Source organism: Benincasa hispida, chromosome 8, assembly GCF_009727055.1.
Source record: "Benincasa hispida cultivar B227 chromosome 8, ASM972705v1, whole genome shotgun sequence".
NCBI lineage: Eukaryota > Viridiplantae > Streptophyta > Magnoliopsida > Cucurbitales > Cucurbitaceae > Benincasa > Benincasa hispida.
In genome coordinates this window covers 15,572,151-15,643,533 of record NC_052356.1, presented here as the reverse complement: position 1 = coordinate 15,643,533, position 71,383 = coordinate 15,572,151, and the positions used below count along the sequence as shown (strand labels likewise).

Here is a 71,383-nt window from a genome sequence, read left to right as displayed (position 1 = left end):
CTCGAGGTTGCTCGGGTTCTTCTTGATGTTGCTTTGGTACCTCTGCAGACGATTCATAATACAAATATTCATTATGCTCTCCACGACCCCGACCATGTCCATGCACGTATGAACGAAGGACCAGCCTCTGAGTCATAATGTCCTGAACCAAATGTTGCATCATCATCATCGGACTAACATAATTAGTTTGACTCTGCGTCTACGTCATAGGGGCAACTCTTCCACATTATGTGCAACCTCATCAAACTCATCCTCTTCCCGAACAGGTTCTTTACGTCTAGGAACTGGTAGAGGAACAATAGGTATATCGTACATATAATGAATTTCCTCCATATAGCTTTGGTTGTCACTACATATAGCAAGAACCTGGTTCGGATCATTCGCAACCTCACGAAGCCTATTGTTGTTCGATCTCTGTGAATTATAAAACAATTAGACAATATTTAAAATAAATTTAAATTAAAAAAATTAGATAATATTCATTCATTTACCAGATGACCCACAGCTGCTCCCGGACGAGTGACATAGCACCTTATGATATTATTATACCAATGAATATATTCTGTAGTGACATCTGTGTCAAACTGTTCAAGAGAAACCCCCACTGCAATAAACCTTGCACGATAGTGCCATTGCACTACCAAATGTGCAACTTTTTCGGACTAATCTCCAGTCCTTAGGTCAATATCATGTAATACGGGTTCAGTATTACAAGGCGATGGGACATCCTTGTGAAAACCTAATTGTCTCATCACCCTGTTAGGAATATGCCACTCACCATGTGGAAACATATGGAGGACTTATCGTCCGCCATATGTTTTGACCATTCGTACAAAAATTAGGCAAAGTATGCACAATAATTTTGTACGATTCTCAAATAACCCGAAACACAAATATTATATTAGAGAATATTAAAGACAAATACAATAAAAATGTGAATAAAATAATCAATTAGGTTTAGTGTAATGTACCTGTTCAGGTTGAAGCAGATCAAACATGTATCTATACTGGTTGACTACATGTGTGGTTGTCCTAGTCACCCAAAATTTGTCTCTTCACCTAAATTTTTAAATTGATAATTTAGAATTCAAATTAACTAGATCAGTGATATAAAAATTAAATTGAATTAAAACAACATACCGATAACCGTAGGCTCAACTAACTAACTGAACGTCATTAACATGATGTAGCTGTGGAGCCATTGTTGGAAATCGCTCCTAAACCCATAGATACAAAAGTATGAGAGACCCAACTATCTCTCGAACCTCAGGTCTTGTTCTTTGCATAGTTGTCTATACAACCATGCCAAGCATGCTCCACCCCACAAATACCGCCCGCATCATGGAGGTTAGCTAACAGTGGCAAGAACATCAAGTGAACAAAATGACTTGATTTATATGAAAACAGACTTCCACCCATCATTGTGAGTATATATGCTCGCACATATCTTGTGACGGTTTCCTCGTCTGCATCATCTGTGAGCTCACGAAATTGTGTTCCTAACCATATAAAACTTAACCTTGATCTTTTAATCTTGTTGGTAGGTAGGGTCGCACTGAGGTACAGTTGACAAACTTCTAACCAGTCATCGTACATTACTCGCGTGACCGGCGCTCACCGTCAATAGATAACCCCAACAATACTTCTATGTCTGTAGAGTGATAGTGCACTCTCAACAGGACATATGAAATGTATGCGTCTCGGGCCTCCATCTCTTGACCAAGGCTGTGATCAGATGCCAGTCCAACTGAATAAATCTGCCTCTCGACGTCTGAAAGATATTCTCCAGTAGTACGATCTCGCCATACAACATATGATCGATGAATGGACTGGTTGTACAAAACATCGGGATCAACATGTCCTGGGTTTATCTTGACGCTCCAATGCATCCCTTATTTCTTCTCTTTTTTCTCGAAGTAGTTCATGTATTTGAAGAATATTGAGCATTTATAGGCAACATTCGAGCTCATTTGAAGACTCATTTATGCGCTCTGATAGATTTGTTGTCATCCACCCATATCTGAATCCTCCATCAATAATGGTTTTTAAAGATTTTGTGGGTTAATAGTGAAGGAGATTTGTTTGCTTGTGTCTACTTTTTCTATAGAATTTTCAGCTTTATTAGATTTTGTTATGAATGAGGTTCAAATTCGTGAAGATAAGGATATAGCTTGGTTTTTGCTTTGGTTAAGGAACACAATACACAACATCCTTAGTTACTCATGTCAGTATTGTAAAGAGATGTAAGTCTCTAATATCAACGACGTTATATACAGAGTCTAGTCATCTCGTGGTCCAGGTCTTATACAAACCTTTGTATTAGAACACCCGTCGCTCGCACGTCTCTACATGAATGGTCAAAGATCTACCATCTATAGTAGTTACAACATTGCAACCTCTACAAAGCGGACAGTATCCGTAGTGACACAGAATCAAGGTATCCCACCTTAATCCTTATACTATAGACCTATTTTAGGTTATCACTTAAGGCATGATCCACTTGTATATCACATATACATGTTTAAGTTCACATAAGATAACCAATGAGCTTTGTTTATTGGATATAAGTAAATGTCAGAATTAAATAACACTTATTTTATTCATTAAACAATGTGTATCTTTACAAAACAACGAGACTTTAGGAGAATTAGGACACCCAATCCCAACAATCTCCACTTGTCCTAATGACTCAGGAGACCCTAATATAATCTCCCACTGCCCTACACAAGATGTCGCATGTCCCGCGACCCAGACTCTCCAGGTGACCCTCGAACACTTTAGCCATGAGGGCTTTCTTAAAGGGTAACAACGTTGTGCTCCCATGTGATCTCATGACTATCACATCATCGCGAAGCACAATCTCCGGTAATAATTTTAAGATGACTTTGCGGTAACCAATAAATCAAAGAATTGTTGGGATGTTGTTTGCAGTGTAAAAAGTAATGCGGCGAATTTGAGAAAAAGATCGATTATGCGGCGATACACTGAGTATGCAGAGGAACAGGTTGAGAAGGTCTTTAGCTAGCGTTTCCGAGAATCGTTCAAATATGCGATCATGCTACACTCATGCAACAACAAATCATTTTTCCAATGCAAATGCGGTAACTCCTAATTCTAAGACACATGCGATGAATGGATAATGTCCATAAGCTTATTCCTAAGTCTTACTTCTTGCCTTATACGATGATGCAAGATACACACAAAGACAAGGTGACCGCATACAATCATAACCTATCTCTAGATGCATGCGATGCTTTAATAGCAAACAGTGCTTATTCCTAATTCTAATTCTGATTATGGCGTTTCTAATCCGACTCTTCCCGAACCTAGATTCGAACCTGACGTTTTTCAAGCCTAGTTCTATCCTTAGACTACCCTCCGAGTATCTCTAATGAGGAATGACGCATACATAATATAAGATAATCGCATAGACTGAAAAACCGCAGTTATGCTAGCCAAGTGTTTCTCCAACCCATTCGACAGAATTTAGCTACTCATGGTAATAAACAGAGAGTGAACAGAATGTAAAGAAGTAAATTCCACTTTTCTATAGATAAGTTCAAAGTACAAAAATGACAATGGAAGATAAAGATAGAGAGCCTGGTAGCAATTCCTTGCTTCCCAAGGCTTTATACTGTTATTCTGCTCAAAAGATGTTTCTGCTTCCGCAGGAGTTGGCCCTCTCTTTGATCTTGACGCTCCGACACTCTTCCAAGTTCACCGGAATGATCTCTCGTACAATCTCACTTCCCTCATTCCGCCTTCTAAATAAAAGAAAACTAAGAAAAAGGCTAATTATAACTAAAGGGAAATTCTCTAACTATCGAACTCTTTCACTGAAGGTGGCCTCTTGGTATTTATAGAGCTTCGGGGTGAAAGACTTCTTCTCTCTTATGATACACTGATGGGATGGCATTAATTCTTTGTCTGATGCACCAAATATTTGTCACCGAAAAGTTGAGTGTACTTGCTATAGTAGATTGTTAACGACTTGTCAATTTAATTCGGAATCAACTGTCATCAGATTTTTGTTCCCATCGTGATTTACTATGCTTTTCATCAGATGCACCACCAAGTTACGCCGACTCTATGCGGCAACCCTTCTTGAGTAGATATTTGCGAGCGCAAATGACCACATAGTCTTGGCAGTAATGTTATGTTTTGATGTGCTCGACCATTGATTTCTTTGGATCGCATTTTCCACCTTGCGTCAACGCATATTCTAACAAAAATACATAAGTTAACTGTTTTAATGTGATGGACGCATGCGACCGCAATATTGTGAACTTAACGCTTTTATAATCTTAGCATTCAATGTGTATTCCTGAATAATCTCATTTTTCAATTATTCAACCACTTCATTTTACCAAGTTCAATGTTAGTCAGATTAGTCATCTCGCTCTCTCCAACATTCTCGCTCTCTCCAACATTCTCGCTTTGAATCTTGCTCTCTCCCAAAATCTCTCTTTGAATCTCGCTCTCTCTTAAAATTTCGTTCAACATCTCGCTCTCTCCTACTATCTCGCTTTAAATCTCGCTCTCTCCTTAATCTGCTTCAGCACACTTATCTCCTTAATCGCTTTGAAGTTTTGACATGTGTGTAACCTTTGACAACCTAATATACAAAATTTTGTTCGTAGACAAAGCTAATTCGGAACTATCTTTCATTCCAAGGCATAACTTGTATCCATGCACTTCATATTCGCCTGGAGTTCGCTTCCAGAAATATAGCCATCCCCATCCCCTCACGTCAATCCCACAAGCCTCCGTCTAATTCGAAATGATAAAAAAATGCATAAGTTGTTAGAAGCAGCTCGAGTACACAGATACATATAGTATACCATCAATATACCATCTCATTACTTTATTTCCTCTGTGAAGGAAAAAGAAAATAAACCTGCAATCTCGAGGGTGGATGTGTGTCGAAACTTCAACCTTTGACAACCTAAGTGAGATTCGCGAGATTTCCCTCGTCGAGGGTTGAAGTTTCGGCCTATGTATTGTTTCCAAGTTTTTCTTTGTTCGTCGAGTTCTCAACGTTCAACCTCCACATTAGTGGAGTTCTCAACGTTCAACCTCTAGCCTCGAACTCCCAAAATAACAATATTTCTTTAATAAATTTCAAAACAACAATATTTCTCTAATAAGTTTTGAAAACAACAATATTAATATTAAAGGTCCAAAAATTTCTCGAACATTTCTTTATTTTAAAATTTAATAAAAAGTTAAAGTTAATTATATTATGAAAAAATTTAAAAGAATTAAAAATAAATAAAAACAGTAGCTTTATATATATATATATAAATTAAAAAAATAAAAACAGTAGCTTAGATATACTGTTTTTAAATTTTATATATTCTTTTTAATTTTACTTCATAATATTGTTATATATATATATATATAGGAACAGGGTTGGGGTCAGGGACGGGGCGGGGATATGCTCCCCATCCTTGGTTTGAGGACCCGTTTTGGGTCCTTGATCAAACCAGGGATTCCTTGCCTCGATCGGGGCGGGTACCCACGGGGACCCGACCTCGCGGGGATTTTTGCCAACCCTACCCACTAGAGAGTGACATCTAGAGGACATAGATGTTTAGCCTGATCCTAGTAGTAAGGTTACTTACTGAGTATTTTATATTCATTCTTTCTTATGTTTATTTCTTTTAGGAAAGGATAAGAATACACCGACGAATGACAAGCAGAATCCATGATCGAGCCACTAGGACCAGTCATATGCTTCCATTCATGTTTTCAAGATTTTATGTTTAAAAATTTCTAGTTTTGATGTTTGAACTCGAAGTTTTGGTATTTATGCTTTAAACTTTTTAAAAGAATTTTCTAATTTTGTTTTATGGCTTTAAGGGTACCCTGCTAAATGAATTTTAGTTATTTATTTTTAATAAAGTTAATTATTTTATGTTGTTTATATAGTTTTACTAAGTCATGAAAAGATGTCAATTTGAATGGTATGCATGCATGTCTATAGTAACGACCTAGTTTAAGTTCTAGGTAGTCGGAATGTCACATGTCATAATTTATGAGTGTCCAATGTCTTTGTTTCATTCATTTATTTGTATCCATCAGAAAGTTTCAATATCTGTGACCATATTCTAGACATTATTTGTATCACATTTTTTTTTTTTTTTTTGGCATTATTCTTTGTAATTCTATTTCCTGAAATTTCATCAGATTCCGAGCTTGAAACCTCAACTTTTCTGTGTGTGTTTAGCTTTTACATTAGTTTTTCTCTCTTAAATTTCAAAGGCACCAACAATAAAAAAGTTCTTCTCTACATCTTTAAAAGGTTTCTAATGTAGACGCTGTCAATAGTGGTTATTACTGTTGAACTGATGTATGCATTAAAGTCTTCTCAGCTTTTGGTTGGATCTTTAATAAGATTTATGTCAACTTGTAAATCCTAATACATTTTTATCTAACTCAGATCAAATATACTTTTCTTAAGCCTAGCCAAATTAATTAGAATCCTAATAAACTGTCCAAGTTACCTAATTAATCAAAATGCATAGGAAACAAATTTGGTCTACACAAATTAACCGATCGCATTAAGCTTTAGGGAAATTGCTAGGATGAACAAATTAATTTCCTCCATCTAATTAACCCATTCAATATCATTTTAAGTCAAGGTTGATTAAAGCAATACTCATTGATGGTCAACTCACAACGAACAAGTTAAACTAACCCTTTGCTTTTAATTGATTTATAACCTCAAGGATAAATCTAAAGCATGAAAAACCAACATTCAAGTATTGGTTGTCAATCAATAACAAGAAATAGCTAATCATAATCATTACAATCAAATTAAAACTCAAGTAAAAAGGTTTGAACAATGTTTATTGAAGAACAAGTCTCACAAAAACCCTAAGAAAGAGGAAAATATCAAACTCAAGCTAGAAGAGTTAACTTACCCACTAATCATCCTCCAAATTAAGGAAATGAAGCTCCAAGATGACTAAAATGGTAAGAATTAAGTGTTTATAGTGGAGAGGAAAAGAAAACCAGAGTAACAATGGAAAAATGGCGTGCTCCCTCCTCAAATTAGGAAAATTTTAATATAAACTAGAGTAGTTTTTGGCTGAATCTTTTGTTAAGATTTTATGCAAACTCTATTTTTTATGAAATGTCTTATAACCAACTCTTTAAAGAAGACAGACGTAGGCTCCTTCCTCACATATCTCGATTTATCATTGTTCAATCTTTTTGTTTATTTTTATCCACTAGAAAATTTTTTACATCCGCAACCACACTTATAACATTGCTTGTTTTAAGGATCTTTTCTCATGCATTATTTTGTGTAATTTGACAACCAAGAAAATTCAACAGATTTGGCATACGAATCCTCTCGGATTTATCCCTACCTATACTGGGATTTGAGTATGATTCCAAATTTAAAGATTTAAAAATAGTTATGATAATGAATTTTATGGATGAAAAAATTGTCAAGTTGATAGTGAAGAAATATTTGATTTGAGTAAAAAATAAATGGAGAGTGTTAGCATAAATTTTTAATATCTAGATTGAATAGATAAACCCTAGGATCCCCTTAATGGGATCTCTCTAAATGAGATTAAAAAAAGACTGAGTGCTTATTGTTTTGGTATATTGGGACCATAACCCTAAGGTCTCTTTATATACTAGTTCAATTAGGGCTCCATTAAACCCTAATTCACTAGGAATAAGCTTCTACACATTAAGTCCATACTCAATTAGGAATTTAGGACCTTAATTAATAGATCACATAATAGGCTCAATCTAATGAAATAACCCAATGTGATAAATTATTAATCCACATACATGACTCATACTTTAATTAAACATATTATTATTTAAATATGTCAAACAACTATGTCTGTGTACCTGATATAATTAAATCACATAAACCTTAAGCGCGCATAACAGGTTATTTCAATAATAGAATTCCCCTTTAGTTCAATCTGGTCCATCTCTTGTATTAACACGGAATCAAGGCAACTTTCGTCACTACCCTTGTAACTAAACCTTCCTTGATCACCAATTCCAGTACATTCAATGACATAGATCAAGTATGGATGGATAGTATGGAAACTACATCAAATTAATCTAGATCATGCCTGTTTCCAACTGGTCCAAATTCCTGAATGAGATCATTCTTAAAAACTTTATGCTAAACTGCATGCATGATAAACGAGTTCAGATAATAAAACATAAACCATTAACTTTATTCTATATAGAAAATTAACAAAATAAGGTCAAAGAATATCCTCAATAACAAACTCCTACTAAACCATGGAATCAGAAAAGTAAATAACACCCATGTGAGCAATATGCTCATGAAAAACTTTAGGTGGTAAACCTTTAGTCAATGAATCCACCACCATAGAGTTTGTTCCTATGTGTTCTATCGAAATTTGACCATTATGAACTCTTTATTTAACAATAAAAAACTTCACGTCTACATGCATTAACTTCATTATTGTTGTTAGAATACATCACTGCCAACTTATTGTCACAAAATAATTTTAGTGGTCTTTCTATGCCAACCGCTATCTGTAGCCCGGTGACAAAATTTCACAACCATATTCCATGATTGGATGCTCATAACATGCTATAAACTCTACAGCCATGGTGGAAGAAGCCATAAGTGTTTGTTTAACACTTTTCCAAGATGTAGCTCTTTCAGTCAACATGAAGATATAGCCTGAAGTGGATCACAAAGTGTCTTGACATCCAACATAATCAGAATTAGAATACCCAATGATCTCCAAAACTTCTGATCTCCGATAAGTGACATATAATCTTTTATTCTCTGTAAATACCTCATAACCCGTTTTGCTGTTTTCCAATGATCTATACTTGGGTTACTCAAATATTTGCCTAACACTCCAACTACGAACGCAATATCTGGACGCATGCATACTTGAGCATACATTAGATTTCCAACAGCCGATGCATAAGGAAACATTTGCATCTCTTTGGTTTCGAGTATGGTCTTGGGGCATTAATGTAAATGAAATTTATCACCTTTAGCGATCGAGGTATCTCCTGGTGCACAATCTTTCATGCCAAATCTACTCAAAATCTTTTCAATGTAGTTCTTTTGTGACAATCTCAAAATATCTTGAGAATGATCTTGCAGTATCTCAATTCCTAATACAAAAGAAGCATCATCAAGATCCTTCATCTCAAAATTCCTTTTGAGAAATCTCTTAGTGTCATGCAATAAACCTACATCATTACTAGCTATGAGTATGTCATCGACATATAACACCAGAAAGATTGATTTACTTCCACTGAACTTGTGATATACACAATCTTCCACTATGTTCACCTCAAAACCAAAGGAGGTTTTCACTTCATGGAATTTGTGATACCATTGACGAGAGGCTTGCTTGAGACTGTAGGTGGATTTCTTCAATTTACTTACCATATACTTTGAATACCAGACACAAAGTTTTCTGGTTGCACCATTTAAATCGTCTCATCAATGTTCCCATTGAGAAACGCAGTTTTTACATCCATCTGGTGTAGCTCTAAATCAAAGTGAGCTACCAGTGTCATGATTACCCTAAAAAAGTCTTTCGATGAAACCAGAAAGAAAGTCTCTTTGTCATCAATGCCTTCCTTTTGAGTAAATCCTTTACAACAAGACAAGCTTTATATCTTTTGATATTTCTATGTGAATCCCTTTTGGTTTTAAATATCCATTTACAACCTATGGGTTTCACTCCTGATGGCAGTTCGACAAGTTTCCAAACGCCATTGTTTTTCATGAATTTTATTTCCTCTTCCATAGCACTTATCCACTTTTGAAAGTTACAACTTTGTAAGGCTGTTGGAAGTTGATTGGATCATCTTCCATCACACCCATATCATCCTGATGTTCTTGAAGAAACACAATATAATCATCTAGAATTGCACTTCTTCTCTCTCTAGTAGATCTTCTTAGTGACACTTCTTGAGGTTGTTGAGTTTGAACTTCAGGTTCAATAACGGGGACTTCAATGTCGTCTTGTTCTATAATTGGTTTAATAATGAAGTCAGGAATTGAAGCCTGAACATCATTTATAACCACATGAAGAAAAGAAAGTAATTCATCTTCAAAGATAACTTTCCTTAGGCTTATAAGGCCTAGCCTCAACTAGACAACCTCAAATATGAAGATGTCTAATACCAGGCTTTTTTCCTGTCCATAACTCATAAGGGGTTTTAGCTACTGCTTTACTAGGTACCCTATTAAAGATATATGCGACAGTCTTTAGTGCCTCACCCGAGAAGGATTCTAGTAGAGAAGAATGACTAATCATACTTCTTACTATATACTTATGTGTTCTATTTCGCCTTTTCGCTACACCATTCATGCTGGGTTTGCCCGGCATAGTGTATTGCGAGACGATTCCATATTCCTTTAGGTATTTGGCAAAGGGCCTTGGACGTCGTTCACCTGATCCATCATATCTACTGTAATATTCACCACCACGATCAGATTTGACAGCCTTAATTTTCTTTCCAAGTTGAAGTTCAACTTCAGCTTTAAAAGACTTGAAAACTTCCAAAGATTGAGACTTTTTATGAATTAAATATAGGTACACCATATCTTGAATAGTCGTCTATGAACGTAATAAAATATTGTTGCTCATTCCAAGAGGCTATAGGGAATGGACTACGAATGTCTATATGTATTAGTTCTAAAACGTCTGAACATCTATTGACACCTAATTTTCTTATGTTTGTTTGTTTTCACTCACACAAACGATGAAGTTACTTAAATCAAGGAAATTAAGAATTTCATCTGACACAAGCCTCTAAATTCTCTATTTAGAGATGTGACCTAAACTTTTATGCCATAACATAGCGGAATCCTCATTTAATTCACGCTTTGTACCACATGAATTAGATAACAGGATCTTGTTAAATGAAGCAAAAGAATCAAGCATATATAGATTATCAATCAAAGAACCGGTACCAATAAGTTTAGAATCTTGAAAAAGATTAACTTTATTATTTCCAAAAGAACAAGAAAAATCAAATTTGTCCAAACTGGAAATAGAAACTAAATTCCGTCTAAATGACGGTACAACAAAAGTCTCATTCAAATCCAAACAACAACCCATTTTTAAAAGTAATCTAAAATTCCCAATAGCTTCAACTGGAACTGCTTTGCCATCGCCCACATAGATGAATCTTTCAGCATCACTTGGCGGTCGGCTCCACAGGCAACCCTACATTGATACACTTATGTGAGTAGTAGCACCAAAATTTACCCACCAAGTATCAGTAGGTACAAAAGCTAAATTAACTTCAAAACAAACAAAATTAATAAGTTTACCCTTCTTTACACGCCACTTGGCGTACTTGGGAAAATCTTTCTTGAAGTGGTCTTTCATTTTACAGAAAAAACAAGGATTTTCAATAGCTTGTTTCTTATTTTTATTCTGCTGAGATGCCCATCTGTAACATCCACAAATTTCCTTTTCTTCTTATCACGAGAGCCTGTTGCCAAATGAGCACTTTCTGTCCTTTCTCTCTTAATCATATCTTCTTCTTGCACACATTGTGAGATAAGTTCATTAATACTCCATTTATCCTTATGAGTATTATAACTTATCTTAAATTGAGTGAATTGTGCAGGAAGAGAGATCAGTACCAAATGCACGAGTAAATTTTCATTTATCTCGATATCAAATGCCTTTAATTTACCTATGAGATTGGACATTTCCATAATGTACTTTTTCCATTGCCCTTATACCTCATAGAAGTTAAAGAAGTCAAAAGACTATCTGCTTCCCCTTTTCATTTTTAGCAAAATATTTCTCAATATGAACAAGAAACTTATTGACATTTTCACTTTCTGTGATAAAGTCCCGAAAAGACTCTGGAATGGAGTGTCTAATGATCCTCAAACACATGCGATTTGAACGTTCCCACTTCTCTATATTAGCCATGGTTGTTCCTCCATAGAAGTAGATTTATCGGTCTTTAATGCAAGGTCCAAATCCATACACCCAAAAAGCATCTCTTGGCTTTCCTTCCAAATCTTGAAATTCGATCCATTCAACTTAGGGATTGAATTCAGATTTCTAGATATTTGAGTAAGACCAACTAAAACAATAAATAACAAAACATGTGCTCACAATTAATATATAACAAAATAATTTCACATATGTGGTGGACCCCTTTAACAAAATACTTAGCACAACATTGATGTCAAGTCTTTGGGCAAAAAACACCAACTGTAAATGGTACTCTCAACGTAATAATCAAAGTACTGATAATTAACTCTGTAAAAAAATAGCTTTTCTTTGGACCGACTATTTTTCACATGAGTAATTCTTATAATTGCCACATACTCATTACCACATGCATACCCACAATTTGGCCAAATAATTATCTTCCTTTGCGCCAATAATTATCGGCATAAATTCATGAATATGCACATCTTATATTTCATAACTAAACCGATCTAGATAATAGAGGCTACTTTGGTAACATATTATTTTTGACCAATTCAATCTAAAATATAAGATACAATAATATTAAAAATAAAAGAGGAAGAACATCCAATAGTCTTACCAATATTTACTTAATAATTGCATACACATAATACAATTAAAGCAACATAAACATGTGAATATTGCCAAATATCATCAATTAAATTTAAATTTAAATTCACCAAAATATCAATCAAATTTAAATTTAAATTCACAACATGATCAATTAAATTTGAATCCACAACATGATTAATCAAATTTAAACTTGAATCATCAATCAAACTTTAGATTCAAATTAACAAACTTATGCATTTAAAAGCTAGATTTAAATTCACGCAATTATCAACAATCGAAATCAAAGTACCACAAGCAAGAAGTTCACCAAGTTATTAATCAAGAAAATTTAGAAACGCTGGTAAAAAATTCAATTGGCAATTAATTTAAATCGTTGACAAATTTAATATTATCAACCAATTTTAGAAAAACCCATGAATTGAATAAATTTACGTAATTCAAGATCAAGTACCTGCCGGTTATTTTGATTGAAACCCCATCAAATTAAAACCATTTAACTCTCATAATTGAATTAAAGTTTGACTGGATATATAGTGCACTGAAATTTAGAACTCCGAGAAAGAAACAAAAAAATCAATATCTTAATTTATCAATCAAATTGATAATTAAAAAGGAAACAGTGCTTGACAGACGGTGTGATTTGGTGAAGTCAATGAGATTGCTGCCGGCAAACTAATGCCGGTGACGTCCCTCCGCCGGCGAGGCTACAATCGCCGTTCCATTGCACATGGNTTTTTTTTTTTTTAATTCTTTAACTCTCTTTAATTTTTTAACCAAAACAAAAATAATCAAAATCCCAATGGAAAACAAATATAAACCGACAATCCAACATGAAATTCATGTTTATAATACTATTTGTTAGTATAAATTCTTAATATCTATATTGAATAGATAAACCTGAGATTATACATGCCAAATTGTCAAAAATAACATATTGGATTCTATTACAAAATTGATGATAGCTTCAAGATGATGATCGATGACTATGGTCTTCCTCAACTAAAACTGCAAATGTCCTTAGTGGAATCTCTTTTTAGATGAGATTCAAGAAAGATGATAGCTTATTGTTTTGGTATATTGTGGACATAGTGGTCTATTTATATTAGTTTAATTAGGATTTTCATTAAACCCTAATTAACTAGAAATGAGCTTCTACTCACATACATAACCCATATTTTAATTAAACATATTATTATTTAAATATGTCAAACCGAGAGTAATTGAAGCGTTTGGGCCATTTTGTTTAAGATGCACTATGATGTGAGGTATTATTGATGGGATGAGACACAAAGGTTTGAGGTGAGTAGAAAAGGTTAGTCTAGCTCAACATAATTAATATATACTTCTTCTATGGAGGTCCATAGCTAGCATTTGTAATTTTACATTAATTTTGCAATAAGAGAAAATAGGTGGAAGGATTTAAGCAAAAGTAGAAGAGAAGGGTTCTTAGTTCTTATACTAACAAGGCAGTTGAGCGGTTTTGTTTGGTTTTTCCCTGCCATCTTCCCAACGTCTCTACCCTTCGGGAACTCCGCAAAAACCTTGGCATTTCCAGTGACCTATAAAAACCTCCATTGTTTCTTACATGATACCTGATTGTCTTTCTTCTTATCCTGCCACATCCTTCATCTTCACATTCCCAATTTGACCTCCATCGCCTTCCTCTTCTGCCATTTCCACCGCCGTCATGGCTTCTTCTCTCGCTCTCCCTTCCACAATTTCCCTCAAGAAGTTGCCTCTCAGTGCATCCACCTCTTTCAGAAATGGATTCCGAAGCTCTACTGCTGCAACCATCTCTCGATCTAGGGTTTTCATGAGCGCTTCTGTTGGATCGCAGACGTTGGTTGATGATTCCCTGTTCTTGGATTACAAGCCCACTTCTGCCTTTCTGTTTCCTGGTCAGGTCAGTTCGTACTGGATTTGGGTTTTTCCTCTTTTTGTGTTTTGGTGTTGCTTGCACTATGCACTTGAATTACTTTCTGAGGAGAAATGGAAATTATGTGGAGTGGTGAATGAATTGAAGCCAACGTTTTCAGTTGTGAAATGTGGTTGAGGATTTTGTAATTTCTGATACTCACATTGGCATTGAGGAGGCTAAATAAGGATTTGCTTAAATAGTTTCTTGCTTTTTGATGGGAAAAGTAGATTCGTGTTTGTTTCTTTCTCTTCTTCTTTTCGTTGGTCGGCGTGTGCAAAACTTGTTATTCATCTTTCGTAAAAGAAAAACGTCAGGAGCGATGATAATAAAAGAAGACGGTCACTATTCTGCATCGATGGGAATTCTAAAAAATTGGCATTGTCCATCTTTTTCTTTTACTTTAACTAGTCATCTTCAATTTTCACGAGAGTTGAGGGACATGGAAGACGAATCTGCAAAAAGCTAGTTCTCCTTCCGTATCTCAGGATATGAAGTTCAGTTCTCTGAAAGCAATAGCCAAGGAGTTCATCAGTGTCCTGCATTGTACAAAAATAGGCCCGTAGTAAGAGAAACAAGTATTCTATCTTCTATGATGACTCTGCTGAGTCGTGTTTTATGAAGGTTTCTTTTGCTGAGTCATGTTCGGGTGCCATGCTTGTAATGGCGTATACATTGATCAAGGACTAGAAGAAGCAGTCCATTGTCTTAGATTTACCTCATTTTTACCAAATTTCATAAAAACCTCGCATATATCATGAAGACAGTAGTTATGATTTTCTCTTTCTTTTATGAATCTTTTTCATTTTTTTCTTTTTTCCACTCTGAGTCAGGGTGCACAAGCTGTGGGCATGGGAAAGGAGTCTCAAAGTGTTCCTGCCGCAGCTGAATTGTTCAAGAGAGCAAATGATATTTTAGGGTATGTCCCCTATTAATATTCCTCCATCTTGCATTAGTCCTTGTATTGGCTTGTTCAAGGTCAACCATATATAGGGAGTTGACACTCCTCTCAGATGACCAATTAATGGAATGATTGCCTATGTGGTGTAATGTTACCTAGTCTTTGTTTGCAGGTTTGATCTTCTTGATGTCTGCACTAATGGGCCAAAGGAGAAACTAGATTCAACTGTTATAAGTCAGGTGCTTTATCTTGATGAACTATTCAGTCTTCTGTGAGATGGCTTCCTATTTACTTATATAGTCATAGGATGGCAAGGCAAGCCACTATTCAATTTAATGTGAAAAAGATTTGTTTTCGAGAAATTTATCCTTTCTGTGGCCGGAATGATTGATCTTCTGGGGAATCTTATTATACCCCTTGACCTTATGAGGTAGTAGTAGTTAGTTATTCAGACCATACATATAGAACATAGATTTGCCGTGATACCTCTTTCTGAAGTACTACATCTATGTTGCATTTGAACTAAAAGTAGCTTTATTCCTCTTTGATTTGTATTTGTGTCTATTCTTACGCCTGTATATATGTCACTTTATGCATATATATTGCGTGTGGATGTTCAGTTGACATTTTATCACTGTTCAAGGTTTTGAACCTGCTGAATTGATTGTGCAATTGCAGCCAGCTATCTATGTCAATAGTCTAGCTGCAGTTGAGCTACTTCGTGCACGTGATGGAGGCCAGCAGATAATTGATTCTGTTGATGTGACTTGCGGTCTAAGCTTGGGAGAGTATACTGCATTAGCATTTGCAGGGGCTTTCAGGTGTCTAATCCGACTGACTGTAGTCCAAATGTGTACCCGCTTGCATATGTAGATTATTGGTCCAGTAAATAGCATCAAATAAGTTTAATGATCTAATCTAATGCCATTTATCTTAAATTTGATTATGTTTTATGTTCTCATATTGACATGGTCTACTGGTTTTGGTTACATTTTTAGCTTTGAGGATGGACTCAGGCTGGTCAAACTGAGGGGGGAGGCAATGCAGGTAAACATAAATAGTTGGGTAAAGGATGTTTCGATTTCATCTTGCGGCATGCATGTTGTTGTTGTCACTGAAACCAACTTCTCCCTGTATCTCTCTTCAGGCAGCTGCTGATGGTGCAAAAAGTGCTATGGTCAGTGTCATAGGGCTAGACTCGGAGAAGGTTCAACAGCTGTGTGATGCTGCTAATCAAGAAGTTGATGAAGCCGATAAAGTTCAGATAGCAAATTTCCTATGTCCTGTAAGGTTCTTTTAAATATCCTTCAGCTTGAAAAGCTGTATGTTTTAAATTTCATTAGCATAGTTACACTGTCATTCTAATGCAATGCATTGGTACCGTCACAGGGCAATTACGCTGTATCAGGAGGTCTTAAAGGAGTAGAAGTAGTAGAAGCCAAGGCAAAGTCATTCAAAGCTCGAATGACGGTATTTAACCTATGCATACTATCTGTAATGGAACTTGACTTTTGAAGTTAAATATTTCAGTTCCATTAGAACTCACTTGACAATGGCTGCACCATTGCATTGTAGGTACGTCTAGCTGTGGCAGGTGCATTCCACACTAGTTTCATGGAACCTGCTGTTTCAAGATTAGAAGCTGCACTTGCAGCAACAGAGATTAAAACTCCCAGAATACCAGTCATATCCAATGTCGACGCACAGCCACATGCAGATCCTAACACAATCAAGAAAATTTTAGCACGTCAGGTAAAATTAACTCACAACATTCAGAATGAATATTACATATAGCATCTTGTGTAAAACGACCAGCCTATTAGTTTTCACCTTAAAGTAGTTGAGGAACAGACAATCGACACATGAATCACTTTGTTTAGGGGTCAGGGTCAGCGCAGTTTCTTCTGTATGGCGATGAATGCTGACATTGTTCATTTTTCCCATTTCAAAACTACAGGTGACTTCTCCTGTTCAGTGGGAAACAACAGTAAAAACGCTACTCACCAAGGGGCTGAAGAAGAGTTATGAATTAGGCCCTGGAAAGGTATGAAACTCTACATCAATTTTAACTCAACTTTTTTTCTTATATTGGGTAAACTATATTATGGGTTATTTTCACAAATGTTTCCTATTTTGGGTCAACAGGTTATAGCTGGGATTGTTAAGAGAGTGGACAAAAGTGCAGATATTGAGAACATTGCAGCTTGATGAAGTCTAGATTGAAGCAAACAACTCACTCATGGCTGCAAAGTTCTCTCTCTTTGATGCTCTATCTCCCCATCATTGGCAACAGCATCAAACAGAAATTAGTCCAATGCTCATTGTTCAGCTCCTTCCTTTTCTTCCAGATGTTACAATTAGTTCTAGAGCTGCAAGTTTCTAAACAAATGCACGATAATCTTTATGTATAAGTTACTAGGACAATTCATCATTGTTGGAAGCTTTCCACTAGAAATAATATGCAAAATGAGTTAAAATTTTAATTGAACCAGTATTTGAGTTTTCGATTTTGATTTGCTTAGTTTGTATTCTCATCTGACTTGTTTTTCGAAACAATTAAAAGTAATCCTCTCAAACTTGCCTAAACGATCACACTCTGCAAATACCAACTACTTGCAATCTCTGAACTTTGCACTTTGTTAAAGTACTTATGTTCATTCAAAAGTTGGAATATTATCTCTGCTGTTTGGGACGTTGAATTGTTTATTATAATTAGAGGTAAATTATAATAGTCTTTGTTTCAAAATAAAAGACATGGTAATAAAGAGGAGATGAGTAGAAAATAATAACATGGTGACGGATTTGAAATAGTCTTTGTTTCAAAATAATAGACAGGATAATAAAGGGGAGAAGATGAGTAGAAAATAATAACATGGTGAAGGATTTGAAATAGTAAACAAATGAATGTGGTGGTGATCCAAATTTTCATCAAGTCATTTGCTCCACATCAATATTAAAGGAAGCAAGAACATAGAAAACAAGGAGGGTGATTCAAATAGGGGTTGTTTTGAGCTTATTTTGGGAACCATTTCATCAGGTTCCAGCTGGGTTTGACAAGAGGTTACACAAAAGTGCAGAAATCAGTAGATTGTGGCGTGAAGAAGCTTAGTTTAGCTTAAAGCAAGCAGCTCATTGAAGGTCATGGCTTTTTCAAGATTAACAGCAGGAAACCAGAAGTTTGAATTATAAAACTCATTCTAAGCATAAGTTGAATGATATTCAATTATGATATCGAAGAAATCGCATGTGATTGGGAAATGAAGGAACTGTTCACGAATCAAAACCCAGAAGGATCTTTATTCATGAGGATAATCAGGGATCACATGATAATTCTTTAACAAACCAAAGGAATGAAGAAGAAGAGGAAAACGAAGAAGGGATCTGAATTTTGAAATGATAAATGTTCCATCTCTCAGTTCCCGAAATTGTTGGAAACGCTAGGCGTTTGCCTAAGCCTTCGAAGCTGATCAATCCAACGATCCTCGGAAACAATCCTTGTCCAATCTGGAGCAGAGCCACCAAATGAGATGCCGCGCATGGCCTCCATGATCCTCGTTGCATTCTCCGGCGACAGCGGTGCATTTCGACGAGTCTCATCCTCTCTAAACGCCATTCTTATCGCCGAATCAGAAGCTTCTCTCATCCTCTCCTCCTCTTCGTCATCGCTGCACCTTCTCTCCACATCATCGTTCAAACTAAGAGACGAAACTGCATTCTCTACACCGCATCCGTTTGATAAATGGTGGAAATGAGGATCAGAGCTGTAGGTTTCGTTCTCTGATCCAGCTTCATCGGATTCTTCACCATCAATGGCCGAGATCGGCTCGTAGTAATCCGATCCTTCAGCAGAATTCGTATCCGAATCACTTCCGTCGGCTATTTCTGCGAGAAACATCATCGCTAAAGAACTCGGGAAAATTGAATCACATGAAAGAACAGAAAACACAAAAAACATCTCCGTGTCTACCTTCAGAGAAAACAATTCCAGAATTCAATGTTGCGTTCATTCTGTAATCGAAACGAGACCGACGATAGCCAATTAGGGCATTCTACGCCGAAGCATCCGATAAGAATCTAAAACCAAGCATAGGAAATAATTTTTTTTTTTTTTTTAAAAAAACAAAAGTTTTTAGGAAATACACAATTAAAAATGAAAAACAAAAATGCACCAGCCGGGAATCGAACCCGGGTCTGTACCGTGGCAGGGTACTATTCTACCACTAGNAAATGAAAAACAAAAATGCACCAGCCGGGAATCGAACCCGGGTCTGTACCGTGGCAGGGTACTATTCTACCACTAGACCACTGGTGCCTGTTGGGACAAGAATGAACTAATTGTAAAATGAATAAACTAATTTGGATTGAATACAAAATTTTGCTGATGTTCTTTGTGAGAGGCGACACGCGAGAAAGGTTGAAACGGGAAATGGCGGCACTCGCGCTCCATGCATTGGTTCCTCAGTCTCAACCACTCATTCGTATCCCTTCCTCTTCTCTTTCAAGATTCTCTCAATGTTCGAAGAGAAGGAATTTGGTCTTCTGTGCTCCACCAGAACTCGACCATGTGCGGTATGTTTTTTACTTCTTTTTCCCAATTGGGGTTTATTTCTTTCCGAATTGATGCTTGAATCCTTTCTCAAGTTTCCTTGTTGAGTAAATTGAGATTTTCGTGGATGTATTACGAATTTCGTTACCGGGTGATTTATTACTATGACGCACTTTTTTCAGTTTGTAATTCTATCTTCCAAGTCCTAATGCCAATTCCTGAGCAATTTCTGTTAATATTCATTTTTTTTTAGATCAGAGATGTCGTTGTGCGTTGGAACTCATCTCATTCCACACCCCAGCAAGGTGAGTGCAGGCTGCAGCACCCTTCCGTTAAACATCTTCAGCCAAATGAAATGCTCACTCCGACTTTCTTATCTTTCTCGTGTACTTGAAGGCACTCACAGGAGGGGAGGACGCTTTCCTTGTCAGTAACTACTCTGGAGGGGTTATTGCTGTTGCTGATGGTGTCTCTGGGTATGGGTTGAGAATCTTTCTCTTCTTATAGTGGAGATTAGTATATTCCAATTATCTTGTTCAGTTATGGTTGTTCTTGTATTTTTTTTTCTTGCCTAGTTGGGCTGAAGAAAATGTGGATCCTTCTTTGTTCCCTCGAGAGTTCTTGGCTAACGCTTCAGATTTGGTGGGGAATGACGATGAGGTTGTATCATCTTAATCATCTTTTAACTTAATTGCTTGTATGGTTTATAAATTCTCAATAATTTAGACCATGGAAAGAGTTTGATTACCATTGTAGTTTCTTATTGTTGGACAATGCGGTGTTTTCTTTCTATCTTATTTTTCAGTATGATGTGGTAATCGAGCAGGTTAATGACGACCCTCGGATTCTTTTGAGGAAGGCACATGCTGCTACCTCTGCAACTGGTTCAGCTACTGTGTAAATCTTCCAATCCGTTTAAAATTATAAGAAGTTTGACTTGAAACATGCACCTGCAATGTTTAAGCTTTATGATTTACCTTAGCTTTCCTTTCACTGGGATAGGCAGAATTGTTGCAATGATGGAGAGGAATGGCATGCTCAAAATTGCTAATGTTGGAGATTGTGGATTAAAGATCATTCGTAAAGGTAGTACTACTAATGTTTAATTTTATTTCTATTCAGCTTCAACCGTTCGGTTCTGAATCTTGATTTCTTTATATGAATATTAATTTGATTTCCTTAGGTCAAATTATATTTTCCACGTCTCCACAAGAGCATTATTTTGACTGCCCGTATCAACTTAGCTCAGAACGGATTGGCCAGACATTCCTTGATGCCATGGTATGATGTTTTTCTGTATCCATATTCCTTCAGTTGAAGTATCATTGTATGTATGTCCCAATGTTGTTACACTTGTACGATAAACGAGTTGTATCGTACGAGTCAGAACAAAACACAACGATCTTCCCCACCAAGGGACTTGGTATTTCCTAATTTATATGACCAAATCATAAACTAGGGAGTATGCCATGAGATTTTGGTGTTACAAGGTTATCTTTTAGACCTCAAAATTTGGTTACTTAACCAGTTCCTTTAACCGTGTAAAATCTTTAATTGCACCATGATCATCAATATCAACGATATATCATGTATTAGTATTGCAAACAGGTTAGCAATGTGGAGCTAATAGAGGGAGATATTTTAGTTATGGGCTCGGATGGTCTTTTTGATAATGTTTTTGACCATGAGATTGTTGCAACAGCAGCCAAATACGTTGATGTTGGTGAGGCTGGTATGTGGTATCTGGTATCTGGTTCACTATCTGTTGGAAGGTTTGTCTCAATCATTCAATCAGCCTAACCATGTTTAATTTGTTTCTTGTTGCTAGCTAAGGCACTGGCTAACCTTGCAAGTAGTCATTCAGCGGATAAAGCCTTTGAATCACCGTATTCATTGGAGGCTAGATCTAAGGTAAAATCCTTTGTTAACATACTACTTCGATGTGTAAGGTTGCACTCTCTTTTATCAAAACAAAAATTTAGACTTCCCTATTGGCTTCCTTTCAATGGATGTCTTATGTTTTTTCACAATAAATCCTCACAGGGTTATGATGTTCCTTTCTGGAAAAAAATACTGGGAATGAAACTTACAGGCAAGGATTTGACTCATACAATGTAAGCTATTTCCCATTAATTACATTGGTAGTTAACTTAGACCTTTTTCCCTCTCTCTCTGAACAGGGGGAAAGCTTGATGATATCACTGTGGTCGTGGGTCAGGTAGTGAGCACATGATATTATCATTTTCTTAGGGAAGTTTACGATGAAATGCAACGAAGTACATAATCTGGTTCCACAACTCATTCTTGTAAACTCATTATTTATTCTACAGCATAATTCTTACATCAAAGACTTGTCATATAAATAAATTATGCCTTCTTTATTTAAGAAGGTGGTGCCAACCTTCGGTTCAACACATTACCATACAATTAGAACATTATGGTATGTGAGCTTTCGGTTGAGAATCCCAAGTATTATACAGAATAGAATAGATGAAATCCATCCTATTTGGTGTCACCTTTTGAAATGCTCCTTATAAATTCATCCAGATTGTTGCGAGATGATCCACCTTCCTGTGTTGCTCTGTGACAAATATCTTTTAGCTTTTTGGCTCTATCCCTCATTTGCTTTCCCTCAGAGCTGCTGAGATCCATAAACCTTCGGACAATCTCTGATATGTCACAACTAATGTTTCATTTCCAACCTTGGTTCGTTTAACCCTACACCCAATCTTCCAGTCTTCAACAATGTGGGTACTGTTGGGATTTTGATCCAAAAATAAAGGAAAGGTAAGCATGGGAATCCCTGCATAAACAGCTTCCAGAGTTGAATTCCAGCCACGATGACTCCAGAACCCACCCACTGAGGAATGACACGACCTTCAATTGTTCACACCATGCCACCACTAACCCCTTCTCACCGCATTGCTCCTTCAACCGAGGAGCTTCCCCTCGGGCCACCCATAAGAACCGAATACCACTATTTCGTAGCCCAGAAGCTATTTCATCCATTTGGGAAGCCGAGACCGAAAGAAAACTTCCCAATGAAATGTACAACACAGAGTCAGGAGGTTGGGAATCCAACCATTGTTGATAATTGTAGCCATCGTTATCAGCTACTTGAGGTTCATTTTCAAGTTCAAAATAGGGTATAGTAGGACCAATCGGGTAGATAGGAAATGGTAATTCCAGTTTCAAAATTTCCACCATTTTGGGTTCAAATTCATAGAAAGAAGTTAATAGTAAGCAGTCTGCTTTTGGCACCCTCGATATGCAATCCAAGATAATCTCCATAACTCTACCATCGTTTTCTTTGAACACTTTTCGAAGATCTGCTTTATGTGTTGAAGAAAGTCCTGAAATTTGATCCACTTCATCACCATGATCTGCATTTACATAGAAAACTTATCCAGTGAACTGATGTGTTTCAAGAATTCTATACCTCAACAACTTTCTTATTACTCAGGTTTCATGAATGACAACTCAATAGATCAAATTAAGTTGGTTTAAGGTCCGATCCAAATTCTCCCATCCCCATCAACATTTTGTCGAAGATAAAGAAAGAGCTCCTAGGGTGTGGTTGGTATGTTGATAAAAATAGAGAGTTGAGTTGAGTTGAGTTGGTAATTATTATCTGGAGAGTTAAATTATCTGGGGAGTTAAATTGTCTGTGTTTGTTTGTAGAGTAGAGTTGAGTTGGTAATTATTGTCTGTGTTTGTTGTGCAGAGTTGAGTTGGGTTGGGTATCTGATGCAGTTTTTTATAAATGAGATTAGTTCTATTTTTTTCTGTTTGTTTTTTATTTCATTCTTTTATTTTTTTAGTTTTATGCTTTGCTATTGTTGATTAATTTTCAAATATACACGTATTTTTTCAAATCATTTATGACATAAACTGGACAATCTCAATTTTTTTCTCAATTTGTAGAACATAATAGATTATTTTTCATATATTCTTTTTCAAAAACTGTAATAATTCTAATTCTCTTCAATCGGTAAAACATACCAACAAAATATATTTCATATTGCTGCTCTTAATTATATATTATATATTGTATGTATATATATTGAATCTTGCTAACTTAACTTTATTATTTCACATATCATACAGTTTATTTTCATATAATATGGATAGTATATTAGGAATTGAAATTGTACATAGGATAATTACCTTTCATTTGATTATGATGGTGAGAATGTGATGTAGTACAATAACATTTTTTATAAGATCACAAAAATAATATGAACCAACTGAATATGTGGCCGTTTCCAAAAAAAATTTACAAAATATATGTTCTTTTCGATACTTTAATATCCGTGTCATAATACAAACACAAAAATTACATGTCATGACGTATGCAAAAGTTATTATTCTTTTCGACATGACAGTCCATTGTTCATTTGCTGTTATCCAAAAGAACTATAAACAAAATATAGGGGTGTGGTCAGTCTACATGTTTCTTCCTAGTAGACAGAGGCAGTACCTCTTTCGTGCGTGTTTTGGTACTACAAGGAAGTAATTTGTTTTTTGAATGTCTGTGACAAGAAGGTAATAAGGGTGACCTGATCATCCTCATCCAGGCTATCAATACTCTATATAGCATTTACTACTTCCTTCCGATGCCCGAACTCCAACTCATATTTCTCCTTTTGCCACGATGCAAGTCTACCCATGTGTGTGCTCTGCATTTTAACAGTCGATCTCATGATGTTGATCATTTCAGCTTGGAATGATGGTCTCTTCCTCTTACTGCCTCGAGATGACTCGGCAGGTACACTCGCTCTACCTGTAGATTACTCTGCTGGCTCTTCATTTATTTCATCTTGATTTAATGGTGATTCTGTCTGGCGAACCTCAGGTGTGTGATAGTCCTATGATCCAAGTCGAATCTCATCTTCAAACTCTCTGAATGCATTCGTCGCCATCACATATGGGTCCTCACTTGATTGTCCTTCTGCTCTGTCTTTCCCAAATATGGTGGAGAGGTCATCGTAATGTGGGAATGACTTGTTCCACATCGCCTTCGTATTGGGATGACTCTGCATTGATACACATACACATTATTAATATTTATATTATAACACGTACCCGTACATTTTTTTTTTCTAGAATCTTACCCAAACCCAAAGATCAAAAATCTCCTTCTCGACCTGGACACATTTGAACTCCTCGTTCCAGTCGAACCCCGATTGACTTAACATCTCTGATACTGCGTTGTATTGTTTCTTCAGACTCCTCACCTTACACTCAATGGTGTTCTGATTCAGTGGGTCCCTGGGTACTTTCTCATGCAGAATTCGCTCCAAGTGTTGTAGGTATCCTAGTCGAAACGCCCCATTGTTGGACCTCCAACTGGTCTTCACCAAATACAATAGCGCTTCCACCAACTTAGTGTCCTCCACCTTTGACCATACGTGTTTAGACCTCTTACCATTACCTGTCATTATACTGCATGCATACGTTTGTTGAATGAAAAGATGCTACAAATTAAACACATGCACAAACAAAGGATAAAATGCTGAAATTATATGTTCCAATTTAACTTGTTCACACAGAGTCTTGGCACAAAACATTTTCACGACATACTTAGAATGTTCCATAATTAAATTTGATTCAGTAGTAAAAGAAAAGTAAGCAATGAACATTGAATAATTGGGCTATTTGCCATTGAATAAACATTTCAATCGCTAAGTCATCCCTGAACTTGGTCTCATTCCTCCGATGATTCAACAAATTCAATATGATCCCCATCAAGACCAATTGATGCAGAATTCTCCTCATCGGGCACGTTAAGCATTGCACCGATTCCCATCTCCCTTGTGATCAAGTTGTGAATAAGGCAACATGTAGTTATTGTTCGACATTGGACTTGTATTGGGTAGAATGGTTTTCCCTTAAGAATAGCCCACCGCCCCTTTAGCAACCCAAACGCTTGCTCGATAACGTTCCTTGTTGAAGAATGTTTCATGTTGAAAAATTTTGTTGCAGTTGTCGGTGCGTTTCTTGCTCCACGCCAATCGGAGAGATGGTATCGTTCCCCTCTGTATGGCGCCAAGAATCCTTCAGCGTTGGGGTATCCAGCATCACATAGGTAATAGTATCCTGTACATGTTTCGAAATGTCATGCACATGTGTTGTAGCATGTATGCGTGGTTAAATAACGTATACAGTTATTATATTACCCTTTGGAATCCTCAATCCGTACAGTCACGAAACCGCATCCCTAAGAACCCTTGAATCGGCTATAGACCTTTCCCACCTTGGCAAAACGAAGACGAACTCCCCATTTTGATCACACACTGCAAGAACGTTTGTGGCAATCTCTCCCTTTCTTGTCCTATATCGAGGTCGATCGACGACACTAACATTCACTTTAATGTATGTGCCGTCTAGCGCACCTAGACAATTCTGTTTCTCTCAAGTGATCAGAATGAATTATAAAAAAAAAAAAAAAATCTATCGTCGCATGCATATTTATGACGTATTCATATAAAAAACTGAGTACTTTTTGTACCTGAAACTACTTCCATCTTCCATCGGTGCATGTATTTGTGATCGGTTCTGGTTTTCTTAACAAAATAGTGTGAAGTTGTAAGACTACCCTAAGAACTGCGTTGAAATATCTCGAAACTGTCTCACCAGACCTCGAAAAGTTTCTGCATGCCATTCGATTCTTGACATCGTGTGCAAGAATGTGTAGGAATATCACAACCATCTCTTCGACGTCCATACGTCTTATTGGTTCCAAACAACCAGTCGACCGTAGTATATTACATAGAATCATAAAGGTATGTCTATCCATTCGGGTGCTTTCACGACATGCCAAGTCACTCTCGTAAATTAGGCAAAAGAAGGTCAACTGCCTAATGCAGTGCCTAGCATATGTCGGTTGTCTCTCTATTCTTCGGTAGTTGTTCAATAACGTGGTTATATTTGAGAGTGCGTAATAGTTCTCATGATCGAAAAGAGGTCTTCAACAGTATCTATTTTTATAAGGAAATGAACGTATTATTAGATAAAAGAGGTCTTCATCTCGCTCATGAGGAGTATCTCGCTCATGAGGATCTCGCTCATGAAGATCCTCATTATTTTTCACCCATTGAAATGAACGTATTATTAGATAAAAAAAAATTACATAACAGTACTATTTCACCCATAATTCATAAAAAATTTGAGAAGTATTAGATAAAAAATATAATGTCGCCAACCATTAATAAAAAAAATTTGTGAACTAGTATTCCCAAAAAAATGTGACCAACAATTAACAAATAACATATTTCCATAAAAAAACAAAAAATAAGTCCTAAAAAAGGGAGATACTCTGAACCTCAAAATAACAAACCTCCTCAAATAATTAGGAATGATTTGTGCAATTAGTTTGGACCCTACAAGAAACACAAAATAATGATAGTTAGATTAGAAATAAAATAAAATAAATTGAATTAAGGAGTAACCAACAAAAAAAAAAAAAATTGAACTAAAGAGTAACCAACAAAAGCATACATTTTTTAAGATTTAACACCCATAGTGGAGAAAGACAATGGGAATATAAAAAGTTCGGAAGTCATCTATAAATAGAAGAGGGAGAAAGAAGTGGTTGTTGGAGAGAGTTGGGTGCATTTATTATTAAAGAGTGAAATTAATTTAACCTCATTAATTAAAGAGTGAAATTAATTTGAATGTTAGTTGAAAGTAAGTAGCCATGTTGGTAGTAAAGTCAACTAAATACAAATAGTAAAGTCAGTAAATAGAAATACTAAAAAAACAATGAGGATCTCGCTCATGGGGATCTTCAATAACCTTAATACAAAAACTTATTAATGGTTGCTTTGAAACAAGGTTCAGAATTTTAGGTTATAAACTGAGATTGGACCCAATTAGGGGTAAAAATTGGATCTTCCCCACTTCACTTTTTAGTATTGCTATTCCAAAAACCGCGAGCTTCCAAACCCATAGTTTTTCTATCAGATCGAAACAACACGTCGACTATTCAGTGTCACTCAAAAACCACAAACGTTGTAAAACCTCAGACCCCGTGATTTGTTATTGTCCATGAACTTACCCTAATTTATCTTTAGCTCCGTAGTTATTTTTTCGATGGCCGGAATCCACGTCGTAGCGATGCCTTTCCCCGGCAGCGGCCATATCAACCCTACTATGAACCTCTCAAGTTGCTTGCCTTAACAAAATCTAATATTCTCATCACTTTCGTCGTCACCGAAGAGTGGCTTGGCTACATTGGCGCTGATCCCACGCCTACAAATCTCTGGTTTACCACCATCCTTAACGTCATCCCATTCGAGAGGCTTAAGGCCGTCGACTTTCGAGGCTTCAGCGAAGCTGTCGTGACAAGGATGGAAGCTCCATTCGAGCAACTCCTCGACCGGCTCCAGCCGCTGGTGACTGCCATCATCGGGGATTTGGAGCTCCGTTGGCCGATCGCTGTCGGACGTCAGAGGAATATTTTTGTGGCCTCGCTCTGGACGATGTCGTCAACCCTCTTCTCGATGCTTTATAGAGCCGATATTTCTGCTCGAGTCCGACAATTGCCTTCTAATTGGTTTGGTATAATATTATATACTAATATTATGGCATTTATTTCATTTCAATCTTTGTGTTTAAGAAAAAAAATCTTTTCTTTTCTTTTTTTTTTTTTTTTTTTTGGAATTGGGTAATTTGGTAACTTGAAGAAAATCTCTTCTAACCAATTCAAGTCATGCAACATACAACAAGCTATAGTCACTTTAATACTTCAAACTTGACATCCACACGGAAATATTCAAAAATTACCCAAATTTTGGATTATTTCATCATATAAGGAAACCTATCATCATGAATAGCCTTTGACAGCTTGAAAGAGAAGCATCCAAAAATTACTTTAAGAATAGTTGAAACTTGACGTCCGTATGGAATATCCAAAAATCACTCAAATTTTGGATTAATTCATATTCAAAAAGAAAAGGAAACCTATTATCATGAATAGCCTTTGACACCTTAAAAGAGAAGTATCCAAAAATTACTTTCAGAATACTTCAACCTTGACATTCATATGGAATATCCAAAAATCACCCAAATTTTGGATTAATTCATATTCTAAAAGAAAAGAAACCTATTATCATGAATAGCTAACGACAGCTTAAAGAACTAAGGAGGTGTTTGATAAATAGGTATGAGTTATTGAGTTGGGTGGATATGTTTGTTAAGCCCATAAAGAAAACTTATAGGTTATTAAAACCATTTTTTACCCACTCAAAACTCTCCTTTTTTATCCCTTCAAAACTAGGACCTTTTATATTAATATGGTTATTTTCAAAACTTATTAGGTAAATAAGGTTGTTTTGAAACTTTTTAGAGAAATATTGTTTTTTTGGGGAGACCGAGACTAGAAGTCGAAGGTTGAAGACTCGATTAATGTAGAGGTCGAACGTTGATAACTCGACAAACAAAGAAAAACTTGGAAACAATATGTATATTAGGGTTGTCGAAGGTTGAAGTTTCGACATACATAGGTCGAACATTAATCAAACGTTGAGAACTCGACAAACAAAGAAAAACTTGGAAACAATATGTATAAAAGGTTGTTGAAGGTTGAAGTTTCGACATACATAAGTCGAAACTTCAACCCTCGACAAGTGAAATCTCACTAATTTTGTGATGAGGATCTCGCTCTAGAAGGAAATCTCGCTAATTTTGTGATGAGGATCTCACTCTAGAAGGGAATCTCACTAGAAATGTGGGCTGAATCTCGCTGGTAAGGTGAGCATCGCTAGGAAAGAAATGCTTGCTCATGAGCGAGATCCTCATTTTTTTTTTAGTATTTCTATTTACTTGACTTTACTATTTGTATTTACTTGACTTTACTACCAACGTGGCTGTTACTTACTTTCAACTAATATTCAAATTAATTTCACTCTTTAATTAATGAGGTTAAATTAATTTCACTCTTTAATAATAAATGCACCTCTCTCCAACAACCACTTCTTTCTCCCTCTTCTATTTATAGATGACTTCCCACTCAAACTTTTTATATTTCTACTGTCTTTCTCCACTATGGGTGTTAAACCTTAAAAAATGTATTGCTTTTGTTAGTTACTCTTTAGTTCAATTTATTTTTTATGTTGGTTACTCCTTAGTTCAATTTATTTTATTTTATTTCTAATCTAACTATCATTATTTTGTGTTTCTTGTAGAGTCCAAACTAATTGCACAAATCATTACTAATTAGTTTGAGGAGGTTTGTTATTTGAGGTTCAGAGTATCTCCCTTTTTTTAGGACTTATTTTTTTATTTTTATTTTTTATGGAAATATGTTATTTGTTAATTGTTGGTCACATTTTTTTGGGAATACTAGTTTACAAATTTTTTTATTAATGGTTGGCAACATTATATTTTTTAATCTGAATTATGGGTAAAATAGTACTGTTATGTAATTTTTTTTTTATCTAATAATACGTTAATTTCAATAGGTGAAAAACAATGAGGATCTCGTTCATGAGGAGGATCTCGCTCATGAGGATCTTCATGAGCGAGATCCTCATTGTTTTTTTTAGTATTTCTATTTACTTGACTTTACATTATTGAAGACCTATTTTATCTAATAATACGTTCATTTCCCTATAAAGATGGATACTGTTAAAGACCTTTTTTTGATCATGAGAATTATTTCGCACTCTCAAATACAGTTGTTCATAACACTAATTACGTTATTGAACAACTACCGAAGGATAGAGAGACAATTGACATATGCTAGGCACTGCATTAGGCAGTTGACCTTCTTACGCCTAATTTACGAGAGTGACTTAGCATGTCGTGAAAGCACCCGAATGGATAGACGTACCTTTACGATTCTATGTAATATGCTTTGGTCGACTGGTTGTTTGGAACCAACAAGATGTATGGACGTCGAAGAGATGGTTGATGGTTGTGATATTCTTACACATTCTTGCACACGATGTCAAGAATCAAGTGGTACGTAGAAACTTTTCAAGGTCTGGTGAGACAGTTTTGAAATATTTCAACGCAGTTCTTAGGGCAGTCTTACAACTTCACACTATTTTGTTAAGAAAACCAGAACCGATCACAAATACATGCACTGATGGAAGATGGAAGTGGTTTTTGGTAAAAAAAAGTACTCAATTTTTTATATGAATACGTCATAAATATGCATGCAACGATAGTTTTTTTTTTTTTTTTTTTTAATTCATTCTGATCACTTGAGAGACAGAATTGTCTAAGTGCGCTAGACGACACATACATTAAAATGAATGTTAGTGTCGTCGATCGACCTCGATATAGGACAAGAAAGGGAGAGATTACCACAAGTATGTTCTTGCGGTGTGTGATCAAAATGGGGAGTTCGTCTTCGTTTTGCCAGGGTGGGAAGGGTCTGCAGCCGATTCAAGGGTTCTTGGGGATGCGGTTTCGCGATCGTACGGATTGAGGGTTCCAAAGGGTATTATAATAACCATATGCGTTATTTAAACATGCGTACATGCCACAACACATGTACATGACATTTCGAAACGTGTACATGATATTATTACCTATGTGATACTGGATACCCCAACGCTGAAGGATTCTTAGTGTCGTACAGAAGGGAACGATACTATCTCTTCGATTGGCGTGGAGCAGGAAACACACTGATAACTGCAAGAGAATTTTTCAACATGAAACATTCTTCAGTAAGGAACGTTATCGAGTGAGCGTTTTGGTTGCTAAAGGGGCGGTGGGCTATTCTTAGGGGAAAACCATTCTACCCAATACAAGTCCAATGTCGAACAATAACTGCATGTTGATTTTTCACAACTTGATCACAAGGAAGATGGGAATCGGTGCAATGTTTGACGTGCCCGATGAGGAGAATTCTGCATCAGTTGGTCTTGATGGGGATTGTATTGAATTTGTTGAATCATCAGAGGAATGAGACCAAGTTCAGGGATGACTTAGCGGCTGAAATGTTTACTCAATGGCAAAGAGCTTGATTATTCAATGTTCATTGCTTACTTTTCTTTTACTACTGAATGGAATTTAATTATGGAACATTCCAAGTATGTCGTGAAAATGTTTTGTGCCAAGACTCTTTGTGAACAAGTTAAATTGGAACATATAATTTCAGCATTTTATCCTTTGTTTGTGCATGTGTTTAATTTATTGCATCTTTTCATTCAACAAACGTATGCATGCAGCATAATTGCAGGTAATGGTAAGAGGTCTAAACACGTATGGTCGAAGGTGGAGGACGCTAAGTTTGTGGAAGCTCTATTGTATTTGGTGGATACCGGTTGGAGGTCCGACAATGGGACGTTTCGACTAGAATACCTACAACACTTGGAGCGAATTCATCATGAGAAAGTGCTCGGGTGCGCACTGAATCAGAACACCATTGAGTGCAAGGTGAGGAGTCTGAAGAAACAATGCAACGCAGTATCAGAGATGTTAAGTCAGTCGGGGTTCGACTGGAACGAGGAGTTCAAATGTGTCCAGGTCGAGAGGGAGATTTTCGATCCTTGGGTTCGAGTAAGATTCTAGAAAAAAAAAATGTATGGGTACGTGTTATAATATAAATATTAATAATGTGTATGTGTATCAATGAAGAGTCATCCCAATGCGAAGGGGATGTGGAACAAGCCATTCCCACATTACGATGACCTGTCCACCGTATTTGGGAAATACAAAGCAGTAGGGCAATCAAGTGAGGACCCATATGTGATGACGACGAATGCATTCAGAGAGTTTGAAGATGAGATTCGACTTGGATCACAGGACTGTCACACACCTGAGGTTCGTCAGACAGAATCATCATTGAATTAAGATGAAATAGATGAAGAGCCAGCAGAGTAATCTACAGGTAGAGCGAGTGTACTTGCCGAGTCAACTCGAGGCAGGAAGAGGAGGAGGCCATCATTCCAAGCTGAAATGATCGACATCATGAGATCGGCTGTTGAAATGTAGAGCACACACATGGGTAGACTTGCATCATGGCAAAAGGAGAAGTATGAGCTGGAGTTCGGGCGTCGGAAGGAAGTAGTAAATGCCATATACAACATTGATGGCCTGGATGAGGATGATCAGGTCACCCTTATTGACCTCCTTGTCACAGACATTCAGAAGACAAATTGCTTCCTTGCAGTACCAGAACACGCACGGAAGAGGTACTGCCTCCGTCTACTAGGAAGAAACATGTAGACTGACCACACCCCTATATTTTATTTATAGTTCTTTTGGATAACAGCAAATGGACAATGGACTGTCATGTTGAAAAGAATGATAACTTTTGCATACGTCATGACATGTAATTTTTGTGTTTGTATTATGACACAGATATTATAAGTATCCAAAAGAACATATACTTTGTGAATTTTTTTTTGGAAACGGCCACGTGTTCGGTCGGTTCATATTATTTTTGTGATCTTATGAAAAATGTTACAGTAGTACATCACATTCTCACCATCATAATCAAATGAAAGGTAATTATCCTATGTACAATTTCAATTCCAAATATACTATCCATATTATATGAAAATAAACTGTTTGATATGTGAAATAATAAAGTTAAGTTAGCAAGATTCAATATATATATACCTACAATATACCAATTAGTAATTGGGATAATTACCTTCAATATATATACAAACATTCAATATATATACATACAATATATAATATACCAATTAATCGAGCAGCAATATGAAATAAATTTTGTTGGTATGTTTTACCGATTGAAGAGAATTAGAATTATTATAGTTTTTGAAAAGAATATATGAAAAATAATCTGTTATGTTCTACAAATTGAGATTGTCCAGTTTATGTCATAAATGATTTGAGAAAATACGTGTATATTTGAAAATTAACCAACAATAGCAAAACATAAAACTAAAAAACAAAAGAATGAAATAAAAAAAACAAACAGAAAAAAATATAATTAATCTCATTCACAAAAAACTGCATCAGATCTCCAACTCAACTCAACCTCTGCACAACAAATACAGACAATAATTACCAACTCAACTCTACACAATAAACACAGACAATAATTACCAACTCAACTCAACTCTGCAAACAAACACAAACAATTTAACTCCCCAGATAATTTAACTCTCCAGATAATACCAACTCAACTCAACTCTCTACTTTTATCACATACCAAACCCACCCTAAAAGTATTTTCTAAAAAACAAAATTAAACAATTTTTTTAAATTCAACTTTTTTAACCAGTATATATTGCAATGTCAAGTTTCTTTTTGTAATTAACAATAAATTGACTACATTAACCAGAATGTTATAAAATCATTTTAATTTAGGGAGCAAAATGCTACCAAGCTCATACCCCAAATACCAAAATTGCAAATTTTCCTTCTTATTTTTGTAAAAAGTTTTAATATAGTTTCTATTTTGTTTTTGAATTGAAACTAATTATAGAGATGTTATTGGGGCAAGACAAGGACGAAGATGATGTCCATCACTACCCAAAAACTAAAGTAGTTCTTAAAATAATATTAAAAGAACGTTTTAAAAGAACAAATTGCAAAAAGGTAGTGAATATTACCATTGACAACAATATTTTGATGATGTGTGGAATCTACTAGTTGTTGGAGTTGGACCTAAATCACATATACACGTTGACCTCTAAATAAAATGTGAAATTGGAATGGATTTTACCTTTTAAATCGTTGACTTGATACACTATTTATCACACCCCCTCTCAAATTACCCTTCCAATCTAGAAGGAGATGTGACGACAGCAGGTGTCAACAACATTTTGATGATGCGTGGAATCTACTGGTTGTTGGAGTTGGACCTAAATCACATATACACGTTGATCTCTAAATAAAATGTGAAATTGGAATGGATTTTACCTTTTAAATCATTGACTTGATACACTATTTATCACACCCCCTCCCAAATTACCCTTCCAATCTAGAAGGAGATGTGATGACAGCAGGTGTCAACCCTCTTATAATATCTATTGTCCATCTTTGCCTTTGGGCACTCGCACTCTTGGTGTATCAGTGATAAGACATGCAATCAACTAAATATCCCTCAACAATTTATTCAACAATCTTAAAAACACGATTCATATTATACATATATTTCAAATAGTTAATATTACAAAACCTCCCCTTCTGAAGTTAATTCTTATCTCTAATATGCACATGTTACTTTACAAACTCAACCACCTAACTATTTAAACTCTGAATTCCCTACAGTTTTGGATCTTTGAGTAGCAGACTGATAGATCAACTAGGCTCCAGAGTGTAGACTGCTACCTGGGGAAAGAACGGAAAAAAATGAGTTAAAGCCCAGTGAGTGACATTTAAAACATGTGTCCAAACATAATCATACTCAAATATCAATCTTGTAAACTTTGGGGTTTCTAATTTTAACATCAAGTGTAACATTCTGGAAAATGTTATAAAACTCTGGAAACATCGAATCACATCCACTTTGTTTGGAAACCATCATCCTCTAGCCTCAGTTGGAGGAGAATTATTTTGCTCAATCGCTCAACGTCGAGTCCTTAGTTGGTGTGGAGTAATCTCAACACAACCAACGTCGAATAATACGTACGTGCACGTGGTTAAGCCTTAGATACTATCATTCCTTAGGTATCAGGGGACCCAGATACCTTCTCATAATCCTTCAGTATCGGGTTTTCTCAATAACTAACCTAGATACCTTCTCCTAGTCCTTCAGTATCGATTTTTCTCAATAACTGACCCAAATACCTTCTCCTAGTCATTCAACATCGGGTTTCCTCATTAAAACATTATAAAACCTCAAATTTATTTAAGTATTGAATCTTAAAACATCAAGCATTCTAGTAGCATAAACATCATAAATGTAGAATTACTAAGGAATATCTCAATTCAAGGAATGCTTTGTAAAATATGCTTCCGAGCATTAAAACTCAAGTATGATTAAGAAATTTTATAAGAAAAGCCTACTTAAAACTCATTATAAAACTTTAAGAATAGTATGTTGGGGGAAAACTCTTAAGTAAAGCATGTAATAAGCTTATATCATGAAATCATTAATTCATTTTGAAAAACATGTCACTCACTCTTAACTGGCAGTAACTTTTTTTTCCTAGATTTCCGCTTAGCTTCCCGAGTTCTTCCTCAAATCCCGAGTCTGTACTTGAGTTAGATAATTTTAGGATCCCGTGTTTAGGGCTAAATTAACTTTTGAATATCCTCATGGCCCTAACCTTTGCTTACCAACTCAATAGGTATGAAACAAGCTTCAAACTAACTCAAAACAACTGTTGGATGCAAGGCAGACCTTCCCTAAGTAGTTGGACGCATGACAACACCTTTTGGAACCCTAGATTTCCTCTAATCAATGCATGGACTCATGCATGGGCACATAGCCTCCCCTGATTAACGCATATGCCTTATCCCAAAACCCTAATTTTTCCTTAAACTCTCTTTTTGAGTCTTCTTTGAAGGAAATTTGAGTTGTAAACTGAAATAAAGTTTTCCTGGGGTATTTGTAGGCCCCCAAAAAGGTCCTTATCACCCCTTTTATCTATCAACACATTACACATAGTTTTCATGAAAATCCTAAGTGTCAAGACCATGCAAAGTTCAGCGCAAAGGTCCTTGACACCTACTGTTTGCATGCGAGCTTGAGGTGTCTTCACCATGCAAGTCCAACGCATAGCCCCTCCTGACTTGTCATCCCGCCCTTTTGCATGTCCTATTATGCGTCTACCTCACCCTAGGCTCGATTGGAGCTTCATTTGGTTGAGTCACATACTCCGTTTTGCTGTCAATCCGACCTTGCTCTCCAAGTTTCTAAGTCAATGCGTGCTGACCTAGGGTTGGACGCATGATTCCTTCATCGACAACCCTCTTTGCATTCATATCTCTCTTTTGCACCCATGTTGATGTTTCCAACGGATGGTCCTCTAGGTTTGGTCATATGGTTTCTTAACTAGACCACCAACTTGTCTCCTACTCATGCAAAACTCTCTTATTTGGCTAAAAGCTATAGTATGTTCCCACCTTACCCTTTTTCCTCCTAGGCATGCGTCCAACTAGGGTTCTTGGGCTTTCTTGGTGTAACTCTCTCCTAAGAGTTTGTCTTATTCTTCCATCTTGCTCCTCATAGATCCAAAATGGAATCCACAAGACCTCCTATGCGCCAAACTCTAGTCCTATGCACCCATCTCCAACCTCATGCGTCAATCCTTCTTATTCTTTCTTCTCCCTTAGTTTCTATCTTCTTCTCCAAGCATAGCTTACTCCTTCAAACTCAAGGCATAGCCATCTGTCCTCTTTGTCTCTCTTTTCCCTCCAAGACATGTGTCACATGGCTCTTGATGCGCCCAAAACCCATCTATGCATCCAACCCTTCCCTCATTAGGGTTTTCTCCACTTGTGTTATCCTAGATATCCAACACTTAGCCAATTCCTCTCCTAGAATATCCTATTCGTCCATCATGCCTTCCTTATCCATCCATGATGGTTCTCTATGTGTTCATCCTGTTGTTCAATGTATAGTTCCCTTAACTCACCTCATAGCGTAGCTTCCCACACCACCTAAACATCCAAGTTGTCCAAAAACTCCCCTTGGGATACGTTCACTATGCTTCCATGCGTCCAAGGCTCTCATTCTCTCCTATGTTGTGAGCTCAACTCTTATTCTCATAGCATAGTTTGGACACTTAGCCAAATTCTGGCTTCAAACTATTTTGCCTCTAAAACTTAGAAAGTTTTCTTCCTCCAAAGCATAGTTTAGGTATTTAGTTAAACTTTCCCTTCCAAAGTTTATACCCCAAGCTCTTTTCTACCTCTATGAAAATCCTATGAGGATGAGGGTGTTACACTATTTACTTACACTGTCAGATTATCATAATTGAAAGTTTTTGGTCAATCATACCGGTCCTACAATCATTATCCAAGTTGGTAAGTTCATACTAATGTTCTTTTAGACAAATTATTTAATGAGATTATCATAATGTGATTTTCTCACAATAACCACAATTGAAAGTTAATTAAAAATTTATATATCGTCTAACAATAACTAAATATAAATTTAAGTATTCCCTTTTATAGGTTGGATTGTGAATATCTGTCAATCATAATGAGAACTAACAAAATTATTTATCATTTCATTTGATCCATTGTTTCAACCCAAGACAACAAATTGGTAATTTGTTACATGAAGGACAACTACGAACCCCATGACAATGGAAGAAAATTAGAGGAGCATAAAGCAACAAATAACCCCCATTTTAGGAGAAGCATGATATTATTGGTGAGTTTCAAAAAGGTAATAATTCAATAGTGGCTTCATGTAAGGGGCCTTTGTGTAAAATGCAATCATTATAACACTCATGCATCGCTCCAACCTTTGCTATCCCATAATAATATCTAACTCAATGGTAGATGACATAATAATTAATATGACGAAAAAAGTTGAGGAAATAGCAACAAGATCGGTGCCATTGACTTTTTTCAAAATGATCTCAATTGGCAAGTCAATCGACTTACGATTAGAGGTGAACATAAATAACGTTATATGGAAGCCAAGCAATAGAGACTACCTATCTTATCAAACCATAAGGATATTATACCACTATTTAAATTATAATAGTTAACTATGATCAAACCACTATAATTTAGTTAGTAATTATTATGATTACTAATCATGTCACCTGCTGCTGACATAGAATTTGTATAGTCAAACTCGAAGTTAGAGGTTTGATCTTCCACCTCACATGTTATTAAAAAAAGGATTGATTGGACATATGTCTAAATTAAATAGGTATTTTTGAAAAATATCTAATCCTCTTTTTTTCCTTAAAGGATTGATTGCATAGTTTTTTTTTTTTTATATATATATATTTATTTATTTTAAAAAGGGACAAATGTACCCTAAAAAACAAAATCTAATTAAAATAAATCAAATAGAATTAAAAATAAATTAAATCTCCTAATCTACACTAACAAAACCTCGACTAAATTCCAAGATTTGTTATTTTCAAAAATAGGGAAATACAAAAATTGCACAAAAACACCAAAAATTAAAACCCAAACTAGGTATATGTTAACCTAAAAACTAAAATAAATCAAAATAAAATTACAAAAAAATTAATTCATCAATAATCCCGAACCATAAGCACAAATACGTGGTGAGAAAAAAAAAACCATAATTTATTTTCCAAAAAATTTAGAAAATACCAACAATCAAATCACATACCAAATACAAGGTCGGGATGTTACCATTCTTGCATGGAAGAGCTGAAATTTAAGTGGGGTTGGCAAAAATCCCCGTGAGGTCGGGTCCCCGCCCCGCCCGGTTTGACTGGGGATGGGGTCAAACCGAGGATCCTAATCGTCCCTGGTCGGGGACGAGGAGGGTATCCCCACCCCGTCCCCGTCCCCGTCCCCGTCCCCGCACCAATTAAATTTCTTATATATATATATATATATATATACACACACACATATATTAATTACAAATATTTTTATTTTTTATTTTTATATTTATATATTGAAAAAAGAAAGGTCAGGGATGGGTCCCCGCGGGATCCATCTCCCTGGCAGGGAATCTCCATCCCCGTCCCCGCCTTACCCCCTGCGGGGATGGGGATGGGAGTCCGATAATATAAAACCAATAAAGATCAAATAAAAATAATAATCATCAAATACCCCCACATGTTTCCTCCGACACTTAATTACATTATCATCACACACAATAATATCAAGCCCATGATTCAAACCAACATCCATTCATCCTCATCCCTCTCCAAAGAGAAAAAAAAATATAAACATGCATCCTCCTCCACGGATACACATTTTTTTTATACCTTATAGTTCTGCACAACTTGTTGTTACTATGTGTAGACAATGTATTTGTAGGTGTCAAACCCTTTGAAATAATTGATATAAACCAATATTTCACGAGTTGTCAAGTCATCGTCCCCAGTGCAATTGTCCAATTCACTTGAGTTCATCCGATTTCATTGTAGTTCATCTTATTCCAACACGACAAACAAATGGGGATGAAAACTTTCCTCGTCTCTACCTATGACGATCCCAGCATCACAATTCCATTTGTCTAAATTATGGAGTAAGCGGGCTTCTAGATGTGGTATTTTGTTAGTGATTCATTCGAGTCTGTGGCTTGTTAGATGAGTTTGAATTTCAAATTTCCAGATGTAGAAAGAAGTGTAAATAGCATATAAGCTACTAATGCATTTACAATTATAAGGTACCAAAAACATGTGTAATTGTAACCTTATATAAGCTACTATGGTAACTACTTAGTATCGCATCTTGAGAATTGTAACCTTCCCATGGCATATAAGTTACTAATACGTTTTTTTTCCACAGCAAGTTTGCCACTAACTATAATAGCATTGGCTGCTAAAATTTGCCCTTTTTAAATGCATTTCCCTGGTGAACCTGGAATTTTTGCTGCATACAAGTATTTTTGTTAGAACGTTTATACGTAACTAATGGAATTCTTCGTATAAATGGTCTTTCCCCATGTTCGGTTATAGTGGCAACCTTTGAATCTCGAGCCGCTTGACGTTCCAACCCAGTGCTAGTTAGATATAATTGCTACATATTTATACATAACATTCAAATTTGAAAATATTTATTAAAAAAAAAAAAAAAAAACAAAAACTTCATAATAGCATAGCAGATAATAAATTAAAAATAAAATAAAATAAAATAAACAAAGTTTTCTTATTTTAAACGCCTTGTGATGTTACCGGGAGTAATTGTTATAGCTTGTTTTTAATACTCAATGACTTGAATGAGCCAAGCCTCTACAATTTCAGAATCTTTTTGTCGAATGGCCTTTTCTCTTTGATCGGAATAGGTTGGTAAGCTCTTTCCTTTAGAACCGTATTTGAGAGTTTTCTACCTTATACGGCTCAATCAATTCTTTTATTGTCCCATATTTTCAAAAATTTATCATATGTAACCTAATTGAATGAAATTTTTCATAGATCTAGCGTATTCTTTTTTTCGAGTTAAGAAAAAAATGTTAATTATATAAATTATATAAATTTTCCACCCATAGAGCTTCCTTCTCATTTCGAAAATGGCAATGCCATTTATTAGCATCCGCCTCGGCGTTACCGAGCTTCAAATCTATGGGCGTTGTTCTTCTTTCCCGTGGGTTCGTCCATCAGTCCCTGATTCATCTCGTCGGCCCCAACTACACAGCATATATATTCTCCCTCCCCTACAATTGACCCCACTACCAATACTCTTGTTCAAGAAATTCCCAGTTATTGATTTTTTTTTTTAAATAATTATGATGGCCGTTGATTTCAGTGAAAATATCAAATCTTTAATTTTCAATTTTTTTTTAAAAAAAAGATAATATCTTAAATAGAATATTCAAATACCTACCGTTTCCAAATACACCCATAAAATAAGTAAACTCAACTCAATTGTTTTTTCAAACACAAATAATCCTTATTAAACAACGAATCCATCCTAATTCAACTGTTTTGGATTAATCGAATCATTTATTTAAATTTTTATTCTACAAAGAAGTAAAATGTTAATATATAAAAAATTTATTTAATTATTTTCATATTGAATTAAAATTAACACCTCAATTTCAATTTATTTGATGAAATTTTTTCATTTTTTTAGGAGTTTTTGAGAATAAATTATCCCAAAAAATAATTAAATTGAATTAACTATATATTTAGTTGTACCAAAGGTTAAAAAATTTATAAATTTTAAAGTTAATAATAAGTTCGGGTTATTTCAAATAAATCTATAAACCAATCCCACCCATAAAATTTTCATTTATTTGAATCCAAAATTGATAATCCAACCAAAATTACATTTTTCAAGTCATCAGATTTTTTTGAACACCCCTAAAGATAGAGGCGGATTCACATACAACGAGGGTAAAAGTGGAAATTGAATAGTTATAATTGGCCCCATCCCATTCACGTTTAGCCAGTCTTCAGAAGGAAAAAGAAAAAAGAAAAAAAATTATGGATGTTCCTAGTGTGACCCACTTTTGATGAGAACTGGGAGGATGGACAGACTTTTTCTTATATATCATTTTGATTAGGTCTAATTATTAATTATTATTTTTTGTTTTCAACCTTTCATATTTAACTCATTTTAGTTAGATATCTTGTTTAATTTTTAAACTAATACATCATTTGGTTTAATTCCTAATTTCATGCAAAAAAAAAAAAAAAAAGAAAAAAAATTAACAAGAATCTCTAGTTTTAAAGCTACATTCATATACTCATTGATCCAAAAGAACAAAATATACATTATTATTTCAAAGTATACCAAATAATTCATGAAAAATCAATAGTAATGACTAAAACACATATGTATATTTCTTCAATATTAAGCTGAAAAATTAATTTATATTTTTATAAAAGCAATAAAGGGATGCATGATAAGGAATGGAGAGCTCTCCCTAAATCTCCATATCTTTGAGGACCCAAAAATTAAAAGCATATGATAATTGTGAACAATTTATTTCCCCCTGATTCCTGAATCTCATTAATGTGAACAAAAATCATTATAGCTCTTCCACTTTTGGCTGTTTTTTGTTAGGACCACCAAAAGTAATTAGAAAAACCAAAATGAAATAAATAAATAAATAAAGGTTGCAATGAAAACAACTCCAAAATATCTTACATTTCCCTTTCAATCACATGGAGGGAGTTCATTGCTTTGCCTTACTTCTCTTCTCACTGCTCACTATTAACTAGTTAAATTTTTTTTTGTAATTTATTTTAGAAATAATTCAAAATACTTGAAGATTTGTTGCTCTAAAAAGATAAAGTTAAATTTTGGTTAAATTATAAATTTTATCTTTCAATTTTTCAATATTTTAAAATTCACAAATCTACCTGATCAACACAAAATTTAAAGTTTGAGATTTTATTAAACACAAACTTTAAATTAACCTTAATATCTACTCTTAAAAAGGCTTCCACAACACAAGTCCTTAAACATATTCATCCCTTTGGGCAAGAAAGTGTTCTTTTTTTTTCTTTTTTTTTTTTTCCGACAATTGGTAGCCAAAGAATTGAATATGTGACATGGAGATTGATAGTATAAATTTTATGTCAGTTGAGCTATTTTTATTTTGCCAAAAGAATTCTTATTTAATATATGGTATTAAATGTTCTTCCTTTTTATTTTCTCCATCTCTCAAACAACTTAGATTTCTAAAATATTTTTAAAATTCACAAATCCCCCCATCAACACAAAATTTAAAATTTGGGTTTTTATTAGACACAGAATTGAAGACAAGTGCGCCTATTAGACATAAACTTCAAATTTCAAAGACTAATTAAGCTTGTAATGTAACTTTAAAATTTACTCTAAAAAAAAACCTTTCAACTACAAAACTCTCTAAACTATTCAATTACTTGGGCACGAAAGAATTCTTTTTTTTTTTTTTTTTTAATACTTTGTGAAGTAGAGGATCAAACCTCTAACATCAAGATTGATAATATAAACTTCATGTTAGTTGAACCATATTTAAGCAAAAAAATTCTTACTTAATACATGGTATGAATTTTGTTTCTCTATCTCTCAGACAACTTAATTTCTAAAATAGAAAATGACCAATTCTTTCATAGAGAGTATTAAGTGGGGAATTTTACGGAGATAAAAATTTAAATGGGGTGGGGACGGGGACGAGATGTCATTTCCGACCTTGTCCCGTGAACATATTGTTTGTGAAAATAATATAAATATTTTTCAAGTTCTTCGTTCTCTTATATGAAGCTATAATGATGTATTTATAGGGAGAATGAGATAAAGTTTACCTTTTCCTCTTATAATAAAAGTGAGATAAATATTTTCTAATCCTAATAAATTAGGCTTTGATATGATTAAATAAATCTATTTTATCTAGTGTTTATCTTCTCTTTTATCTTCTTTTTTATTTTTATTTTTTATTCAAATTCACCCACAACAAAGTATATTGTACCAACCATTATAAGAATAAAACTTTTGGAGTTCAATTAATAAATCTCAACTCCCATGGTACAAAAATTCATGCCATTTAAACTTGCCTCTCAAATTGTATATGAACTTACCCAAATTTCCTCCAATGAACCACTATTTAAATACAAGTTAAGAATCATCAAAATTTATCATCTTAAATTTAAGGAAAAATTACAATGTTTTAATTCTCGAATTTGGAAGAATATATGCATTTGGTTGAGTTTTTAAAACATACTTTTTTTTAATCTAGAATGTTTTAGAATAAGTACATTTGATTTATAAGTTCTTTGATTACATGTTTTGAGTCTAAGTTTTTAAGAGTTCCAAATATATCTTAATTTTCGAGACAACACGTAATTTAATATATAAAAAAATTACTATAAATACCTTTTAAACTTTTAAAAAGAATTAAGGTACTGAAAAGATATATTTAGAATTTAGAAACCAAATGTATCATTCTACAAAACTCGAGAATTAAAAATGTATATTATGAAAATTCAAAGACCAAACATAGATTCTTCAAAATTCAAAAGACTAAAAAAGTAATTTTCGTGAAGTCCACCAAACCCAACCCAAAAATGGGATAAGAAAAAGAAACATTTAGATCAAAGAGCTGTCTAAATCTGCTGTCCAAACACCTTCTTAAAGGTGACGGACAAGACCTATTGCTACAATTTATGCTTTCTTGAGGGACTGATTAGCAAAAATGGCATATAAAATTTTTATGGTCAATTCAGAGTGTATCTTTAATGGCAAGTTGCTGTGTTTTGGTTTGGAGAGGCCCACGACAATGAAATCCACAGAAAAAGTTCTGAATATCACAGATGTGAAAAAAAGTGCATAAAATTTGAGATATTTTCATGAAGAAGAAGAGAATGAAGAAAAAGTATTCACATATAGAGAAAAAAAAGAAAAAAGTGCATAAAATTTGAGATATTTTCATGAAGAAGAAGAGAATGAAGAAAAAGTATTCACATATAGAGAGAGAAAAAAAAAAAAAAAAAGGGAAAAGTTGGAGATACTTTATTTTGTTGAGATATTTTTCAACTTTTTTCATTCAACAGTCTTCACAAAACGCCCCTGTGAAATAAAAACACCTCTTGTTTGAGAACGAAATTTCAAAATAACTCGTTTCATAACCATTTCATTTTTAGTTATCCTCTCTTTCATTTTGTAACCATTTTATTTTTTAGCATTTTTTGTTTCGAATAATTAAGTTTATAATCACTATTTCTATCGACACCTTTCTTACTTCTTTACCTACATTTTTAAGCATTATTTTTAAGTTAAAATTTTAAAAATTAAAAACAGTAGCTTTTGAAATTTTGCTTAGATTTTAAATGTATTTTTTAGGAAGTGGAAAATTTACTAAAAAAATTTGTGTGGAAACAAGCATAAATTTCAAAAATAGAAAATCAAGAACAAAACAATTATCAACATGGGCCTTGATTTAGAGCATTTTTTTTTTCTTTTTTTCTTTTTTTCTTTTTTTTTCTTTTCATTTTAAGTTTATAAACACTATTTTCACCTATAAGTTTCATTTTCTTTTATTGAATTTACACCAATGTTTTCAAAAACAAAATCAAATTTAAAAAACTAGAAAAAAATTTTAAAAAAAAAGTTTTTGTTATTAGAATTTGACTAAGAATTAAAAAAAAATCAAGAAATATGAAAATCATAGTAGGAATATCTAGAAGAAACCAAATATAAATTTCAAAAATTAGATACTAAAAAGAAAAATCGTTAACAAATAAAACAAAGTTTTTAATTTTTAAAAATCAAGTTTATATGGTCACTTGTTTTCTCCTTTTATTATCTACTCTTTAAAAAGCCTTCAACAACTGAGTTAAAATCCAAAAACTTAATAATAATAATAATAAATTTTAGAAAAAAAATTGTATTTTTAAGAAACGTGAAAAAAGTTAATCGAATAAAAAAGCATATTTTATAAAAAAAAAAAATTAAAATGGTTATCAAAACAGTTAAACTGTAAGTATTAATGAATGAAAATGATTCACCTTTATTCTGGGCCTTTTCTCAGCATTGAGCTTACGAACTTGGTATCTTATCTTCTTGGAGAATAATCTGGTGTGACGCTTTTCCTTGTACCTCAGCACCCTTCTTGTTCTTTCTTCCTCCATTCTTGGAACCTCTCCCATCTATTTATTATTATTCAACATTATTATTACACTAACCTTTCAAATATTTTAATATATATAAATATAACTTTGTTTAAATTTTAGACTATTTCATTACTCCCCTTACCCAATCTATATCACTCTATATTAAAACACTAAAATACATTCTTTTTTAACATGTGAGTGGAGAATCGAACATCAAATTAATAACATAAGTTTTATGTCAGTTTAACTATATTCATGTTGACATATACTACAAATTTTCTTTGTTAATTATGTGTTATCCATTTTCCTTTTTTAGTACGCATTGTGTTTTATTCATTAATTAAATGTAAAAGGAAGACATGATCGTAATTATAACAAGTAAAATAGTTGACTTTCAAGCCAACATAACCATGGTACAACAATAGACAAAATATTTTCTATAATTATAAGAAAATAAGCATAATTTGTAAAAACTAACAGATGTTTAACGCAATAACTTACATAGGGGTCGTGAGTTGCATCGTCGGTAAGAGAAGACGCGGCGGCGGCCCAGAGAGATCCACGGTCGGACCATGCTTCCAAAACCTCTTCGTAGTTAAGATTTAAGTTCAAAGAAATCTTGTTCTTGTTTTCCATAAAGGCGCCGTCGTGGAAATGATAATCCGGCTGCTGCAGCGGCGGCCGCGGTGGGTTTTCTTCATCGGTGAGCTCAAAAAAGGCTTTAAAATCGTCTTCCCAAATGGAATTAGGAACTTGTTGTTCATCTTCTTTCTTTGGGCTCTTCACTAACCAACTAAAACCCATTTCTCTCTCTTCCATCAATAAAAACCCTTTTCTCTACTTGGGAGCACCTTTATTAATTCCAATATATATGTGCGCCATCTTATTTAAATGCTTTATTTTTCTCTCCTCCAAAAAGTGTTCGTATCTTTTTTTTAAGAAAAAGAAAAATATAGTTGAACTATATATTTGAAAATTTTTCCTATATTACCGGAGTACATCAACATGCTTTTAAAACTAGAACTAAACTGAAGTAGGATCTACTAATATTAATGTGGAACGAGTTCATTAACATATATAAAAATAGACTTAATATTTTCTATACTATAGAAGTGGGATCTACTATATATCGTTTACTTTTTTCTAATATTGATTCAACGCTTCAACTTTAACATACAACAATTTAAGGTTGAAATTTTTTATTTGTATAAATAAAGTTTACAAAAAAGTATGTATATATTTTCCCCTATTGATTATTACTTTGTTTTATTGGTTTCATCTTTAGGATTGTTTTCAAATTTCGAGCACAATTTTGAAATTGATTTGATAATCAATTTATTTTTTGTTTTTGAAAATTATGCTTGTTTTCTTGTCACAAAATTGGTTGGCAAGTTTTCTACGTTTTTTAAACAAAAGTGAACTTTAAGCAAAATTTCAAAATCAAAATCAAGTTTTCAATTTTTTTTTTCTTTTCTAAATGTGGCTTAGGTATTGAAAACATATTTAAAAAGTACGTAATAAAGCAAGAAAAATTTTAGGCAAAAATAGTTTGTGAGCTCGATTAAAAAAAAAAGTAACAAATAACAAAGTGGTTATCAAATGACAAGATCTAATAAAATAGTTTTTATTTTTAATTTGGCTAAGAGTTCAAATGTTCTACTTGAGAAAGATAGTTCCGTTAAAAAAATGGTAAATAAATAGCTAGAAAACAAGCACAATTTTAAAATATCAAAACTAATTTGGTAACAATTTTGGTTTCTTCTTTTTTTTTTCCTTTTTTTTTTTTCAAATTCTCCCAATTTTATTTCTATGGTTTTCTCACATTTCTAAAAAGAAACATTTAATTCTTAGTCAAATTTAAAAAATAAAAACAAGGTTTAAAAATTAATCAGGTCTCATTCGGTAAACATTTGATTTTGGATTTTTGGTTTTTGAAAATTGTGCTTGTTTCACACATTTTCTTGTTATCATGGTTTCTATAGTTCAAATGTAAATATGTGAGTTCTTAGCCAAATTATAAAAAGAAGTTTTTAATTACTACTTTTTTTATTTTCAAATTTGGCTTGTATCACTATAAGAATTTTTACCTGTTCCGATAATTTTTTTTTTCCAATGCATTCATTTTTCATTGGCATAGACATATTTATCTCGATAAAATTTAATGCGTCAGCAAAAATAGAGTAACATGCACATTTTTTTAAAAAAATTTATACCAACGAAAATTGAAACTTTTCCCGACAAAATTATTTGTGAGAAAAAGTCATTAATCCCCCCTTTCCCTTTTCCTTTCTGTACCGTGTCCCCCTCCCCACAATTCACCTCCACCCTCCTTTCCCTCCCTCCCCCACTCTTCCCCTCACCAATTCCCACCTCACTCTTCCTTTCCTTTCCCCCCACCATCCTCTACTCTTCATTTTCCTGTTATTTTTCCTTTCCCCCTCCATTTTTTTACACAAACGGCCACCACTCCAACACCGAACCCCAACGTACACTACCTTCGCACGCCATCGCATATTACCACTGCACACTACTGTCGCACGCACTGGTTGGTTCTTTTTTTCTTTGCTTTTTTCTAATAAATGTTATTGATGGATTATGTCTATATTATTATTCTGATAAGGAATTTTGTTTCAGATTGGAATTAGGATATTCATTTGTTTATGAAAAAATTGTTCTTCTATAATATGCATGGATATAAGGATGAATTATTTGTGTATTTTGGTTTTAGTTTTGTACATGAGATTTATTTGTTAATAGAAGTTTAATCTTTCATTTTTATGGATATAATATGTTTTAAGTTTTAAAATGGAATCGCTAAGGATGTTTAAAGCAAATTAACTAAATTTCACGCTTTTAACTTGCTAGTGTTAAATCATTGATTGATCCAGAAAACTTAAGTTGATAGTTAAAGGTAAATTTGATGTCATATCATCTAAAAAAAACTCTTGTAAAGAGTTTTTTTGTTTGATTGATTAAAAAGATTGTGAGTAAAAATGAAAATTTTGAAAAAGAAAAATTAGAAATTAGAAAACATTTGACCTTTTAGCTTCATTTATTTAGCTTTTATCAATAAAGGTCACAATCGTAAATATTTTACCCTTTTTCCTTTCTAATGTTCTCGTCACATGCTTGATGCAAACCGACCCTTCTGTCAAGTAAGAAGGAACACTAGAAATGTAGTGATTTCTTTCTTGTTTTCATCATAAAGGCCAAAACTTAGAGATAATGGAATATCTTCTTCATATAGCCAAAACTTAGACATGTTTTATTTATTTGGTTCAACGATGAATAAGGATTGGATTAAGCTTATAGATAGATTCTCAAGAGAGTACCTTGACGAAATTTCACAATTCATGGAAGTGGCAAAGTGTCATGTAAATGGAGAGAGGAAAACGAGATGCCCGTGTAAAAATTTTCAGAATTCAATATCTAGACATTAGATGGAGTAGAACGAAATTTATTTGCTAATGGAATATCTCCTTCATATAGTCAATGGATTTATCATGGAGAACCGGTAAATTTAGCTCAATTGCAAAGAGTTAGGACTCATTTAGCTCCTTCAGCAGATGATGCATTAAGGGAAGAACCTACTGCACACAATGATGATGATGGATTGTTCAATCTTTTAAATGATTTGCAAGGACCGATGAGAGAAGGGGCATATGATGAAGATGACGAAGACTTTGGAGATGAAATTCCTGAGAACATCGAAAAAAGAGATACTTCATTTTGAGGAGTTGATGGATGAAGCATGTAACCCATTGTACCCTAGTTGTACAAAATTTTCCTCATTGAACTTCTTGGTGAGATTGATGCATATTAAGTTTCTCAATAATTGGAGTAACAAATCCTTTGATATGTTACTAGATTTGTTGAAAGATGTCTTTCCAACTGGTGCATGTATACCTAGTTCTTTTTATGAAGCCAAGAGGAAATTACGTGACCTAGGACTAGAATATGATTCTATTCATGCTTGCAAGTATGACTGCATTTTATTTTGGAAAAGATATTCTAATTGTCAAAGTTGTTCAATGTGTGGTGAGTCTCGATACAAAATAAAGAATGACAAGAATAAGAAGAACCCAAACAAAAATTTACGTCATTTTCCATTAATATCGAGGTTGAAGCAAATGTTTTCATCATAACACATTGCTTCTGAGATGCGATGGCATAAGGATAAACGAGTTGAAACCAATGGTGTGTTGCGACATCCAACTGATGTTAAAGGGTGAATGTTTTGATAGAGAGTTTCCTGAATTTGCTTCAGACCCAAGGAATGTTCGGTTAGCCTTAACTTCCGATGGATTTAATCCATTTAAGAATATGAGTACTGCGTATAACATATGGCCCCCGATGCTTTTTCTTTACAATTTGCCACCATGGAAGTGCATGAAGGAATCTAATTTTTTCATGTCTTTACTTATATCAGGACCAAAGTCTCCTGGAAAAGAAATTGACGTCTATTTACAACCACTGATTGAAGAGTTGAAAGAGTTATGGAACAATGGTGTGCACACTTACGATTGCATGAGTGGAGGATACTTTCAGTTATGTGCATGTTTGTTGTGGACCATTAATGACTTTCTTGCATACGGAGCTTGTGAGGATGGAGTACCAAAGGTTATCAAGCATGTCCCATTCATAAACAAGATAGATCGTCGTTTAAGATAAGAGGAAAAATCTCTTTCATGGGTCATCGACGGTATCTTCCAAATAACCACAATTTGCGCAAGAGTAAGCAACATGATAGTAAATTGGAACATAGACCTCTACCCATTATAATGAATGGAGATGAGATCCTAAAACAATTCAATGCACTAAACTTTCTAGTACTAAGAAACCATCCATCCAAATGAGATAAGAAAAGAAAAAGGACTATTATTGGAGAAAGAAAAATATATTTTTTGAGCTTCCATACTGGTCTAAACTAATGTTACGACATAGGTTAGATGTCATGCATATTGAAAAAAACATACGTGATAGCTTGCTTGAGACTTTGATGAATATTGAAGGAAAAACGAAAGACATGACAAATGCCCGTTTGGATCTTGAATATTTGAATATACGAAAGGACTTACACTTATAAAAAGAATGATCTAAATTTGTAAAACCACATGTAACATATACTTTTACTAGAAGTGAGAAGATAACTTTTTGTAAGTTCTTGAAATCAGTTAAGTTTCCTTATAGGTTTGCCTCAAATATATCACGATGTGTTAGTGTGAATGAAGAAAAATTATGGGGATTAAAGACTCACGACTCTCGAATTCTACTCCAGCGACTTATTCCTATTGGTGTTCGAGCATACTTACGAAAAGATGTGTATACACCTATTGTGGAGCTATGTAAGTTTTTTTCGTGATTTATGTGCGAAAGTAATATGTGTCACAGACTTGGACCGATTGCAATCCGATATTGTACTCATATTATATAAGTTTGAAAAAAAATTTCTACCGGTTTTTTTTTATGTAATGGTTCATCTTGTTGTTCACTTACCTTACGAAGCAAAGGTCGTTGGACCGATTACGTATAGTTGGATGTATCCTACTGAGAGAAGCTTACAAACCTTGAAACAATATGTAAGAAACAAAGCTCGTCCCAAAGGTTCAATAGCAGAAGGATTTATCATGAAAGAATCTTTGGCTTTTTGTTCCATGTATCTATCTGAAATAGAAACTAGATTCAATAAGGAGCCACGTAACGATGATTCAATTCTCCATGACCCAAGTTGTGAATATTTTGATGTGTTTAGGCAAAATATACGACCATTAGGGGGGTCAATTGCGAAGACGCTAACTAAAATGAGAAACGAATGGCACATTGGTACGTATTGAACAACAACTCTGAGATAACATCTTATCATAGGTATGTTTCAAATCCTATATGTTTAGTTAATATCCTTAGTTTTCAAAGTCAATATTATATCTAGTGTTAAATTTATGACTAGAGAACATTTGAAACTGATTCATACTTGATCAGACACAACATCAAAATTATCTCAAAGGCATCAATCACAATTCTCTACTTGGTTCAAAGATCATGTAAGTATACTTCTTCAATTAGATATTTGAACATCAATAATGAGTTAAAAAATATTGAGTTTCAATAATCCATTAAATATTAATAGGTTTACTCACTGCATCAAAGAGAAGAAGCATCTGATGATCTTTACTCAATATCACTTGGTCCTTCTAATCAAGTTCGCTCTTACAAGGGTTACATTGTCAATGGAGTTCGCTTTCACTGTATTGATCGTGACAATAAAAGATCAACTTAAAATAGTGGCATTATGGTGTCTGGAGAAACAGAATGAGTTGAAACTAATTACTATGATATACTAGTTGATGTATTGGACTTAGAATATAGCAATGGAAGACGTGTGATCCTTTTCAAATGTAGGTAGTTTGACACAGACCCTAAGAAAAATAAAGTACGACAGGATTTAGGGTTCATGTCAATAAATACATCTCATTATTGGTATACATATGAACCCTTCATCTTTGCAACTCAAGCCAAACAAGTTTTATGGTTTTAATATATTAGTTTCATATGTGTACTTATCATAACTTTTATTGAAAATGTAGACACATTTTATTGTGGATCTATCTTTGAATGTCGTCAATAAGTACATAAATTGACAAATACATAACTCATTTAGAGAATATAGGTCAAAACTGCATAAGCACTATTATAGCTTTAGGAATCCTGTAATTGCTCGTGAAAGTCCACCAGATGTTAACAAATAAAGAAGATTGGAAGATTCTTTATGATCGATGGGAGAATCCTGAATGGCAGGTAAATTTTATGTGTTTGTTGTATTTATTGTTTACATAAATTGCTTGTACTAATAAATTATAATTTATGTAGGAAAAAAAAGGAGAATAACAAGAAGAGTAGAGAATGTCTCAGTTTCAACCATTATTGTGGGTCAAAATTCTTTCTTCAAGTGCAAAATGAATTGGTATGGTATGATGTAAATTCATTATTGTTTTATTAATTTTTCATTGAATGTAAAGAATAAATTTTTTTTATTGAATTACAGACGATTGAGAAGAGTGAAAAAGTAGGCCAAGTAGAAAATGTTTTACAAAAGTCATTTCTCAAAGAAAGATAGGTGGATAAGCGAAGCCGCCAAAGAAGCATATGTAAGTTTTGTTCTATCATACATGTGTAATTTTATATTAACTTCTATATAATATATAACCTAAAAAACTATTATAAATATAATTGGCAATGCTAGAGGACATTAGAAAATCATCACAAGATGGGGTTGAACCAACAACGGAGGAAATTATTTGTGAAGGGGTTTTGGGAAAATGATCAGGTCACACTAAAGGTCTTGGATGGAACCCAAAACCAAATTTAGCTACATCTTCCTCAAATTAAGAGAGATACTGGGAATAACTATGAAAAGCTTGAGGTGGAGGTCACAAGAGGAGGAAAATGTCATGTTGAAGTCAATAGTTTCGGGTTTTCAAGATCAATTGACTGAAATCACAAGACAGTTAGTTGTGCAACAAAAGCAAGAAGATAGACCTTTGAACAACTAGGTACGTTACGGCAACTTTCAGTTCTTGGTTAGTGGGTTTAGAAACTTAATTTGGTTATTATGTGGCTATCCTGCAATTATGGTAGCCACTTCCAATATGAGCGTTTTAGTGGATTTAGGAACTTCATTTGTTTGTTTTGTGGCTATCCTGCAGTTATGGTAGCCATTTTAAATATGTGTGTTCTAGTATACTTGTTGCCACTTTGTGGTTTAAATGGTATTTAGGTGGAACTAGGACAAGTTCTTAGCTTGGGGAGGAGGAGAAGAAGGAGGGAGGAGGGGGGAAAATCCGAGAGTTGAGTTATATGCTTTTACGACTATCGAATGATGGGTTTAGATTTGAAAGAAATTTAGATGGATTTAGGGGGAGGGATTCACTTCGACCTTGTCTATGCATTTGTTGCTACTTTATGGTTTAAATGGCGTTTAGGTGGAACTATAACACGTTTGTAGCTTGGGAGGGGAGAGAGGATGTATATGTTGTAATTGTGTTTTAGATTATCTTGAAGCCTAATTGTGGACTTTAAAGGAACAAGTTTTTGGCTTATTTATAGAGATCCGATAGTTTGAAGGTTTAGAAAGCGTTTATCTATTTGTTTAAGTGGATTTACGACATGCTTGTAATGGAGGGAGGGCACGTCTGAATTATAATCATGGTTGTTTGTGGTTTCATGTTGTAATTATGAACATTAACAAAATGTTTGTAGCTTGAGAGAGGGATCATTCCTTATAACCATTTTAAACATTTTGTTTTTCCTATTACAGGTTGTTCGTGTAAATTCTTAAAGATCATTTTTTGGAGATTGCGAGAAGAATTTGTGAGATGATTATTTAGTTTGATTTAGTATCTAATTTATTTTGGCTTAGGGAAGATTAAACATTTTTTTGTATAGGGGATTTGTAAGAAGTTAGAAAAGCTCAAATTTAATTGTATATACAGTTTTTGTCGTAGAATTTTATAGCTTGTGTATTGAGTATTAGTCTTATTTTTAAATATATAAGCTTACTTTTGTTATATTTGTCCCCAACTGATTTGTTTGAAGATTAATTTTTGTTTGTGCATAATTAGGTATTAAGGAAATAAAAAATTGGTTATTTAATTGTTACTGATAAAATATAAAAGATGAAAAGAGAATAACAACACACCTACGTGGAAACTCTAGTACATGCAGAAAAACCACGATATAGAGTTCTTTCTTATTAGTTAATTTAATACACAAAATACACAGGGACATAGCGTATAAATAGATAGTAGGAAACCCTAGGGGCCTATAAAATTACATAAATGCCCTTAGGTTAATAACCTTATTTTCAACATTCCCCCACAAGTTGGGGCATAAATATCAACAAGGCCCAACTTGCTTATACAATAGTCAAAGCTATGTCTTAGTAACCCCTTTGTAAGCACATCAGCAACTTGCTGATTTAAAGGAATATAAGGGATGCATATGTTTCCATTATCCAGTCTCTCCTTAATGAAATGTCTATCAATCTCTACGTGTTTAGTGTTGTTGGGCCTGCACACTTGATATTCTTAAATAATAAAAGCCCAAATGATGAAGCTGGCCCTTTCGCTTATCCAACCGTGATCAACCCAAGTTGTTTTGCCCCAAATTAATTTGGTTGGTAGAAAACTTGGTTCTGCTTGCTCCATGATCTTCCAGCTGATGTGCAACACGTGGAATAATCCACTATCTTCTACCTGATGGAAGGAAATCCTTTATGCTCTAATGGGAAATTATTTTCAGATAAATTTCTTTCTTTCTCTCTTACGTTCTCTCTACTGTTTGCAGAAAAACTTTTGCTAACCCTTTTCTCTCTGATTATTTTCATGTGATTGCCGAAAGAATGAAGAAGAAGAAGCACATGCAATCTTGTAATGAGAAAGAAGAGAAAGAGATCTACACGATGATATACGTGGTTCAGCAATACAGTGCCTACATCCATAGGAAGGAGAAGAAATTTTATTCAAGAGCTAAGTCACACTTTTCTTTACAGATCTTGTAGCTTTCTTGTAAGCTTCTGTAAGATTGTTTCTACAAATTGTAAATAATGCATATTTATACATTTTGTCTGATACAAGTAGATACATAACAAACTATAAAGAAAAACTGTAAAAGGTTGTTGAATATTAGATTGTATGCTTGAGCTTATTTTACTTCAAGTTCTGTCATGTTGAACCGAGTTATTTGCAATACTGATGGCAACTTTGTTGTTACAAAACAATTTCATCGGAAACTCATTGTCTTGCTGGAGATCTGATAACACTTTTTTCAACCAGATTTCTTCACATATTCCCAGACTCATGGCCCTATACTCAGCCTCAACACTACTTCTAGCAACGACCCATTGTTTCTTACTTCTCTAGGTGACTAGATTACCCCAGACAAACGGATAATACCTAGACGTCAATTTTCTGTCAACAACAGAACCTGCCCAATTAGAATCAGTGTAGGCTTCAACAGATCGTTTATCGGACTTTCTGAATATCAGTCCCTTGCCAGAAGTTCCTTTCAGGTACCGAAGGATACGTTCAACTACTGTCATATGATTCTCACATGGAACCTGCATAAACTAACTGATAACACCTACGACATACGAAATATCTGGCCTTGTGTGGGACAAGTAGATCAACTTCCCGACTGACTGTTGATACCTCTCTTTATTAACAGGAACTCTATCATTTTTCTCACCGAGCTTCGCATTGTACTCTACAGGTATGTCAACAGGTTTACACTCAGCCATGTCTGTTTCCTTTAATAAGTCCAGAGTGTATTTTCATTGAGAAACTGAGATACCTTCCTTTGATCTAGCCACTTCTATTCCCAGAAAGTATCTTAGGTTACTGAGGTCTTTAATTTCAAACTCTTCAGCCATCTTCATTTTGAGCCTCATGATCTTAGCATCATCATCCCCCAGATAAAACAATATCATCAACGTAGACAATAAGAACAGCTATCTTCCCTGATCTCGACCTTTTTGTAGTTAGAATGTGATCAGAATGCCCTTAAACATACCCCTGTGCTTTCATAAATGTTGTAAATCTGTCAAACCAGGCCCTTGGAGGTTGTTTCAACCCATATAGCGACTTTCTTAATCTGCACACCCTGTTTTTGAACTTACTCTCGAATCCAGGAGGAGGGCTCATATAGACTTCCTCTTCAAGCTCCCCATTCATAAACGCATTTTTAACATCAAATTGGTGTAGGGGCCAATCCTTATTACAGTAACCGACAAAAGCACTCGGATAGTGTTTAGTTTGGCCATGGGAGAAAAGGTTTCAGAGTAGTCTACTCCATAGGTCTAAGTAAAGCCTTTTGCAACAAGCCTAGCCTTGTACCGGTCAATCGTCCCATCTTACTTGTATTTTATAGTAAACACCCATTTGCATCCAACTGTCTTGTGCCCTTCAGGTAGAACCACCTGTTCCCAAGTTACATTCTTCTCGAGAGCTCTCATTTCTTCCATAATAGCAAATCGCCATTCTGGCTTTTCCATTGCAACACTTATGTCATTTGGAACCATCACACTGTCCAGACTGGTAGTGAAAGCTTTGAACTCGAGTGCCAGATTGTTGTACGTCATGTAACTGTGCATAAGATATTTAGTACATGAACGATGCCTTTCCTCAGAGCTATAGAAAGATCGAGCGAGGCATCATGATCCTTAAACTCTCCGAGCTTCTCACCATGATCAGCCATCTATGTATCAAGAATTTCTAGTATCCTCCACATCATCATTAACTGGTATCATTTCATTCTCAGTTGTCTCCTCTTCTGACATATTTTCAGTATTACCACTTCTTTCGCCCTTATCCTGCCTGCAATTGTCAGTCTCCGTACATACATCAACATCATTCGGTTCAGGAATATACGTACCTGGATTTGATGGCAGGTCTGACTCATGTACTAGAGCCGGTGGTTCTAGTTTGACAGGTGATACTGCTCCATTCTTGAGATTCTTCCTATAGTAAATTTTCCAAGGAACTTGGTTGGTAGAAAGAACCAGGTCATCATGCTCAAAATCAGGATCAGATGAAATATGAATAGGAGCTGACTCTAAGGGAATAACATAAGAAGACCAGTTAGACTATTCACTCATGTTCTCCCCCTAAAGATGACTAACAGGGAAGAACGGTTGATCCTCAAGGATGGTGACGTCCATGGAGACATAGTATTTACGAGATGACAGATGATAGCACTTATACCCACGTTGATGAAGTGGATACCCTACAAAGACACACTTCTAAGCACAAGGAGTAAATTTTGCGGTTTGGACCATGGGAATGAACAAAGGCAACGCAACCAAAGACTCGAAGAGGAACATCAGAGATTAACCAAGTGGTTGGGAAGGACTCTTTAAACAAATCCAAGGGAGTATGAAGGTTAAAGACACGAGAGAGCATCCAATTAATGAGATGGGCGGCAGTAAGAACAGCATCCCCCCACAAATATGATGGAAGAATGGTAGATAACATAAAAGACCAGGCTACTTCCATCAGATGACGATTTTTTCGCTCAGCTACTCCATTATGTTGTGGAGTATAAGCACACGAGCTCTGGTGTAATTCCCTTAGAAACAAGAAAATCCCTAAAGGAGCTGTTGAAGAACTCTCGCCCATTATCACTCCATAAAATTCCAATCTTCCCATTGAACTAAGTTTTAACAATTGTATAAAATTGTTGGAAGATGAATGACACCTCAGATTTGTTAGTGAGGAGGAAGACCCAAGTAAGTCGAGTGTGGTCGTCTATAAACGTGATGAACCAACGTTTACCAATAGAACTGGTACTGCTGAAGGACCCCAAACATCACTATGAACAAGAGTAAAAGGACTCGAGGGTTTATAAGGCTGAGACCGAAAAGGAACACGACTTTGCTTAGCACGAATACACACATCACAATTTAAAGAGGAAGTATTAACATTGCGAAATAAATGCGAAAACAAATACTTTATATATTAAAAATTTGGATGTCCTAAACAGAAATGCCACAACATAAAGTCATTTTCAGAAACAGAAAATTTTAAAGACATAAACCCAGTTTGATGATCATCTCTAGAGGAAGCATCTTCAGAAAGAAAATAGAGTCCCTTATCGTGTCGGGCAGTTCCAATCGTCATCTCTGATTTCATATCCTAAAACAAAAAGGAGTCAGGTGAGAAAATCGCCTTACACTTCAGATCCCTTGTAATTTTACTGACAGACAACAGATTATAAGAGATTTTAGGCACATGCAAAGGCATTCTGTCTCTTTAAGTACAAATCTCGTGCAATCTCCCAGATATCCTTAGTAGTTCTAGCATACAATAATGGTCTGCCCATTTATGGTTCCATACTATTCACGAAGACAGAACATAACAGTGAATCTTCCCCTTTCCAGATTCGTTCTTGAGAATCGCCTGGTACCGGCCTTGAAATCTCTCCTGTCAAGTACCTAAATTTATGACATCCTTCCAAGGCCATTCTGTTCGATTGGGACCAGGAGAAATAATTCTGGCCATTTAATTTTTCTCCTACAAGAAATCCTGCAGAGTTGCTCGTGGAGCCAGATAAATAAGAAGTATTTGGCAAAATAGAGAACAAGTTTACCAGATTCTCTGAGTAGGCTGGTTGAACTGGTTAGGGGATTTGAGCTGAAAATCATATCCAAGTATGAAATTTGTTGTTGAAGATAAACCAACCGTTGTCTAACGTCATCTGGGAATTGGGTCGAACCACGAGTGGCTGGAAAAGAGGCAGCCACCGACGGCTGGAAATATATTGTCGGCGGTTGCAGGTGGTCCTCGTATCTGTCCGGTGCACAAGGTGGCATCAACTAGTTCGGGTGGCTGGTTGGCTCGATCAGCTCCTGGTTCGAGTGACTGGAATGCTCGAGCAAAGTACCAGGCACGACTCCACAGCGATCGATCTGACCTGGTGGGGAGGACCGGAACGGCGTGATCGGCGCGGATGGTAGGAACCCGTGGCTGGACTCGATCGACTTCGTCTTCGTCCATCCATCGAAGGTAGCACCACTCTGATTTCGATCTCCGATCGTGGCTTCTGTCTGGTGTGGCAGCTCCCATCGATTGCAACTCTCCATTGATGGTTGGCCTCGACTCTCCATCGACTGCAGCTGGACGGCTAGAAACAGCTCCGGTAGGGCTGCTTGAAAACATTCCTACACGGCTGCTCGAATGGCTGTCTTCATGTCAAAACTTGAAGTTGCATCGACTGAAGATGACTGTGGTTGGTTCTCTTCCATAAGGGCTACGGTTTCGTTGCCTAGCTCTGATACCATGATAAAATATAAAAGAGGAAAAGAGAATAACAACACACAGTTAAGTGGAAACCCTAGTACAGGGAGAAAAACCACGATATAGAGTTCTTTCTTATTAGTTAATCTAATACACAGAATACACAGGGACATAGCGTATAAATAGATAGTAGGAAACCCTAGGGGCCTACAAAATCACATAAATGCCCCTAGGTTAATAACCCTATTTTCAACAGTTACAAAAAATATAAAAAATTATAAACAACTTATGCCGACGCAATTAAACGTTGGCAGAAATTTGTCTATTGAACAGAAATTTTGTTGGTTAGGACTATGCTTTTTCCAACGCAAATTGTATCTTGTTGGGAAAAAACATATGCCGACACAAATAATTGTGTTGCCAAAAATGGTGTTTATGTCAATGAAAATAGTTTTCGACGGGAGGAACTTCTCCCGAAATGGATACGACGACGATTATGCTGACACAAAAAAAATGCGTTGGCATAACCTATCCCGACATTTTTAATACTTTTCCCGATGTTTTTTTTACGTAGGAAAAGGTGAAAATGCTTGTAGTGTATTTTAAAAACACTCCATAAATATAGACAAAAAAGTCAAATACTTTTGGTCGGTCAGATTTGAAGTTGATGTCTATTTGATAACTAAAATTTCAAAACCAATGCTTTAGTCCCAAACTTTAAAAAATAATTATCAATGATCCGTAAGACTAGTTGATCCTTTAGTTGACTAAAGGTAAAATGAGATGTGATTGTTAAATGATGAGTTAGTTAGCTTATTAATTGTATTTAATATTATTTTCCTAGTGATGTGGCTTCCTCTTTTATCTCTTTTCTCTTCATCATCTTTTTCAACCCCCTCTTGCGTACCTTTTGTCACAATCACCATGCCTTTTTCGTTGTTGGTGTGCTTCACAAGGTGAAATCTCCGTTTAAGTTTAGATCTAGAGAATATTGATCGCTTGAGAAGGCAACCTCTTCTATCTTATTCCTGATATGAATATGAATATGAATACTATTAATAAGAAATATAATTTAGTTTGGAACTAAAAGCCGAAGTAAATGAACAATTCATTCGCAATCAAAACATTACGATCACCAATAGTTTGATTTAGAATTAAACATAAATAGTAAGGGTTAAAGCATTAACATACCTCGATAATGGAGAATGTGTCAGTGGGTCTTTATCTCCATTGTTCTCCAACTCCAGCAAGTCCAAGAAGGTAGCAATCTTCACAAAGGTCTTTCTCGCTATGCCTCGAACCATAACCAAGACTCAATTGTGAGAGGCTCTCTGAAAGAGAAGAGAATTTAAGAGAACTCTGTAGAGAACTCTTCTCGTAGAATGAGTCTGTTGTAGAATGAGCATCATCTGACATCACCATAACCATAATATTAAAAAAATTTATTTTAATATATTATATTAAAATAAATATATTTGAATATTTGAATATTTGAATCTCATTCAAATATTTTAATTCTCCTAATTTCTATTTTCTTATTTGAAACTCATTCAAATTAAATATATATAATTTCATTTAATCCATCTTAATACATAAATAAATTTATTTGATATTCAATGTATGAAATACATTAAATATGTTTTCCTTATTTAATATATCAAATATAATAAAATCAATTTGAACATTTTAAATGTTCTTTACGCAAAATTGATCATTTTGTTTTCGTATGAGCTAGCAAAGGTACATAATGGATGTGGCCCTATAGGTTATAAGGTCCAATGATCTATAATTAATTAATTAAATGCTTTAACTAATATACTTTTAGTCAATAACTATGAGTCACTCCACTTCAAACCTAGAGTTACACTATCATGTACTGTACTTACGACAAGTTGTGTTCATTGATATAATCATTTCAAGCAAGTCGACACTTCACAAGTTGATCATAGTTACAAATGGATTAAAATTTCTATTCTAACCATGTAATTACCTTTTTGCACCTTAAGTTCTACTGATTCTCTAATGAAAAATATGTATATGATCCATTTATTAAACCAAGCCTTTTTAGGCCAATGAGAGTATGGGACTCTATTGTTTAAATCCCTAAGATCAACATAAGGAAACAACTCATCTATTTACCTATAAGGGAAGGAGTGAATGAATTTTTAATTTCATCTTGTGTTATTACGTTTCTAGCTCCCCATTTGGTCAACTTCCCAAAATAGATATGCTCTCCAAAAAGGAGTTCCTAATGCACTAAGGATTCAGATTGAGTCGTGCATGATCATCTTGTGAAATATTAATCTCTTCAATTAATGGATTTATAAAGAGGGATTATATATTTTACACTTCGGTCTTACACAAATTCATTGTATAAAATACACCCACTCACATGTATTTATATGAATGATAATTTGGATCAAATCATTTGCAACAATTACAAAGTGGAACAACGTATCCACAATGTCACTGGGACAAGACACCCAAGTCTATCCATACATTATAGACCCTTTAGTTCATTTCGTGAACATGATCTACATGTATGTCAATTGCATACTTATCAAGATTCCGCTTAATAACCTTAGATTTTTATTGCATATAAAATAATTAAATAATTAAATACTTATTAATTATGAATGGCGTAAATTCCAACAAATGTATCGTAAAGTCGATGAGACATATATCTTATGCGAAAAAAAAGGAGAGAGAAAAAATCCATTTTTAATTTAAATATTTTTTTAATTTTTTTATTCACAGAACTATTAAACAATAATGACAGTGTATCAACATATCTACCAATATCCATAAAATTAAAATTGTGAATATCGGTATTGATATTCATAAATTTTATTTAGGGACTATGATATGAGAATTTATCTCTTATCAATAAACACAAAAATTAAAATAAGATATCTCATTAGAAATCGTGAATGATACCCCAATAAAATTGACGATAAATGGCCAATGTTATCTCTTGAAAAAATGAACAAAAAGTAGCCACAACAAGATATTTTTGAAATGTGATTTTTTACTTAAAAATATGGGTTCACTCTCATCAAATTAACTTCAACAACTAAAATAAAGAAAATTACAAACGATTATTCTAACGTTGTTTTTGTCACCATATGCTTTCGATTATCCCTTGTGGACATTCTAGTTTCTTTTTGGATTCAAAAGGTATCTTATCTAGGGATGGCCAACCATACCCTTTTAAACTGATGAAAAATGACCAGTGCTACCCCTTAAAAACTGGCAATTTAATGAAATTGAACATATTTTTTTAATGAAAACATGAGTTCACTTTCATCAAACTTCAACATTTGTAGTAACATCATAACTCAAGTTTACCCTCACCATGTGCTTTTGACCAAACATTGTGGGGTTCCTAGTTTTGCTCTTTTTTTTTTAGGTTTTTCTGGTACTTTGTTAAGAGATAAATCACTGGTTAATTATCTCTATAATAATCTCTAAACATTAAACATCGAAATTAAAATGGGAGGGTAGCTTGTTAGGAATGACCAACGATATCATTAAACTGGTGAAAAATGGCCAATGTTATCCCTCTAAAAAATGACTAAAAAGTGCTAATAAAAATAATTTGTAACGTGCTTTTACTGAAACCGTAGGTTTCGTAGGTTTCACTTTCATCAAACTTCAACATCCATAGCAGTGAAAATTACAAATGATGATCATAACTCAGTTGTTTTTTTCACCACGTGCTTATAACTAAGCATTATGGGGTTCTTAGTTTTAGGCTTTTTTTTTTTTTTCTACAAGTATTTTATAAATCATTGGATAATTATTTCTAGAACAATTTCATATCAATAAACAAGTCAATTGAAATGGGGAGGTAGTTCATTAGGAATGGTCAGCCATGCCTCTTTAACTTGTCGAAAAAATGTCAATGTGTTGGGATTGGTGTCCTAATTCTCCTGGTCATACCGTTGTTTGTAAACATTTTTGTGAACATATTGTTATTAATAAAATAATTGTTATTTTACAAGCATTTACTCAAATCCAATAAACTAAGATCCGTGGTTATTTCATGTAACTTAAGCAGGTATGTGGAGACATACAAGTGGATCATGTCTTAAGTAATAACCTAAATGGTCTATAGTAGATAGATAAAGGAGGGATACCTTATCTTATTACGGATACGGCCCACTTTGTAGATGTTACAAGTATTGTAAAATGCTACAAATGGTCTGATCTTAACCATTCATATGAAGACATGCGAGCATGGTATCCTATACAAAGAGTTTGTATAAGACTGGGCCACGAGATGATTAGTCTCTTTATATAACGTCGTTGATAATTGAGACTTACATATCACTAAAATGACCATAGGTGACATGACCTTAATTCTGAGTGAGTTGGGAACTCTTGCCTATGAGGGTGGTCCTTTGATTTGTATGGGTGAGAGTGGCCAGATTGCCAACTCAACAAGCCTACCATTTTGGGGATTCGTCTGATTGAGGAATTGGAAACTCAGCTACACAAGACGGAATTCACTGCTTCCCCAAAGTAGGGGTAAGTAGATAAATTTCTCCCTTAAGGACTGATTCTGAGTCTTGAATATAGTGGCTACACCCTCTCCTGGCCCGAGAGGATTTAGTCATAGTAGGACTATAACTTATTGTTCATTAGAGAAATCAGTGGTACTTAAGGAGTTAGATGTAACTACACGGGGCAAAACGGTGAATTGGTCCAGTTGTCCTTACAAGCGATTTGTGAAGGGTCATCGCACTATTGATTGGTCATATGAACATAGAAATATATCTGTAGTGCGAAGAGTGCAGCTGTCGGTCTTTATTTGAGTGACCAACAGTTAACGGATGATGAATCTCGTGATTAAAGAGTTTAATCAGTTATTCACGTATCATTGGAGCTTCAAGCTACAGGTCCATGAGGTTCCGTTGATAGCTCAATGGGTTCAAGTTGAGAATTAGATTTTGGATTAATTTGAAGTGTTCAAATTAACAAGAGAAAATTTAGTTATATGTGATATAATTGATTCGATATATTAGATACATTAATTTGAGGATTAATATAAATATGATTTATATTAAATACCATAAAATAGAAAAAAAAAAAACTATAGTTTATATGTTTCATATGATGAAATATTAAAACTATAGGTTATAAATATAATATGATAAGTTGGTTATTATATTTATTTATAACATATTAATTATATAATAATTAATTATTCTTTTTCTCTAATAACCAAATTGAGTGGGAGGTTATTGGAAGTTTCATGGTAACTGTGAGATAAAAGGAAAATGGTTTTCCAAAATTCAGTTGATGGTTCATTCGAAAAAATCTCACAAAAAGACTATTAAGTTTGGGTTTTACTAAACGATATCATAGAGAGCATACACGATTGAGTTATGAGTTTACTATACGATAGTTACTCGTTTACTCATTACTACATGATCGAGTAGCAAAGTCTATACGATAGGCTTCATTTTTCTAAACGATCGAGTATTTTGTCTATACGATAGACAACATTCATCTCCATTTACTTAATCGTCTACCTCATGCTTTCCTTAATCCAAAATCATACAAAGTCTACAACTCCTGGATTCTCACACCGATAATACCAAGGTAACATTGTGGTGGTGTTCTAGTTCCATTCGAGGATCGAGTTGGACTCGATTGGGATCGAGGTTCATTCAGACGTTCGTTGAGATCGAGTTCTGATCGTTGCGTTCGAGTTCGTATTGATTGAACGATTTGCTGAACGATCGAGGGATACTTGAAGAAGATTTCTTCAAAGGTTTGCATACTCTATCCCTTGTGTCTGTTAGATTTTATGTCCTAAAACTCGTAATTTTTAAATTAATAAACATATTCTGTTTTTTTTTTCGATAAAATTGTTATTGAAATTGTAATCTTCAATCCAATAAACTAAGGTCCTAAGGCTATTTAATGTAGTTTGAACTTTATGTAGTGACATAAATGTGGATCAAGTTCAAATATATAGCCAAAATGGTCTATAGTATATGAATAAGGTTGGGCGCCTTATTCTGGGGATACTATGGATGAGGCCCACTTTGTAGTTAGTACAAACGATGTGATCTTAAACCGTTCATGTGGAGACATAAAAGTGGGGGCATCCTATGTAAAGAGTTTACATAAGACTGAACCATGAAATAGTCACTTTTTACGTTATAAATGTCGTTTTATATATAAAACTGACTGTTTCGTTAATTGATGACCTAGGTAACTTAATCTTAATCCTGAGTTAACTATGAATTCCTGTTCACTCGGAATTATCCTTAGATCTACATAGGTAAGGGCAGCTCATCATCGCTGGCCCAATAAGCCTCCCATTTCAGGGTAAGATCGGGTGGATAGTTGGGAACATAGGGTGCAAGATGGAATTCACTCCTACCCGTTATAGAGATAGTAGATAGATTGTTCCCTTTAGTACTGAATCCCGGTCTTGAATAAAGGGCTCCACCCTCTCCTTGGCCCGAGAGGGATTCGTTTATAGGTTGGACCTTAAACCAATTGTTCATTAGAGGATCAGTGGAACTTAAGGAATAAGATGTAGTTTGGGGTAAAACGGTTTTTATGACCCAGCCGAGATTACGAACAACCTGTGAAGGATTAGCTTACTAATCATTGGTTATATCAAATGGACAAAAATATATACTATAGTGATGAGGAGTGCAACTACGGGACTATAGTGGAATGACCGTTAGTTAACGAATGTTGTTAGCTTCGTTCTAAGAAGTTTAGCCAGCTAATCTCGGATCGTTTGAAGCTCATGATCTATAGGTTCATTAGGTTCCCCTACTAGCTCATATAGAATAAACTTAGAACAGTATGATAGAATGATTCAAATTGTTCGAATTAGGTGAAGAGAGAGAAACCGACAAGTATATGTGATATAGTAGTCGGTTTTCAGTTTAGAGATACAACTTTAATATTTAAATGTGATTTAAATATCAAGAATATGAATATGTTCATATTCGGAAGCTCGAAATAATGGAAATGGTCAAAGATGTAAAAAGTCAAAGAGTTGACTTTTGACTTTGAAAAGTCAAACTTTGACCGACCTTATATTCAAATGTGATTTGAATTCAAGAAATGAATACAGATTCATGCTCGGGAGGTCAAAATTAGTCAACACGGAAAAAATCATAAAAAGCCAAAATGTTGACTTTTTGGTCAAAGTTTGACTTTAACAAAATGACTATTTTGCCCTTTGACTAAAGTTAGTGGGAAAATCCAAACTTTTGTTGGATAATTCTACTAACAAAATAGTGGACTAGGTGTTGGCTTATAATGGAGACATTAAGCCCACTTAGATAGTGGATTCTTGGTGTTAGATTTTTATGGATTTGGTTCATGCAATTGTTCCATGGCTTTTTTCTATAAATTGGGTTTTGAATTTGGATTAAAAACATTTGGCCATTTTTCCAAAATTATTTTCAAAATTGGGCTGGAAAAATAAAAAACTCAAACCCAAATTCATTCTTATTTTCCATCTCTTTTCTCTCTCTCGGTTTTCTTCATCCATCAGGTCCCATAACCCGATTCTGAGTCTAGAGGATAGTAGGTCAACTCTAGTAGTAGTCCGAAAGAGTTCGGGTCGAGATTCAGCGAGGAAAAGCGTTGATCGGGAGCTACAAAGGTTGTATCCCATCTCTTTTATTTACTGTTTTTTCCTTCAAATTGCATGCTAAATTCCTTTTGATTAAAAGCAATTAGAGTGTAATTAGATCCTTATTTTGCTGCGTATGTCTCGTGTTCCATCAGTGTCTTCATTTATAAGTTGCATGTCGTAATTTTCTGTTTATGCATAATCATTTCCATTTAGACTGTAATTGTGTATTCTTTCTCAATAGGATTTGGTGATCCGTTTTCGCTCACATGGATGTCTGTTTAGATTTCCTTCACAATGCTACCCCTTTAAAAAAAAAAAAAAAAAAGGACCAAAAAGTGGTTGTTAGAAATTTTTGGAATGTGTTTGTTATTGAAAGCATGGGTTTAATTCCATCAAACTTCTTCAACATCCATAATTGTGAAAATGACAAACGATTATCTTAACTCAATTTTTTTCACCACATACTTTGACTAACCTTTGTGAGTTCCTTTTTTCTTCTTTTTTTGCATTCCACATTTTAGTAAGAGATCGTAGATTTAAATCATTGGACAATTATTCTTAGAACAATCTTTGATCATTAAAGATGGAAATTAAACCAAAAAGGTAGCTCGTTAGGAATAACCAACGATATCCCTTTAAACTGCCAATAAAAAAATGGAGTGTTTTTTTTTTTTTTTTAAATTGAAAACATGAGTTCACTTTCATCAAATAACTTCCTTTGGACTGAAAATTAAAAACGATGACCATAACGTAATCTTTTGTCAACTTGTGCTTTCAATTAAGTGTTGTGGGGTTCTTAGTTTTTTTTTTTCTTTTCTTTTTTTGGGTCCTACAGGTATTTTATTCAAAGTTCACGAGGCTAAATAATTGGATATTTACTCTAGAACAATCTATGATCATTAAACACGAAAATTTAAACAAGAAAGCAAGTTATTAGAAATGGAGAATGATGCCTCTCTAAACCAACGAAGACTGGCTAATGTTACTCCTTTCAAAAATGACTAAAAAGTGTCGAAAAAAATTGGAACGTGTTTTTTTTTCATACAGAAACATGGATTCACTTTCATCAAACTTCATCATTCATAGTAGTAAAAATTATTGGGATGTATGCCCTAAAGCCCCATAATTAATAAGTTTAAAATAATGATTGATTATTTTATATATGCAATTATCCATTAAAGAAATATCTAAAGTTATTTTATGCAACTTAAATAGTATATGGTAGACATATAGGTGAATCATGTTCATGTAATAACCTAAATAGCTTGTAGTATATAGATAAGGTTGGGTGTCTTATTCTGGTGACATGCGAGTAGGGGTATCTTATACAAAGTGTTTGTATAAGACCATACCGCAGATAGATTAATCTCTCTTTATAACACTGTTGACTGAAGAGACTAACATTTCATAGGATGATCTTAGGTAACTCAACCTCAATCCTTAGTGAGTTATGAATTTCTGTCTATGAGGGCTGTCTTTTGATTTCTATAAGTGAAAGTGGTCCGACTTGTCGACTCAATAAATCTATCATTTTGGAGAATTGTATGAGTGGAGAGTTAGGAACATAGTTACACAAGATGGAACTCACTCCTTCATGTCTTTAAGGTAAGTAGATGAATTGCTCCCTTAAGTATTGATGAATCTTGACCAATGGGGCCCCTCCCTCTCAATGGTCTGAGAGAGTTTTATTTTATGATAGGACTATAAACAGGTTGTTCATTAGAAGATTGGTGAGACTTAAGGTGTAAGAGATAATCATAAGGGTAGAACGGTAATTTGACTCAGCTATAGTTACGAGCAATTTGTGAAGGGTTGACTTAATGATAATTGGTTATATCCATTGACACAGAAATATTCTACTGCGCGAAGAGTGCAATTGTAGGCCTTTATTGGAGTGATGCACAGTTAATGAATATTGATTAATTTAATTAAAGAGTTTAATTAACTAACCTCATATCATTAGAGCTTCTAATATATAGATCCATTAGGTACCCTTGCTAGCTCACTAATGATAAAACAAAAATCATTTTGTTTTGGATTAATTTGAATTGTTCAAATTAAATAAGAGAATATAAATTAATTGTATGGGATGCAATTAATATAATGTATATCAGGTTAATTTTGGATAAGATTTAAAATTAAACTTTATATTATAAGAGAGATATATTTGAATAAGATTTAAAATTAAACTTTATATTATAAGAGAGATATATTTGAATAAGATTTAAATATTAATTATATGAATGAGATTCTTATGATACTCTAGATTAAAATTAATATAAATGAGATTCATATTAAAACTATAGATTATGAGACAGGATTATATTTGAATATGATTCAAATATAATTTTAGTTAAATATGTGATATTTAACTTAATATAATTTTAGTTAAGTATGTGATAGTAAAGTATGTGACATTTAACTTGATTAATTAAATCTCAATTAATTATTATTATTTATTTAGTTATATATTAATTACATTTAATATAAATTAAATAAATAAGTTGAATAAGATAACTCCCATTTGGAATTATCTATCGAGTTGGTGAATGGGAGTTGTAACTCCAATTAACTACTTCTCTTTTTTAATTGTGAATTTTGAAGAGATTTGATATAAGGATATATGATTGATCATTCCAAGAATTCTCTCAATTCTCACAAGAAACCTCCCTCACTCTTAAAAGTTTTTTATAGAAAAATCCTTTTGTAAAATTCATCTTACCTCCTTTAAAAATTGAATCCCACCATCCGGTTCTTGTTAGAGAATAGTAAGATAACACTAGCGGTAGTGTCTCTTTAGTTAGTTCTTGATTGAGGAAGAGGTTTGGTGTTCATGAGAGGTCGTACGAGAAGGGTTTTCGTTGAAGACGGTCTTCAAATATAAGATTTCTTTCTCCTTTAAAAGCATGCATAATTAGAATGTGATTATATTTATCTGTGTTTTTCTGTAAGTTTGAAATGTAAATTAAAAGCATGCGCGTGATGATCCTAATCCATATTTTTTCACCAAGTACTTTTAACAACCGTTGTGGGATTTTTTTAAAAAAATTATTATACAGATGGTTTTAGTTAGAGATCACGTGTTTGAATCATTGGGTAATTGTATCTAGAAAAATCTCTAATCAAAAGCAAAGAAATTAAAACGAGAAGGTAGTTCATTAGGAATGACCAACAATACCCCTTTAATAAAAGAGAAATGACCAACACTATCCCTTACAAAATGACAAAAAATTGACCATGAAAAAATTAAAACGAGTTTCTTACTGAAAATATAAGTTCACTTTCATCAAACTTCAACGTTCATGATACTAAAAATTAATCATCGATGATCCTAACTCACTTTTCTTCACCACATGCTTTTGACTAACCGTGTGGAGTTCAGGGTACTTTTTGTTTTTGTTGGGTTCTACAGGTATTTTATATAGAGGTCATGGTTCTCAATCATTAGGCAATTATTTTTATAACAATCTCTAATCAATGTGTTGGTTTTTTTGCCTTTAATCTCAAATTAATTCATTTTAGTTGATTAATTAATTAATATTTTGATGACAACAAACTTGATTTTATTTACTGATAATTTTATTATTTTGAATAGTCCGTAACGTAGAGCTCAAAATAATGACTCCGATGCCTCTTGAATCACCCAATTTGAAGCTCAAATGAAGAAATTATAGTCAAAATAAGGTTAATGAAAAAATTCCAAGATGGTGAAGTGACGATCAAATCATCAAATTAGACCAATTAAAAAGAAGCCATTTCGAGCTTTGGGTGGGTGACTAAAATTTGCAACGGATGGATTTTGGTTTTCATTTAAAAACTAAAATTAAAAGAAAATGATTTTATAAAAAAAAAATGCACAAATTACCGTTAAAAATTATATTATTATTATTATTATTATTATTATTATTATTATTATTATCATCATTATTTTTTTACTTTTCCACCTTTAATTCCCAACGCCCATCT

The 71,383-nt window shown here is 34.4% G+C and overlaps 6 protein-coding genes, 1 long non-coding RNA gene, 1 other non-coding gene and 1 pseudogene across 13 annotated transcripts; 4 read left to right on the top strand and 5 right to left on the bottom strand.

Annotated features, from left to right (window-relative positions):
* The first annotated feature begins 13,950 nt into the window (after positions 1-13,950).
* On the top strand, positions 13,951-17,887 carry LOC120082437 (malonyl CoA-acyl carrier protein transacylase). The gene is made up of 10 exons (XM_039037604.1): positions 13,951-14,463; positions 15,309-15,394; positions 15,549-15,615; positions 16,055-16,197; positions 16,375-16,423; positions 16,524-16,661; positions 16,766-16,846; positions 16,952-17,128; positions 17,334-17,420; positions 17,522-17,887. Exons 1-10 carry the CDS (start codon positions 14,248-14,250, stop codon positions 17,582-17,584), a joined length of 1,107 nt encoding a protein of 368 aa, XP_038893532.1. The 5' UTR covers positions 13,951-14,247; the 3' UTR covers positions 17,585-17,887.
* Positions 17,888-18,349: 462 nt separating this feature from the next.
* LOC120083197 lies at positions 18,350-19,500 on the bottom strand. Its single transcript, XM_039038841.1, has 2 exons — positions 19,344-19,500; positions 18,350-19,258 (listed from the first exon to the last, which is right to left on the bottom strand). The coding sequence occupies exons 1-2, from the start codon at positions 19,381-19,383 to the stop codon at positions 18,789-18,791; spliced, it is 510 nt and encodes a 169-aa protein (XP_038894769.1). The 5' UTR covers positions 19,384-19,500; the 3' UTR covers positions 18,350-18,788.
* A 117-nt stretch (positions 19,501-19,617) lies between these two features.
* On the bottom strand, positions 19,618-19,688 carry TRNAG-GCC. The gene has a single exon. It is a non-coding gene; the product is annotated as a tRNA-Gly (tRNA).
* A 15-nt stretch (positions 19,689-19,703) lies between these two features.
* Positions 19,704-22,325, top strand: LOC120083877 (probable protein phosphatase 2C 26). Of its 4 annotated transcripts, none has more exons than XM_039039784.1 (11): positions 19,704-19,945; positions 20,176-20,227; positions 20,319-20,398; positions 20,498-20,582; positions 20,749-20,819; positions 20,929-21,008; positions 21,106-21,203; positions 21,531-21,654; positions 21,751-21,833; positions 21,966-22,014; positions 22,103-22,325. In XM_039039784.1, exons 1-11 carry the CDS (start codon positions 19,719-19,721, stop codon positions 22,153-22,155), a joined length of 1,002 nt encoding a protein of 333 aa, XP_038895712.1. In that variant the 5' UTR covers positions 19,704-19,718; the 3' UTR covers positions 22,156-22,325. The 4 variants fall into 4 exon arrangements, with proteins under 4 accessions (XP_038895712.1, XP_038895709.1, XP_038895710.1 ...); XM_039039781.1 differs by having other exon boundaries at positions 19,746-19,945; positions 20,728-20,819; positions 20,905-21,008; positions 21,519-21,654; positions 22,103-22,322; XM_039039782.1 differs by having other exon boundaries at positions 19,750-19,945; positions 20,728-20,819; positions 20,905-21,008; positions 22,103-22,322.
* A 63-nt stretch (positions 22,326-22,388) lies between these two features.
* LOC120083937 lies at positions 22,389-25,363 on the bottom strand (annotated as a pseudogene).
* Positions 25,364-25,629: 266 nt separating this feature from the next.
* Positions 25,630-26,206, bottom strand: LOC120083936 (protein ALP1-like). Its single transcript, XM_039039846.1, has 2 exons — positions 26,170-26,206; positions 25,630-26,021 (listed from the first exon to the last, which is right to left on the bottom strand). The coding sequence occupies exons 1-2, from the start codon at positions 26,204-26,206 to the stop codon at positions 25,630-25,632; spliced, it is 429 nt and encodes a 142-aa protein (XP_038895774.1).
* A 5,483-nt stretch (positions 26,207-31,689) lies between these two features.
* Positions 31,690-33,104, top strand: LOC120083935. Its single transcript, XM_039039845.1, has 4 exons — positions 31,690-31,810; positions 32,116-32,435; positions 32,514-32,699; positions 32,871-33,104. Exons 1-4 carry the CDS (start codon positions 31,690-31,692, stop codon positions 33,102-33,104), a joined length of 861 nt encoding a protein of 286 aa, XP_038895773.1.
* Positions 33,105-40,109: 7,005 nt separating this feature from the next.
* LOC120082737 (zinc finger protein CONSTANS-LIKE 7) lies at positions 40,110-46,951 on the bottom strand. 3 transcript variants are annotated; one of them, XM_039038016.1, is made up of 3 exons: positions 46,514-46,951; positions 45,908-46,048; positions 40,110-40,493 (listed from the first exon to the last, which is right to left on the bottom strand). In XM_039038016.1, exons 1-3 carry the CDS (start codon positions 46,829-46,831, stop codon positions 40,296-40,298), a joined length of 657 nt encoding a protein of 218 aa, XP_038893944.1. In that variant the 5' UTR covers positions 46,832-46,951; the 3' UTR covers positions 40,110-40,295. The 3 variants fall into 3 exon arrangements, with proteins under 3 accessions (XP_038893944.1, XP_038893945.1, XP_038893946.1); XM_039038017.1 differs by lacking the exon at positions 40,110-40,493 and adding an exon at positions 42,646-44,700 and having other exon boundaries at positions 46,514-46,948; XM_039038018.1 differs by lacking the exon at positions 40,110-40,493 and adding an exon at positions 44,813-44,969 and having other exon boundaries at positions 46,514-46,945.
* Positions 46,952-50,943: 3,992 nt separating this feature from the next.
* On the top strand, positions 50,944-54,576 carry LOC120082826. The gene is made up of 6 exons (XR_005483293.1): positions 50,944-52,053; positions 52,140-52,807; positions 52,880-52,973; positions 53,055-53,157; positions 53,253-53,562; positions 54,327-54,576. It is a non-coding gene; the product is annotated as an uncharacterized LOC120082826 (long non-coding RNA).
* Positions 54,577-71,383: the final 16,807 nt, after the last annotated feature.

Excerpts from the sequence above, each read along its gene's own strand:
- LOC120082737 (XM_039038016.1), bottom strand. The coding sequence starts at position 46,831 with ATGGAAGAGAGAGAAATGGGTTTTAGTTGGTTAGTGAAGAGCCCAAAG. Across the intron at positions 46,049-46,513 it reads ATGCAACTCACGACCCCTAT|ATGGGAGAGGTTCCAAGAAT; the intron begins GTAAGTTATTGC and ends AATAATAAATAG. Across the intron at positions 40,494-45,907 it reads AGAAAAGGCCCAGAATAAAG|CAATTATATCTAACTAGCAC; the intron begins GTGAATCATTTT and ends ATAAATATGTAG.
- LOC120083935 (XM_039039845.1), top strand. The coding sequence starts at position 31,690 with ATGTCGAACAATAACTGCATGTTGATTTTTCACAACTTGATCACAAGG. Across the intron at positions 31,811-32,115 it reads AGTTGGTCTTGATGGGGATT|GTAATGGTAAGAGGTCTAAA; the intron begins GTATTGAATTTG and ends GCATAATTGCAG. Across the intron at positions 32,700-32,870 it reads AGGACTGTCACACACCTGAG|AGCACACACATGGGTAGACT; the intron begins GTTCGTCAGACA and ends GTTGAAATGTAG.
- LOC120082437 (XM_039037604.1), top strand. The coding sequence starts at position 14,248 with ATGGCTTCTTCTCTCGCTCTCCCTTCCACAATTTCCCTCAAGAAGTTG. Across the intron at positions 14,464-15,308 it reads CCTTTCTGTTTCCTGGTCAG|GGTGCACAAGCTGTGGGCAT; the intron begins GTCAGTTCGTAC and ends ACTCTGAGTCAG. Across the intron at positions 16,198-16,374 it reads GCATTTGCAGGGGCTTTCAG|CTTTGAGGATGGACTCAGGC; the intron begins GTGTCTAATCCG and ends TTACATTTTTAG.
- LOC120083877 (XM_039039781.1), top strand. The coding sequence starts at position 19,758 with ATGTTCTTTGTGAGAGGCGACACGCGAGAAAGGTTGAAACGGGAAATG. Across the intron at positions 20,399-20,497 it reads GTTGCTGATGGTGTCTCTGG|TTGGGCTGAAGAAAATGTGG; the intron begins GTATGGGTTGAG and ends TTTCTTGCCTAG. Across the intron at positions 20,820-20,904 it reads GCAACTGGTTCAGCTACTGT|CTTTCCTTTCACTGGGATAG; the intron begins GTAAATCTTCCA and ends GATTTACCTTAG.
- LOC120083197 (XM_039038841.1), bottom strand. The coding sequence starts at position 19,383 with ATGAACGCAACATTGAATTCTGGAATTGTTTTCTCTGAAG. Across the intron at positions 19,259-19,343 it reads TGGAATTGTTTTCTCTGAAG|AAATAGCCGACGGAAGTGAT; the intron begins GTAGACACGGAG and ends TGTTTCTCGCAG.
- LOC120083936 (XM_039039846.1), bottom strand. The coding sequence starts at position 26,206 with ATGGGGAGTTCGTCTTCGTTTTGCCAAGGTGGGAAAG. Across the intron at positions 26,022-26,169 it reads GTTTTGCCAAGGTGGGAAAG|GATACTATTACCTATGTGAT; the intron begins GTCTATAGCCGA and ends AAACATGTACAG.